This window comes from Stegodyphus dumicola, chromosome X1 (assembly GCF_044657685.1).
Source record: "Stegodyphus dumicola isolate Sdum_Otavi_A_Nest chromosome X1, ASM4465768v1".
Taxonomy (NCBI): Eukaryota; Metazoa; Arthropoda; class Arachnida; order Araneae; family Eresidae; genus Stegodyphus; species Stegodyphus dumicola.
In genome coordinates this window covers 225,607,435-225,679,523 of record NC_140780.1, presented here as the reverse complement: position 1 = coordinate 225,679,523, position 72,089 = coordinate 225,607,435, and the positions used below count along the sequence as shown (strand labels likewise).

Below are 72,089 nucleotides of genomic sequence, written 5' to 3'. Positions count from 1 at the left end.
CATATGTTAATATATTTATAATACATTTAGTTACTTATTTATTTAAAACAGGTTTTGTATGTCTTAAATTTTTATGCTTTTGGAATTTACGAGAAATATGTTGGTAATGAAGCCCATGCACCAAGCCCGATCGCGGGATTCGAACGTCGGTCCGAACTATCAGTGTTCAGAGATTTTACCGCTCGGCCGCTAGTGGGATCAATTTAAAAAGGGTATAAATAGAAACATGTACTAAATTTCTTTCACTGCATATGCTGATATATTTTTAATACAGTTATATATGCATATAGTTATTTATTTAACCCTTAGCCTGTCGAGTGATTTTCTGCGAATCCCTTTAAAACTGTCGCTAGTTTTGGACCGAACTTCCCGTAAAATGTCGCGAAAATAACCCTAAACCTCTGAAAATTGTCAAGCAGCTCTTTTGTTATTTCCCATCCGTCCCAGAATTTTACTTCAATAATTCCGCTAAGTGAGATTGATTACACTAGTGTTCGGTAAATGTGAGCTCTCAAGAGAATTGCAAAAGGCTAGACTCTCCGTGATGACCGTCTTAAGGGTCAGGGTACAGCTGCGAAACTTAAAAGTTTCCTTCCCTTAAACAATCTTATCTCTACATATAATAAAAGAAAGAGTCTGTCTGTGTGTGTGTGCCTTTTGTTCGCGCTGCGCGTAAGCTAATAGACCCACGGCTACGAATTTTGGTACATAGGTACATCTACACAAGAGCCAGTGCACTTCGAAGCGATTTTTTCGAAATTCGAATTTTTTTTATTTCATGTTTTGTGACGAAATCGTGTAATTTTGAAACATAATGGGCTATACGAAAGCGAGATTTTACTCGCTTAATAATTTATTTTTTCCTTAATTATTACGTAGTTTTAAGAGAGTAATAAGCGAAACATTTGGGTGTTTTTAAGGGTGATAATATTAATATTAAATTTGCATTTTACTTTTTCATATACATTCAAGATATTCAGAAAGGGAATTATAACTTGAGACCGTTTTCAGTGTATCATAAATTTATTAACTCAAAATAAAAATTCTTGCTTTCCTGTCCAAGAAACACTAGTAAATTTTATCTGAAATAGGAAAGATGAGACATATTAATAACAAACAAAGCAATTAATTTGGAAATCAAAAAACAAAAATCAGCGTTATATTTTCAAATTTTCACAGGACTAGTTTCGATGGTTTTACCGAACCATCATCTTCAGCTGCAAAAGCGCAAATGAACGAGATAAGATATAATGAAAATTATATTGTGAAAATTTGAAAATATAACGCTGATTTTAGTTGTTTGACTTTCAATTTAATGTTTGTTCGGCTTGTTATTATATCTTAATTAAACAAAGCAATGTTGTTACTTATTAGCTTACAATATAATTTATTCAGTATGGTATTTTTGTAAAGAAAGAGTGTTGCTGTACATTTGGTAAAGTATAAATAAGCATTTCATTTAATAATTATAAAAGTTATTAATTATTTAATAATTAATCATAAGAATATGAATAATTAAATATTTTTTCGGAGATATATTTTCCGACGATATTTTTTTTCTAGGGATCCCAGCATACATTTTTGAAGCATTATGCTCTAAATAAATGTCTTGTTTGAACATAGCATTTATTGTTGACAAATCTCCATTCAAAGGAAATACCTTACTAGGGAGGATATTCAAACAAAAATTTTTATTAGAATAAATATTTTCGTTATTTTAATACTACTAATAATATACAAACATTAGTTTAAGTTCACTATAGTTGAGTGAATAAGATTGCTGGATGTTGGTAGTTTGTTGTTGGCAACCGAACAGTTTAGCTGCTTGTGGTCTTTATGATTTTCCCGATGCGTAACGTGAATTCAAGCTAATTTTATTTAGAAAATTGCCCACGAAGGTGTTCTCTTAAAGCAGATAACCCATGACTTCTTAAAAACTGTAAAATATAATCTGTGGATATTTTCCGTTATACGATAACAAGAAGAAAATGATTTCCTATACGAAACATATGATCAGCGCTGTTATTGCGCGCCGTTTAATTAAATGCATCCATCTTATTCCTTACAATTAATTTTCCTTTTTCAAAGAAAGTTTGATTTCAGTAAAATGTACTATTTACAATGTGTCATTTTATTTTGCTCGTTTTTTATGCAAATATTCAAATTCAGATAGATATTGCGTAAGTTCAGAAAGCCAACTAGTCTCCAAGCGGTAAGATAGCTGAGCACCGGTAAATTCTAGCGGCTGCATGGGAGGCTTAGGGGTTTTTCATAAGTACAATTGATTGTGAATTAACAGTTTGTTTCCCACAAAAAAAATCTACCCTGAAGACTTCCTTTCCCTTAGACAAATAGGTCCTGTGTGCTTTATCATAATCCAAAATCTTAAGCGTATAAATCTTTTATCATAGCCGATGATGACGATAAAATATTTTCTATCTGATGTGTCAAGTTAGCATAATTGTATATTTCTAACGAAAATTGTTTGGCTCATGTTACCCTATAATGAAAAAAAGATTCAAATCGGTTTTTAGCTTAAACAGTATTTTCATTATTAATTATATCACGAATTTTATCAATATTATTCTTAGTATTAATTGCAGGCATGTATTCAAGAATATAATATACACAAAGCTGTGTCTAATGATTACGGCTAATTTTTATATAAAATTTTATAGTATAAAAATTTAGGTTCATAGGTCAACCATATTTGGGAAGAGTACTTGTGTATTATAAGAAAAGAGAGAGAGAGAAATTTAAGAATAAAAAAATTTACCACGAAGTAATATAAAAATGCAATAGAATACAAAAGAGTACAATACTATTTCATGTTTTGTGGATATACTTGAAGACAGAAACATGTTTCAGCTGTATTCGTTCATCGGAGAAAAACTTTTCATATGAAGCTATTTTTTTCAAATCTTTCACTGTACAAGTAATACAAAAGCAGTATAGGAATTTCTTTTCTTAATACCCAACCGAAGAGCTGAGGGGACGTACAATGATTAACATACAATGGGTGCCTTGAATTATTTTGCTTTACATGCAGTTTCGTTATATATGTAAAACAAAATAAACTTTCACCCATTCCAAGATTTCAAGAACTCACAGAGAGAGAGAGAGAGAAATATCTATAACAAATTTTATTGCTGTTTGACTGATTGCTTCGGGAACGTCTTCCAACTCAAGCTTTCAAGCTTCAAGCTATTCAAATACGAACGCTTCTCAGCAAAGCCATTTGGACCGCATCTACTTTGTTAAAGAAAACCTTTTGGGGGTAAAATTATCCACTTGATCGGGTTTTTCAAACAAAGCAGTCAGTGGTCCTGTTACTACCTGCTGACCTAGAGAAATTTCTCAGAAACTTTTGTTCGAAAAAAACGAGTTTTTTATTTTTACGAATTTCCATTCTGACAGCAAGATTTTGTTATTTTTCATATATAGATGAAAAGAAACTAATTTGTTTTTAATAAAGAAGAAAAAAATTAATAAGCTTATATAAATTTTTTACACAGCACCGAGTAAGGAGACGAAATTTAATTTTCTTTATAAATATTTTTCTCAGACAATACTTTAGTGTTTTTCAAATTATGAGAATAGTGCGTTAGTGCATGCATTTTCAAATCAGATTTATTTAATTAATATATATGGATATGCCGAACAAGCACACTTTCGCACACATGCACTGTATATTAGTACATACATAAAAATGAAATAAAATTTGAAAACAAGCAATTTAAAAACTACTGTATTGAAAAATTATTGAAAATTTGTTTTTACCTCATTTTTTTTTTTCGTTATATACATTTACTTCAGTTTTTTTATATGCATTTACTTAATTTTATTTTCTTATATGCATTTACTTAATTTTATTTTGTTATATGCATCTGTTAGTTGTTTTTGAAAAATTTTTAGATTTTTTGAGTATGGCAAAGAAAACGAGACCTATCAGCTGAAGGCAATGAATGTCACCGTGGACGACTTTCTAAGTAAAACGTACTCATGTTCATGTTACACATAGGGGAAATCACAAAATTCAACCAGTTCGTTTGTTTGGGTTCGAATATGAGTCGAAATAGCGATAATCAGATATCTTAGCCAGGAGGCCATTGATTGGGTTTGACAGATTTGGAAACCTAATAAACAGTATTTAATAAATATAATATTATTAAACGAATCGGATTGATATAAACCAAATAAAATTCTTATATCGAACACAACAAAAACTCGATATAACTTACACTGATAAACTGATGTGTAATAACACTGATAAATTAAAATACTAAACGGAATATACATTAATTCTACATAGATAATTTTTTGTAATGTATTTCGCTGGGAATGTCTGACCGCAAAATCCTGATTATATATACCCTTATTTTAAGGTTGTCACATATCTGATGGTTTGACTTTTACCTCAAAACACAAAGAATCCACAAAATTCAGTAAAATTAATAACTTTATTTCCTTGTTGAAAATTCTCTGAATCTTTTCAAATATAAAAGCACACGCGCCAAGCAGTTCGCTTTAAATAAATATATGCAGCAACGAGAAGATGCGCTTTTGACAGCAACTCGTTTCGAAAATGGAAAATTTTTCTAAATGTAAGAGATTTGTCGCTTAAATTAATTTTTCATTAAACAAAGAAACAAAATAGAATCGCATATTATTAAAAGAATTTTATTGATAATTCAGATTCTGAAAACAAGAACATTGTTGTTATAAAAAACAAAGAAAAAATAAACAACATACTTCATTCAACGGGGCCCAACTTTGGCGCATAAACTTTTCAACATAAAAATATTTGAAGCATGTTATGGATAAAGGTTTATTTGATAATGGCAAAGTACTCGATGGTTATTTGTCTAAGGTGAAGGATGCCTTCGTTCGAGGACTGCCTAACGGAAATTGGCTTGCATACATGTTACACATATGGAAAACTAAGAATATCATCTTGGCAACCAGCCCGTTTGCCGGGATTCGAACCCCGGACAGAACCACCAGTTGTTCCGTTAGACTCCGCTCAGTCGCTGGTGGGCTGTCCGATAACGGAAAAGTTTAAAATTTCATATTAGAGGAAAAGTGGTAGCATAGTATAATTCGAAGTTATTGCCATTTCAGTAATGTGAAGAGATTTCAAGAATGTTTAATTATTTTATTTAGCTTATGACAAACTAAATAAAATAATTAAACATTCTTGGAATCGCTTCTCTTAACATACTGGTAGTTTGACCTGCATTCAAACCCTCGTGAACAAGCTGATTGCATGGGCGTTTTTATGGTTTTAACTTTTTGTAGTGCGAGATTGTTTCCCTTAGAAAATCTGTCACGAAAGCATACCTCCCCTTAGACAAATCCCCTTCACGTGCTTAATAATCTAACAAGCCAAACCAAACACAACCCGAGCCAGGACTCGTAGTCAAGGCACGTCATCATGAAAAGCTAACTAAAATTGGCTCATATTCACATTAAACATGGGCAGCAAAAATTCGCTAAAACTGGTATGCAGGCAATCCATTCGTCAGGATTTGAACCCGCTTCAAACTATTAGTATTCAACGATTTTACCGCTACTTCGTTGGCGGCCTTTTCTAGTATCTATAAGAAAAGTAATCGCAAAGACACAATCATTGCGTACGGACGGATGAATTAAGTTCGGAATTTAAAGAATAACTTTCATTCGTGCTATTGTTGTTAGCATTGACATTTGGACAGATGTTAATTTATTTTAAATTCTTTTAATGTAATTAATTCATATCTTTAAATAATTGATCTTCTGACTGTAATTTTTTGTGCGGAGTATATCTAACCCTTTCGTACACTAACTGTTTTAATTCATTTACACTCGATTAATTTTAAGAGATTTTATATCGATAGATTTCTTTCCAAAAATGTTTCAAGGATTACATATTTTTTCTTTAGATTTCAAAACATTTTGGATTTAAAATCTTAATAATAAAATTTTTAAAACAAATATTTCTAGAAATTCCTTCGGCGTATTCATTTATTCCATTTAGTTGAAGTTTCGAGTAGAATATCTTCCTTTCAACATTCATATAATTTTTATATGTCAGTTCGCCATTTCTACGGAGCATAGAGCCACACATACGAGTACAAAACTCAGGCATGCTGAAAGCACAGTTTTAACATTTAAGAATGTAAAAAGAAGAATATACCATTATAATAACGCGCATTTGAAATACGAAGGCAAACAAGAAAGCTGGTTGCAACATTTTATATTTTTTCCTGACGAATCAGAAATTGTAATCATTTTTCAATACAAAAATAAAATATTTGATTCTATAACATATAGGCATAAAGGCGTCCTCCGTTACAATTCTTATTTTTTCTTGTTTCTACTAAAATTCGGCAATGTACTATAACAACGTCGGATCCTGTTTGACTTTCATTTGTATAAAGTACCACAAGGCAAACAGTTGTAAAACGATTTATCTTCTTTCGCAAACTTTTAGTCGGCACACAGATCATACATACCTGCTGTCTGACAAAGATACTTCACTCTAAGGACTTTTTCCTAAAGTGCTTTTTTCAAAGAGACTTCACACCCTATTAAGACCTTTGTGTCAACTGACAGCCGCCTGCAGAAAGGTAGGGGAAGGAAGACCAGATCGCGTCGTCTAAACACGTCTTAAGCAATCTTCGCAAAATTCGGGCTTCATGTATACACGTCTTAAGCATTTTTCGTGCTATTTGAATTTCGTGTAAAGACGTCTTAAGCATTTTTAAAGAAATTCCAAAAACGTTTAAACACGTCTTAAGCAGTTAAAGGGTTAAAAAATGTTTCGTACGCCTTAAATTTGTATACTTTTGGAAGTTACCAGAAATATGTTGGTAAGGAGAAATATATTAGTAATGACAGATATATTGATATATTGGTTATTAGAGATATGTTGGTAATGCAGCCAACCCGTTCGCGATATTCGGACCTCGGACTGAACTACCAGTGTTCAGCGATTTTACCTCACGGTCGCTGGTGAGATCGATTTAAAAACGTTATAAATAGGAATATGTACTGCAATTTCCTTTCACTGCATATGTTGATATATTTATAATACAGTTATATATATATATATATATATATATATATATATATATATATAGTTATAGTTATAGTTATTTATTTATTTAAAACAAGTTTTGTTTGCCTTAAATTGTTTTGCTTCTGGAAGTTACCAGAGATATATTGTTAATGACAGATATATTGGGCTGAGAAATAAATGTCAGGTTGGTGCACTTGATAGGTTACATATGCTATTTGTTCTGGTATTTTCACCAAATAGATAAATTTACATAGTTTTCAACAAAATAAAATCAAATTACGATTCAATCGAAAGTTTGGATTTTCTGGTGTCATCAGCGCTGTAGGATGGTACCCACGTATCTATAATTGCACCTACTGACACGAAAGAATGCCAGAGTTAATTTATATAAACAGAAAAATCTTTCAATTATCTTAATATGCAGCTGTTATGCAATTTTTCCTTCCATTTTTATATAATATATATATATATACTGGTATGCAGGCAATCCATTCGTCAGGATTTGAACCCGCTTCAAACTATTAGTATTCAACGATTTTACCGCTACTTCGTTGGCGGCCTTTTCTAGTATCTATAAGAAAAGTAATCGCAAAGTATATATATATATATATATATTGCGAAAAGTAATCGCAATATATATATATATATATATATATATATATGTTTAAGTGTGTGTATTTATACACAAGATGATATGTTTTGTGATTTAACCTATAGTTATTTAATTCTTTTTATTTTCCTTCCCATTAGTTTTGTTAAAAATTTCTTATATTTTTACTCACTAGTAAACCGTCTTTTAATGCATCAATCCAAAGTTTTCTGCTTATTGGTATTTTCGATACACGGTATATTTGTAGCTACGTGATAAGTATAATTCCTGAATAAATAAAATTATTGATATAATCATGGGCTGCTAAATATTAAAAAAATTTTGATTCAAATTCAATAGGAATATTAAACACGCGTACGCAATGCTATATTTTAATGATTTGATTTATGACACTGTTACATAACCTTTTAAGACAAAAAAATATTTTAACCATAAAACTGTTAACAAATAGTTTACAAACATGTAACCTTTTAGAAAATTTCCATTTTGCAAAAGAGCATACGTAAAATTATGCTTACGCTCTTCACATATCTGCAGTTTTGTGTAAAATATCCAATGACTCTTCCCATTTCTTTTTTCTGTGCTCTTTACTAAATGTTCTATCAAGTTTATCACTTAACAGCTGGAAAGGTTTTCGAAAAATTTCACCATTTACTCCAACAGATTGGTAATTTTTTTATACCGCCATCCTCATTGAAAAGCACGTGCGAAGCAGCACTTTTGACAACAAACAATCCCCCCTTTCCCTGAGCCTCGAGCAATGTAGAGGGGAGACAGACTGGTTGCTATGCATTAAACGTCACTTCCGCACGAAATCTCCACTTCATTTTCCGCCGACGGAATTTGAAGGGGTCAGACTCGCTCTCCCGTTTGCTGTCGAGTGGAAAGAGAATCCCGACTGGTTTTCCTAAGGCTCCTATATACCTTAGGTTAGAAAAGCCTTAGGTTTTCCGATATCGATCTCGACAGGTGTCCAGACTGCGTAGTTCCAAACCCTACCCCACTTTTCGAATTTTTGACGTCACGGAAATATCGACTAGTTTCACCTGGCAAGACGGCGTACCCCACTTTTGACTACTACGGCGCGCTTTCGAAAGAATTGTGGTGCCGAATAGAGTGTTTAGGTGGTAATCGTGAGATTTTCGCAATTTAAATTATTATGAGTGGAAATTTACGCAAAATCTTTAGTGAATGGTTATTGTTTATCCCGTAGTATATCTGAGGAAAGAGGAGAATAATTCACTGCTGATGTATACATTAACAGTATGAAAAATTTGGAAGGTGATACTCGGCAATAAATGTGATGCATTCATCGCAAAATTCAGCGACGCCAGTAAAACAAACGAGAGTGTTCGAAAAATTTATCCACATCTGAAGTCACTATAAAAAAATTGTATGTGTGCCAACACAGATATTTTAATAATAATAATAATAAACACTTGCAGAAAACTTCAAATCAAGGACTAAGAATTGCAGTGCCTCTGTGTGCTTAAAAACTACGAAGCATTCCGCAGACTTTTATGCCAAAATCAAGGTTGACAAATATATTAATAAATTTTAATGTTTCTTTTAGTGTATATATTTCAAAAGTATTAAAATAACTTGGACAGTTGTTTAATTGTTTAAAACAGGAATAAAGTTCATTTATAAAGATATACAAGGAACTTCATAATTATCAAAATATTTCATTGCTTTGGTGAAAAACTGAAATTTACTAAATTAACTAACTTTTATAACATTAAATTTGTTCATAACTGTAGTATTATGCTCTGTTTTAAAAAAGCTTAAATACTTTATTCGTTATACTTTAAAATATTTTCTGATTTATTTACTAAATGTGTAATCAATTATTAGGATTACTAAATGTGTTAAGAATTTCCATACATGCTTGTGCAGTGTGACTGCATGTTTGTGTAATGAACTTTGATTTTCATGAACGAAAAAGAAATACCATCTCCGAATAAGTACTTTTTCGTTTTCCAGTTCCTGTGTTTAGCTGTAAAAGTAAATTCACTTCAAGTATGTATCTATGCAATTTTGACGATGTAAATACTGAAATGATTGTACAGTAAAAACTCAACTAAAAAAATATCCGGAAAGCTCTTGAAATTTTGGATAGTCAAGCATATAAAAAATGAAATACTGTAATAAGTGAATGGAAGAATAAACTACTAGTCTGAACTCATAAAAACAGTTCATCTTATTTGTATCAACTTGACTATTTAATATTATGCACGATTTTGAAAAAAATGTATGCTGCTGATCTTTGGAATATGATAACGGGTGATTTTTACAATGGTTGTTATGTGGATTAAAACTGCAAGTTGAGACTTTAAATATGAATAGTAATCTGAAAATTTGTAGAACTTTATATCCAACAATCTGCCTAATAACTTCCATATTTTAAGCAATTAAAATATATATTTTTAACCACTTGTTATTAATTTTATAAAGTACATTCTATAATTTAAATTTTATTTACTTTCATCTATTTTAATGTTTGCCATTATAAATTTTATACTACTTTTTTAAGATTTCATAGTTGCTAATTAAACTTCCTTTACAATTTATTTAGATATTTTATACATACATTTATATTTTATGTAAGAAAGGGATTTATGTGCAATAGATATACAGTGAAAATCATTTAACACAAAACTGAGGGGACTGAAATATTTTTTCGTGTTAAAGAAAATATATATATATATATATATGGTCAACAAAATTAAGCTTATTAGAGTACATTTTATTTACATAGATATGTGTATATGCATGTATTTAATAAAAAGTCAATGAAACAAAAACATTCACAAGAACTTGATAGAATTTAATACAAAATTTTCAAGTTTTTTGAAAAAAAAAAAAAAAACATTTATTGAGTTTTGGGAAAATAATCTGATATTTTTCTTTGCATTGTCTTTTTTTAGCATCAAATTGTTCAATGTCAAACATTTTGTTATTCATTTCACCATTTTAATGTGCGTCTGAATAACTGTCCATATTTTTATGATGTTCCTCATTTCGGATGACGTGGGAACAGGAACTGCATTTTATTTTCGTCATCAGAATCTGCATCAATGATATTTTTTTAGCTTTGAACAAACTCCAAAATAACTTTGTCTGCCATAATTGGGGCTGTACACACATTATCATAAGTTACTGCAACAAATTCTTCCGATAGTACAGTACAACAGTTCATTAATACAGAAACTTTCTCAAACATTTTATTAAGTACTAATTCAGAAGTCAAACAACAAAAATCAGCGTCAATTTACAAAATTTTCACAGGACTATTTTCGATGGTTTTACCGAACCATCATCTTCAGCTGCAAAACCGCAAATGAACAAGATAGGAAATAATGTTTAGATAAGATAAGAAAGCCTGGACAAGAATAAGCAAGTGGCGCCATCTGTTGGCGAAACCAGAACTAAAACATAATTTCTCTAAAAGCCGAAGGCAAATTTGGATTGGAATTAGGATCGTTAACTAGAACAGAAAGATTTTTATGAATGTGAAATGCCTCTAGAAAATCCAGTTCTCCAATGGAAGATGTTTTTTGAATAATTTTGGCAGCAGAAAAATTGAAAGTGTGATTTTCGGACCAACAATGTTGAGCAACAGAAGACTTCTGTGTTTCCTTTTTTCTAACATATGCCTCATGTTCTTTGACGCGAAATTTTAAGGCTCTCTTAGTTTGGCCAATGTAAATTAAACCGCACTGGCAAGGAATCCTATAAATACCCCAGGAATTCATATCCGGAATGGGGTCCTTGAGTATAGAAGTTGGAATTTTATTGATGGGAGAGTAAACAACCCGAAAGTTAAATTTCTGCAAAATATGTGCAACTTTATAGCTAATTGATGGAAAGAAAGGGAATGACAACAGAATTTTTATAATCTCCTAAAATAAGAGTGTGGCTTTTAGTGTGTTGAGATGAGAATTTTTTAACTGCTTGATTAATAATGTTGGGTGAAAAGCCCCTGTCAATAGCTATTGCTTTTAAATAATTTAGTTCTTCATCAAAGGCTAGTTTGGAGGAGCAAACTTGAAGAGCACGGAAAACATAGGAATAAAATGAAGCTAACTTTTGTTTAGTCGGATGACATGATTTAAAGTGTGGTGGAAGGCAAACCGATGAAGGTTTACGGTAAACTGTAATACTGAAGTTGGATGTGTTACGTGTGACCAGAATGTCGAGAAACGGAAGAGAATTGCAAGTCTCAAGTTCAAAAGTGAACTGAATAGCAGGATCAATAGAATTCATTGTTGAAAGAACTCTATTTAAATCATCTTTATTACCTTCAAACAGGGTAAAAGTATCGTCTACGTAGCGGAACCATGCCGGGAAGTTTAAAGTTTCAAATAATTTTGATTCATAATAATGCATGTAGATATCAGCCAGGATGGGACTGAGGGGGCTTCCCATGGCTAATCCCTCAGTTTGCTTGTAATATTTATTTTGGAAAACAAAATGTGTTTGTTTCAAACAGAGTTGAGTGAGAGAAATTAGCTCATCAATTTCGATGCAAGAGAAATGAAATTCGCGAAGTCTGGTTTCTAGACATCTTAATGCACCCTCCACTGGGACATTGGTGAATAATGATTTTACATCAAAAGAAACCATGAGTAGAGGAGAAATGAACGAGAAAAAACGAGGAGAAATGTTTTTAACCTTTTTTACAAACTCTATTGAATTTTTTATGGTGTAAATGTTATTGTCTAATAGAGTGGAAAATCTAGAAACTAAATATTTAGCTAATGGATACGAGGCAGTACCTAAATTTGATACAATAGGGCGGAAAGGAATACCACTTTTATGAATTTTGGGAAGAGCATATAATCTGGCACAATTCGCAACAGATGGGATAAGCGAATGTTTTAAGTTGCTTGAAATGATTTGCGAAGATTTGATCGCAGTTTTTATTTTGGATAAGTCCGAAGGTGAAGGATCTTTAGGGATCGGATTATATGGTCCTTCGTTTAAGAGTTTAGTGACACCATCGATGTAAGTGTTCTTATCCATGACGACTATCTGGCCACCTTTGTCGGCCTTTGAAATGACAATATCCGGGTTAGAATGAATCTCGCGCATTGTAGCTCTTTCTCTCGCAGTTAGATTTGGTTTCAAAGGTGTATTACTCAATTTCACATTATGAGCGATAAGATGCCTAATCATTTCTTTCTGTGAATCTGAAACTTTACTGAACTTGAAAGCTTTTTCGATAGGAGCCAAAATCTTTGGAATCGAGGGTTTACAGGTTTGTGAGAAGTTAAAATTATATTTTAGAATTCTCTCTTGTTCTTCTGAAAGGCTAACATTAGAAATATTAACTATTGGCTTGATGTTTACAATAGGAAGATTTTTTGAACTACTTGGACTGGAAGACTGTAAAAGAAGTTTTTCGAATTTAACTGCAAGGGTGTTTTTATGACGGTTAACTGCATTCTCCGTTCTAGACCAAGACTTTTGTTCAAGGGCAGTGAATTTTGGATATGTTTTAGCGAGTTCCAGATGAAGCTTATAGAGTTCATGTTCAATTTTGGACAATTGTTGACGTGTATCCCTTATCACGGACCGAAGTAAGGCAAGTTTGCAATTTAACAGAATTCTTGAAACGCGACTCGAAGGTTTTTGATTAGATTTGATTTGAATAAAATTGGGGATCATTTTTTTACATTTACATTTAAGTAAAAAGTCAAGATGATTCAGGAATTTTTGCCGTTTCAGGCGCAATTTAGTGAAACGATTAACGGATGAAGGCATGATAAACAATGCAGAAAATCAAACTAAATTAACTAAGCAATAATAAAGTACACACAAAATAGCAGAAAAATCCCTCACTGAAATGAATAGAAAACAAAATGTTTGTAAGCAAAATGCATGAAATCAGACAAGCAAAGCACAATATCCAAATGTACAAAACATAAACATAACTTGAAAATTGCAAAAATGTACTCACCGAAACTCCTACAATCACAAAATGGCGGCCACACCACGTGCAAAAAAGAAAGCAAAATGTAAGCCTGTTTGGGGCTTCTATAATTAAGACACAATAACACGCCGAACAAATACTAATTCAGAAGTCAAACAACAAAAATCAGCGTTAATTTACAAAATTTTCACAGGACTAGTTTCGATGGTTTTACCGAACCATCATCTTCAGCTGCAAAACCGCAAATGAACAAGATAGGAAATAATGTTTAGATAAGATAAGAAAGCCTGGACAAGAATAAGCAAGTGGCGCCATCTGTTGGCGAAACCAGAACTAAAACATAATTTCTCTAAAAGCCGAAGGCAAATTTGGATTGGAATTAGGATCGTTAACTAGAACAGAAAGATTTTTATGAATGTGAAATGCCTCTAGAAAATCCATTTCTCCAATGGAAGATGTTTTTTGAATAATTTTGGCAGCAGAAAAATTGAAAGTGTGATTTTCGGACCAACAATGTTGAGCAACAGAAGACTTCTGTGTTTCCTTTTTTCTAACATATGCCTCGTGTTCTTTGACGCGAAATTTTAAGGCTCTCTTAGTTTGGCCAATGTAAATTAAACCGCACTGGCAAGGAATCCTATAAATACCCCAGGAATTCATATCCGGAATGGGGTCCTTGAGTATAGAAGTTGGAATTTTATTGATGGGAGAGTAAACAACCCGAAAGTTAAATTTCTGCAAAATATGTGCAACTTTATAGCTAATTGATGGAAAGAAGGGAATGACAACAGAATTTTTATAATCTCCTAAAATAAGAGTGTGGCTTTTAGTGTGTTGAGATGAGAATTTTTTAACTGCTTGATTAATAATGTTGGGTGAAAAGCCCCTGTCAATAGCTATTGCTTTTAAATAATTTAGTTCTTCATCAAGGGCTAGTTTGGAGGAGCAAACTTGAAGAGCACGGAAAACATAGGAATAAAATGAAGCTAACTTTTGTTTAGTCGGATGACATGATTTAAAGTGTGGTGGAAGGCAAACCGATGAAGGTTTACGGTAAACTGTAGTACTGAAGTTGGATGTGTTACGTGTGACCAGAATGTCGAGAAACGGAAGAGAATTGCAAGTCTCAAGTTCAAAAGTGAACTGAATAGCAGGATCAATAGAATTCATTGTTGAAAGAACTCTATTTAAATCATCTTTATTACCTTCAAACAGGGTAAAAGTATCGTCTACGTAGCGGAACCATGCCGGGAAGTTTAAAGTTTCAAATAATTTTGATTCATAATAATGCATGTAGATATCAGCCAGGATGGGACTGAGGGGGCTTCCCACGGCTAATCCCTCAGTTTGCTTGTAATATTTATTTTGGAAAACAAATTGTGTTTGTTTCAAACAGAGTTGAGTGAGAGAAATTAGCTCATCAATTTCGATGCAAGAGAAATGAAATTCGCGAAGTCTGGTTTCTAGACATCTTAATGCACCCTCCACTGGGACATTGGTGAATAATGATTTTACATCAAAAGAGACCATGAGTAAATTACGAGGAGAAATGTTTTTAACCTTTTTTACAAACTCTATTGAATTTTTTATGGTGTAAATGTTATTGTCTAATAGAGTGGAAAATCTAGAAACTAAATATTTAGCTAATGGATATGAGGCAGTACCTAAATTTGATACAATAGGGCGGAAAGGAATACCACTTTTATGAATTTTGGGAAGAGCATATAATCTGGCACAATTCGCAACAGATGGGATAAGCGAATGTTTTAAGTTGCTTGAAATGATTTGCGAAGATTTGATCGCAGTTTTTATTTTGGATAAGTCCGAAGGTGAAGGATCTTTAGGGATCGGATTATATGGTCCTTCGTTTAAGAGTTTAGTGACACCATCCATGTAAGTGTTCTTATCCATGACGACTATCTGGCCACCTTTGTCGGCCTTTGAAATGACAATATCCGGGTTAGAATGAATCTCGCGCATTGTAGCTCTTTCTCTCGCAGTTAAATCTCACCTGCAGTGCCAGTGTTTTCTGTATTTTGTTCATTTCCAGAAATTATATCTTTTCGTGTTAAGAGAAACAAAATGCATGAAAATACATAGTAGTTTGTCGGGACCGTTGCATTATTTCGTGTTAACCCATATTTCGCCTTAAGCGATTTCGCGTTAAAAGTATTCCACCATATACAGATGCGTTTGGACTATATATATACAAATAATTTTTTTAAAGGAAAATTTATAATCCTTCCAAAATTTTTCGTGCATTATGCTGTTAAAAATTGATCAGTAAATATATAAAGAAAGAAATTTAGAACCAATTTTTCAGAAAGAATAAAAATTCAAATTCAAATTAACTTGATATAATCCTGTAAATGTCGACTAGTAGTATATATATTTAGATATTATACTAGTAAAATATTTAGACTAGTAAAATCTTTTTAAATTGTAAGATAATTTTAATGATTTTACTCGCCCCCCCCCATTTTTCTTCGCTACTGCTGTTTGATAAGAGGTTCTAGAAAAGTTTTGAGTTAACATTATTTTGAACTTTCAAAGATTTTCCATTGCAGGATTTTAATTTTTTCTACATTTTTAAGGGCATCTTTCCATTTTTTTAAGATTCTTTTTAGATTAGAAAAATATTTTTAAACTGGAAGATATTTTTAATGATTTTCCTTCGCTTTGAGGACTAGAATTTTCGGGTGAACTATTAAGATAAAAAAATATATTGAAATGGTTTATCAACTGATTCTGGATACAGAAAAGCAAGGATTTTGTTTTACAAGGGGAAATGTAATTACCGTATTTGACGGCATATAAGACGCACTTTTTTTCCTAAATTTGATCTAAAAAAGTTACCTGTGTTTTATACGTGAAGGACACAGGTTAACTTTCAATACTGAATGCTATTTTTAGCCCGGATAAAGGTCTAGACACACATAACTTTTTCTACATCTACATGTGTGTGGCTTTCTAAATAAGGGTGTGTCTTATATGCCGTCAAATGCGGTAAATTTGACATACCTCGTCTTGACGATATTATGTTGAAGTTGGTTGGATTCCTCGCCTTTCTTGTTCTTTTATACTATTTTTTGGTTTTTCTTGTGATGGTGTATTTTAACACGTTGACTTGGCTACAGCGCCGTGGGTTATGCGACCAATAGTAAAATACATAATTAGAATAAATATCGACACTGATAAATTTTTAAATAGTACCATTGTTACTATAATGATTTGAAGAATAATAAATTGTAAAAATTTAAATTATAAATCGCAAAAATGGTCTACAGATGTTTGGGGGTCTCCGGTGACAACCAGCATGAAAAATGCATTAAGCACGATTATATATAACATAATGTTCTGCAGATAATATTTCAACATAATATATATCACATAATAAAAATTTCAAGTTGGCGTCATGGGCAAATCACGTAAAATGCGTGCTGCAGTCAACGTGTTAATTTTTACATTTTAAAGTATTCTTATTCTACATTTTTAGGATTTTATGAAGATCATTTGAACTTCAATTTTTTAAGACTTTGTGAAAAGTTGGTTCTAAATTTCTTTATATATATATAAGAACTCCTATACTCCTAGAAAAAAGTAATTTATATACAGTACAAAGTCTTTAATTCGGACTTGTCGGGACTTCGGCGATTCCGGATTATAGATCATCAATTTAAATCTGGTAAGATGGCATGCAGAAATTATAAAATTAAAATTCAACATGGTGAACTTTTTATTGAAATATTTTTTCTCTGTGACATTAGTTGCATCTACTACAAACTAAAGATTAAAGAACTGTTTTTAAAACATTTCGAATTCGTTGTCATATTGATCTATGAAGCACTAGATTAGTGAGTTTTTATTACATTATTGACAAATGTAGTTTTTAAACAATCAAAAAATGTTCAGAGGAGATAATTATTTGTCAAATATGAATGTGTTTTCAAAGCGAAAATAAATAATAAGTGATAAAAAGAAAATTAAGTTAGAACATTCACATTTCTAACAAAGTAATTTAATCTTTATAATACAATATATTTTACAATGATAACGCAAAATACAATGTGAAAGGTTATGCGAAGATTATGATAGTACCAAGAGTATTCAGCATTTCGTATAATCCTATTACCAGATAATAGTAACATTAAAATAAATTTTATCTGAGTGAGGTTTTCTTATTACAGAAAGAGTCAAATTATGCAATTACATAAACGAATGCACTTTCAGACAATATACTTAATACTGTTTACAAGTGCAAGCCAAAGTTCTGTTTATGTTACTCCTCGCCCTTCAGCGCATGCTCAAGAATCTCAATCCAGGCGAAACTAGTCGATTTGTCCATGACGTCAAAAATTCGAAAACCTGCTTCGTTGCTATTGGTTAGAAGAATTTAGACGTAACATAGAGCTTTCGACGTCATTTGTTTTGTCACGTGGTAAAGCTTCTCGTACTCCAGCCATACTTGTTCGGATTAGAGCGGGTATGTTTTAATCCTTTAAAAATATCAGTTAAGTCAGAGGTGATTTTATGTACAACTGAATTAATTCATATGTTAATATATATTTTCACTTTATGCAATACACACTTGAGAAATACCGGATCATTACAAAGGAAGGAAAATGGGTTATTTGCTTGAGAGGGTTATATTCATATAGCATTTTGCTAATGAAATGTTGGAAAAACAATATTTAACATAGTTTATTAATCTTTTATCGTGATACAACCACATTTTTAAGAACAAGATTAGAAAGTTTACAATTATACACCTAAATTTATCTCAGTTTTCACTCTGAGATGGAATCATAGGAAAAATATTGTTAATGATGGACTAGATCAAAGTAGTTATATAGAGAAAGCACACGTGGGATCTTTGCCTTTACTGAATAACATTTGCCAGTCAATTTACAGCAAAATATATATGCCTACATTGCCTACTGTCCATTAAATTAAATATAACCTTTGAATCGCTCTTAATATTCTTGTTTTAAAAGTAACTTGTCAGTTAATTTTATCAGTAACTTTTAGTATGCATTAGGTAGTAAGGAATATACATTTTAGACACATAAACATTGCTTGGATTATCCTAAATTTTCATTTATATTTTAAAATACACAGTGTCATTTCCATTATCTATTTCTACTTCATTACTTTTTTTTTTTTTTTTTTTTTTAAGGTGGGGATGATCTAGTGTGACAAATTGCATTTTGAATGTATTTTAAATTTACCATTAATATTTTAAACTACATTTTGCACCAATATTTATGTTTGCTCTCCCATTAAGGGAAACAAATATAATAATATAAGTTATTAAATTAAAATTCCTATATTTAAATTAAAATTCCTGTGTTTAATTCCATCTTTAACAACAGCCATAAAATATATGGAATTTACATTCTTACCACAGATGTGGTAAGTCATGAACTCATTGGCAACTTTGAAGAGCATTTGCAAACTTGTTGGTGAGTTAGGAGAGGGATGTTTGTTTGCATATCTTTAAATTTATTTCAACGATGCATCCACCACCACCTATTGTTTTACATTTTTCTTCTTCAATACAAGACACGCACAATTCTAGGCATTTTTTCACCGTTGTTTATCTTTTTAATAAAAAAAAAAAAAAAAAAACAGAAAATTGCAAAATTTTGGCACCAGAATCCTAAAATGAGAAAGGAAAGAGAGGCTTGTGATGCCTTTTATGTTGTATGCATGCAGAAAGCAACATCGCCAAAGATTTTACCAGAGACAACAGAAACTGCGGTATGTGGACCACCCGAATGCTGAAGTACTGAAATTCCCATAGGAGGGATCATAATCTGCAACCACACTGGTGAAAATATCTGGAGAAGTGCTGTATGGGAGAATGCTATGTGTATACTTGATGATAAATGATTTTTAGTGACATGTGTAGCCACATAAATTTTTCTTCGCATCATGGTTTAGACCATCTTTACTACTTTTCACAGCATTTTGGTGAAGTTCAGAAAATTAGAAAGTACCAAAATTCATCATTTTAGAATTATTTTGAGTAAGTTATACACTTTGTGAACTGTGATGAACAAAAATTAATAAGCTGTGCTTTCCTCAAACCAATTTTCTTTCTTCCACATAATGATTTATTTGCATATATCAGAACTTTACTATTGCAATATGCTTTTGGAATGATTATTATTTCAATCTATGAGATTTTTATTTTACCACCAAAGAAAACGCACAGACATCATTGCTGGGAAATAACTACCTCTAAAAATCTGACATGTATTAATAATAAATAGATACCTTTGTCACAATTTGAATTATCATTTTTAAAGCACACATGCTTTATACTTTATATTTAATTATGTTAAAAAAAAAAAAAAAAAAAAAGCACTATCTTACTTGATCTGGTTTTCCTACCTGAGCTGGTGAATGAACTCACTAGTTTGACTCATTGATTAAGATAACATAATCTGTATGTATGGCATTTACAGTTATATTATTCTTCAGTTCAGAACTAAGTAAGTGCTACATAGCAAAAAGTTAAAGTAGTTTTTTTTTAAAGTGACCATTGTTTCAGCTAACTTTGGTAGAAAAAATTAGCAGCCCTTAGATGCTTTGCCATGTTCAAGTAACCTAACCAAACCCTCGTTAGAACATTATAAGTGACTACAGCTATAGTTGTGCATAGAACTTTGCAAATAGAAGGATAAATAATATAAATGATTTTTTACAGATGAATCTGAATACATCAACACCATCAAGGATCACATCCATGGTCTGCATCAAAAAAATGCCACGTTATGTCATGCATTATGCATCCTCATACAGGTCTGAAACCAAGTGTAATCGTATGGTTCATTACATTCCAGTTGCCTTCATGTTTAATGCTTGCAGTTGCTTCACGTTTAATGCTAATTTCACGTTAAATGCATTATGTCATGCATTATGCATCCCCATACAGGTCTGAAACCAAGTGTAATCGTATGGTCCATTACATTCCAGTTGCCTTCACGTTTAAAGCTCATCGGTGGCCAGGGCAACCTGTATGAGTGCAATGGGCAGCAAGACATAGGAGCGTCAAAATTTTTAGAATTTTGGCAGGAACTGGAAGGCATAATTTGCAAGCAGCAGTTATTCTATTTAGGTGATAAAATATCTAGCTCTGGCTTCGCTAGCAGCCAAGCAGTAAAGTAGTTGACTACTGATAATTCGACCTGGGTTTACATTCTAGCGAACAGGTTGGCTGCACGTGTGTTTTCATAGTTTTCTGCATATATGAAATATGTATAAGCTAACTTCTCTTTGAAAGTACCTCTACCCTTAGCCAAGTTACTATACTGTAATCAAATAAATTAAACACCCCCCCCAAAAAAACAGCCTCCATGTTTATTGTGCAGTTGAACAGGTGCCATTGTTTAGGGCTACTGTAAATGATTTATCAGATTTAAAATTTCTAATATCGAAAATATTATGCATATTATAATGATTGAATCCAAGTAAAGAATGAGAAATTATCCAAATTTTCTTTACGTACAACAAATGTTTTGCTGTGTATGTTATGTGAGCACCAGCTACATTATGTACAAAAATACCATGTGAGCACCAGGTGCATTTTGTACATAACATTTTAACAGTACATTATGTACAAAAATGCACTCCTTAATGTTTGCCCAATCGAAGACTTCAAATGTTATAGATGATGCAGTATGGAAACTTGTACAAAAAATGTGAAATCAATAGCCATTTGGAAGTGTGCTATGTGATCAATGTTCATAAAATGTATGTAGCATGCGATGTAATTTTTTAGTTTCTAGTTCATTTCCAAAAATTGATTATTGTATGTATACCATTTATGAAAAGGCAGTGTTTTTAAAATATGATGAATCATTTATTATTACTCTGAGGTTTTCGAAGCTCACTGCTGTCTATCTTTAGAGGTTGTCTAGAACTAGTGATCAACAAGGAATGTATGGCACATAACAGAGAACAAATCCTAAATTCCCACCATTTTTTTTTATTGATCTATTAATCCCTTGATCTATGATTTCATCAGATCTGTTATCCACTGAATATATCAGGCCTATGATTATAAAAAAACTAACGTACCACAGTCTACCCATGGCTACATCAGCTGAAAACTGGTAATAACTGAAATCTACTTTTCTCACATATTCTAGGCGCACATCCAGTATCTGTTTATCTTCATGCAATGGCTGTACGAGGTGGTATACTCCAAGTTTAACTGTTTTTTAAACCATGTACTTTAAGTCTAACTGATTTGCTTACACATGTACAGTTAAACCATGTATTAAAATTTATTTGTATAATAAATATGGCTTTATCTCCCATCTTCAATAATGTTATGCTTTTAAGGGCCATCAGTGTTTTAAGATTACAACAGTTATTTATATTAATGTTAACCCCCAAAATATTAAATCATTGTGGAAATCTACAAATTAGACAAACTGCAATTATCATTTTCTTCTAATATTTAATCTAAAGCAATGGTTCTCAACCTTTTGACTAACGCGTACCATCTAAACTAAAATTGAAAACCTTTAATATCACCACCACTCCTGAACAAAGCTCAAATCACATAAATTTACGAGTGTTAGAAAAAAAACTCAATCAGGATGTTGGGTTTTAATTTTTTAATTTAATATTTAAAAATACTTTGCTTCTTTGTATACCATGGTTGAAAACCCCTGATGTAAAGAAATGTTCCTATGTTGTTTAGATTCATCCACAATCATTCTGCAAATAAATTGAGGAAATTTTTATATTTTTGTCTATTAACAGTCAAATGGTAACTGCGTTAAGTGATAATATCAGTAGAACATATTCGCTGTACTGATGATTTTCATACTCTTTCTCAAATGTACACATAACTACTAATAATTTATTCATAGTAAATCATTAATAGAAGATTTTACTCTTTGATGAAACACATTTTACTTAACTTATCTTTTATGCACTTTTGTAACATACATGGTAAACGTCAGTTTACATATTTTCTAATTAATATTTCTTTCACTTAAATCATCATTTCCTAGAAACCGGTATTGCTGTTTGTTATTAATTTTTCATTAAAATGCTTCCATAAGTTTTTTTTTTTTTCCTTCTCAGAATTTTACTTCATGTGATGAATAAGCATTATTTCCATTAAGTTGGAAAATTTGGATCTAGGAAAATATAAAGTTTGTCCAGTTTTGTCTGACATCATTCTAAATCTCAAAACAAATCTATAGCACATTACTTTAGAGACAATTTTGATTAAAAAATCTGTGCAAAATAACATTAACAAGAGAAATTATCCTAACTGTATCTAAGCAAATGTTCTGTGATACATATTTATGTAGGTATAATATATTTATGATATATTTTATTATAAAGATTAAGAGTTTTACTAAACATACATCACTTAACCTAGCTTCATATTTAAAGACACAAAACATTTGTACACTGATCTCAGGCAGGTCATGGCTGGCTTGGTCTTTCATGTATTTTCTATTCAGAAAAGCAGGTATGAGACAAATATCATTTAGTAGCTTCCATGAGAGCATCTCTCAAGCAAAATACTTGTCAAAATTAATTAATTAGCTATTAAAGGTACATTAAAAGCATGATGTTATGAAGAAGAGAAAAGTTTCACAAAGCAGAAAAAAAATCTCAATTACAAATTAGCAGGAAATCCAGCCTTAGTCCTACGAAGCTTTATTATAGCACTATTATATTTATTGTTTTAAACTCTAATTCATTTACTCAGAAAAACCATTCTATTAAGAAATTTTATATAACAATCATTAAGAAAAATATATTGTTTTTATATGACTACTTCATTTTAGACAACATATTACTTTATGAAGCCAAATAATAGATATACAAGACTTAGTTGAATATCAATTGTGTAGATCTTTTGAAATTTTAATATATAATTAGGTGCTTTATTAGTGTTGGAAACATGATTTTGTAAGTAATTATTTTCTTCTCAGAAGCTGTATTTTTGTCTTAAATCTGGCTGGTATTTTCTAGGGAAGATAATCTTTTAGAAGACTTTTGCTTACATTTTTGTTTGATTTATCCCTTAGAAAATTTCATGAATATCATGATGTTGACTGAGCAATGCTACTAAGGCATTAGTTTTATATCATTATGCCACAATGGCAAATGGTATGTGAGCGACTAAATGGCTAGTCAATAAGACAGTGATTATTTCTGGTGTTTTTTATTAAACACGATCTGTAGCTTTCATAAGTATAATAAAATCTGAGATAGAGTTAGTAATTCATCATGAATTAACTTGACTGCTTTATGTAATCTTAAACAATGCCTAAGACCTATGGAAAAGCCACTTTAATAAGGGAGTGTACCAAGTGTCTTTCTAAATTTACAGCTGATATCACTCAAAACAGTTTTATGTATCTTATCATGCACATAAATTATGTCATGATGCAAAATATTTTCCCAACATGATGATAATATAAGTCGAGCCTCCAGCAATGCACACTTCACATTATCAGATATACCCCATTAAATAGAGAGTTCCTGATTTCGAAGCAGAAAACCACTGTACACATATATAACAATCCTGTAACTGTCTAGTAGTGGGTGGTTTTACTATACTTTACCTTGTTGTAATGATGCTATTAATTATATCTTCAAAGATATCCCTAATTAATATATATTCAAATATTAATTTGATCCAAGACACTCTGATATTTATTAGTAACAAAGTGTCATGCACATATTATGCGAATATAATTATTTTGGCTTTGTATATATTGTTAATGTTTACTTCAGGACAGTTTGGCTATGTTGTAATTGTAAGTCACTTTGTTTTTTATTTGCAATCTACTGGTGGTTGGGAAAAGTATAAAAGAAAATCATCTAATATGAATGTGTTGTCAACTCCATTGATGGCTGCATGAAGACTTTAGGCGCTATCTATCCTGCATCAATCATTTTTTATACAGAAATATGCAATAGTTTTATAAACTATGTAAAGTACTTACTCTTGAAGTCTCTTAGATAACTGTTAATCAATAATACACTATTAGCCATTAAAATTGCTATAGCATGAAGGGAAGCAAATAAAAAAATATTTGTTGTGCATAAATAGTATGGCATGAAAATAAAATGATTAAATTTGTAAGCAGCTTGGGGGTTTACAAGGATGCGAAATCAGTCGAAACAACTGCTCCACCTGGCAGCTAAAAACGGCCCTTATCCAGTTAGGCACTGAGTAGAATTTCACTTGACTGACAGAAATCGGCATCTCATTCCATTCTGATTCAAGTCCATGCCACACTTCATCAATAGTATTAGATGGAGAGGGTTGCTAGGCCAGTCCTCAGCAAACCACGAGCAGGTATTTTCAATGGGTGACAGATCTGGAGACCGTACAGGCCAGGGCAGCAATCAAATGCACTGCATACCGAGGAAGGTCAGAACACAATGTGCAACATGTGGTCTTGAATTATCCTGTTGGAAGATTGCATTTGGCAGGCCTCAAAGATAGGGCACAACCCCTGGATGTAAGATGTCACAAATGTACCGATCTGGCATTCAAATTACCATCGATCCAAACTAAAGATGTGTGTGCCATGTGCTCAGTGGCTGCCTATACCATCACATTAGGGTTCTTATGCTGATACTGAATGCAACCAGGTAATGTGCGGTCTCCTTGGAGCCTCTAGACACTTATACGATCATCAGAATAATGCACACAGAAACGGGACTCGTCTGAAAAGACAACATTGTACGCCTCCTATATCCAGCTTTGTTGTTGGACACACCACAGTAGTTATCTTTCTCTGGGCTGCATTGTTAAGGAAAGCTAAAGTAATGGACACTGTGCTGATAGTCCTTGCTGATGCAAATGTTGACATACCGTACGAGCAGATACTGGGCATGCTGCAAATATGCCCGTTTTCTGACTAATGGTCTGTGATGTGGTTGTAAATTTGGAGGGCTGACCTCACAATATGCCTGTCCTTTCGGATATTAATCATGGGACGGCAATGAGATCCTGCATGCCGTTCAGTATAATCCTCAGCATTCCATACATGCCATATTCGCTTAACAGTGGTTGGATGTCGACTAGTGCAACGGGCGATATCACAGAACGATAATCCACACACTCTATAGGCAACAATCCTGGCTCTATTGAATTCTGACCCTTGCTGGTAAGCATTTCTTCTTATTATTCAAGGCATACCATGATATTCTGAGCACATTCCAACCTTGCAAAGTGCTTTCCGAATGACAAATCCACTACACAGTTTTTTGAAATTATTAATTCACCATGCCAAACTTTGCCTAGAAATACCATAATGACCGTTTCCAAGTTTTTGAATGCTTATTTTTTTCCTGCGATTCACATAAATTAGTATGCAACTGAATACCCACATCCAAAACTGAAACAATGTTTTTTGATACATTACTTGTGACAATGACAAAGTAGTGTTCTAGTTTGCCTTTTTGTACCTTTTTAAAAGACAGACATCATCAGAAGTTACTCTATATTTTTAAATAATCGAAAACAATATTCTTTTTCAGAATATCGGTTATTACTGCAAATATTAACAGTCCTCCATTTTTTAATTTTAGTTCCAGAAAATATTAACATACCAATGAAATATTAAAAGATTAAACTGTTCTTCTGTCAAAAATTTTCAAAAATACAAAACCAATCTTGTTTTACTGAAAAATAAATAAAAAATCTCTTCATGCCAAGCTCCAACTCCCTCAAAATTGAATCTCTAATGTTAAATCAAAATTCTCTAACATTATATCACAACCTCTGATATTTGAAAATCTAAAGTACAATAATAAATACTTTTATGCTCCGGTAACGAAATTTCTTTTGCATAATATATTTTGTTTGCCGAAATTTGTCTTCCTAGTAAACATATCTTATGCCGTCCAAATAAAATACTTCAAGCGTTATGTCTGAAAAGGTTTGTGTTCTATATTCTTTACCAGCTGTACCTTTTAGCGGTTTATTATTAATTCAGAATTGTATATGCATACAAAATTTATTACGTCTTATACAGCAAACTACAAATTACATTTTCACAACAGTTCAGAATCCATTAGAGCTGGAGCAAATCGCATGTATTCGTTACCGAGTAACGGGTACATCGGTTGACTCGAAGTACCGATTCGGTACTCACAAATTCATTTCGTTACTCGCATCTGTCGTATGATGCGGTTTATTCGAGTACGAATGATGTGGTTGCTATGCGAATACGTATGATGCGGTTGCTATGTGAATACGAATGATGCGGTTTCTATGCGAATACGAATGATGCGGTTGCTGTTCGAATACGAATGATACATTTGCTAACAATACCCGTGTGCCACATTTTTCAGGTATTGTTTAAATAAGAATATGTAGGTTAATATAAGTTCTTTACTTCCTTGTACGAAATAAAATGAAGTAAGTATTGTAATCGAGAAAAATTTTTGCGTATCATATTTCAACGGAAATATCCATTTTTGACGATTACAGAATCCATGTGAATTATTTTTTTGGATGACGTCTGTACGTACAAACACAATTTTTTTTTTTAATTCCAGAAACGGATTGTTAAATGTAATCCCATTTACTCTAAGCTGATACTTATGACTAATGATTATGACTCTAAGTTGATACTTGAAAGGGATTTTTTCGTGATGTGTAAGTACGTATATATGCATTTCGCATAACTCAAAAACGATTAGTTCTGAAACGTTGAAATTTTGTATATGGGCCTGTTATAACATCTAGACGTGCACCTCCCTTTTTATTGCAATCGGTAATACTACAAAACGTAAATATGTATATTTTAAAGAAATTATAATTAAATGTAAAGTACATATATATATATATATCCTTATAATTAAATGTAAAGTACACACATATATATATAAATATAAAATAAAAGACAAGTAAGGCGAAAATAAAAGCCTTGGTTTTTATTTTATTTATTTATCACTAAGTAAGTTAATTGGCTTTTATTATTTTACCAGAGTATAGATAGAAATTTGGTTATGTAGCCTATTCTAAAACGACGTTTCGTCGCTGCCTTCCCCCACCAATTCCCTTTTTTTTTTCGGTTTCGGATTATTTGGTTACGGCAATGCACACTAGGGCTATTGCCTAAGGGAAAGGATGCCTTCGTGGAGGACTTTTTAAAGGAAACTGGCTCATATGCAAGTTACACATGGGGAAAGCCACGAAAACGCCCGTGCAGCCAGCCGTTAGCCGGGAATTGAACTCCGGAACGAACTATTAGTCTTCAGCGACTTTACCGCTCGAGCGCTGGTGGGCTCTTCGCTGTTTGCAAAATAGGTGTTCACTTTACGATAAAGCAAGCACCTGTTTTCTTCAATTAAAACAGGTTAGACGATATGACTCTTACTACTTCATTCTCACTTAGCTTTTGATTTCTAATATTGATTCAATATTTTCTGTAGACATTCTGATTAGAATAATGGATTTCAAACATGTGCAAAAGGTGTGTATCTGAATATAATTAGGTTTTTATAACATACGGCCCATTTTATTAATTTATAAAACAATATTATCGCTGTTTAGAACCACATTATCGCTTGAAAGAAAGCAAAAATGTGAGAAATGTATAATGAACATTAATATACATGCTTTACTAGAATTTCACCCTTTCGTCATTAGCGGTTCTGATGAAAGGAATGGGGAGAAGCAGCAAACGAAGTAACGAATAATCGACAAATAACGAAATCTAACCTTTAATGCCGTCTCCCAGTTTCTTTAGCCCACCAGCGGTCCAGCGGTAACGTCGTTGAACACTGGTAGTTCGGTCTGAGGTTCAAATCCCGCGAACGGGCTGTCTGCATGGGTGTTTTCGTGGTTTGCCCCATGTGTAAGTGTATATCAGCCATTTCCCTTAGAAAGTCCTCCACGAAGGCATCCCTCCTTTAGGCAGATAGCCCTAGTGTGCTTTGCCATAATTAAATACACCAACACCAACCCAGTTTCTTTATTTGTATTTGGGAAAGTTTTATTGTCATTATGAAAAGTGAAATTTGATATGGATACCGCATAACTTTTTAAATTATGCTTATTTTTGCTGCACTTCATTTAAACTTATTTCCTCGAATTATTCTAACTTAATTAAGCAATACCCGAAGGCAAGTTACAAATGGCATCAAACACTGCAAATTTTGAAATTAAATTTCCCGGTCAATCTCTGTCTACGAGACTCAAACTTCTTGTACTTTTATTTTTTCATAACGAGTATAAAACTTTGCCAGCTATAAATATAGGAACCAGAAGACAACATTAAAAGTTAGATTTCATAATTTGTCCAAAATTAATTCTTTTTAAAATTTGACATTGACAAAATATGAATATTTTCGTCATTTAAAATACTTCTGTATTTTTCTTGCACCGTATTTAAACTTGCTTCTTCGAGTTATTGACATTAAATTACATTAATTCCGTTATCTATTAGAAAATAATTATAGAAAATCATCTAATTACGACATCTTTAAGACGTCACTTTCTAAGAGATCTGTATTTTTGTGAACATAAACAAACATTGGTAGTGAACATCACCTTTTTAAGACCACGACATGTAAAATCCTCTAAAAAGCATGAATGGTTGCATTTAAAGAGGACCCATTGCTTTTAATAAAGAATGTAACATTAATGTTAATTATACATGTTTTTGGTGTGTGTGTGCCAAAATAGTGATACCGTGGTTCTGTTGCTTTAGAAATGTGTGAAATTAAAAAAATGGGTACAATATAACAAAAATGTTGTTATATTTAGATACAACACCTTCTGAACATGTCTGAAATTCATTCTTCTGCTCAGCATAATTCGTCTGCATAAAATAATAAATAGTATTAGAAATCAAAAGCGAAGTCGAAGTAGAAACAGTCATCTCTTCTAAACCATTTTAATTGAAGTAAACAGACGTTCGTCTTATCGTAAAGTAAACACCTATTTTTCAAACAGCGGATAAAACGGGAAAGAGGGAATTGGTGGGGGAAAGGCAGCGAACGAAATGACACTTTTTGGAACTGGAATGAAATGAGAAAGGACGAAAAGGTACTAAGCCAATAAGACTGTCAAGGTCTGGTATTTTACTTTATAATTTAACTATTCATCCTAAATTTAAGAATTATTTTAATTTTTATTTGTCTTTACATTTTTGTTAAATTTTACTTATAAGTATTTTATATTTCAGTTGCTAATTATTACGTTACTTTAAATATTCATTATTTTAATCACTATTTTTTATTATTTTAATTAATAAGTTTTTTACTAAGTAATTTTTTATTATTTTAATTACTAATTAATGTTATTATTGTAATATTTATTTTATTTATTTATTTTTTATTTTATTTTTTCCTATTTTCCTGACGGCCTTCCGTAGGCGCTTCTGACTTCTGACTTTTGTGACACAACAAAAAGAGGTGAATTATTTCCATCCAAAAATACGACGTAAAACTCCCTATCGCATAGGGCCCCTAGAGCCGTATACCGATAAAATAGGCTCAGGATACGAATACCGATGGATTTTACCGAAAGTAACGAGTAACGATACGACAGTAACGAGTACTAGTTCACCGAGTAACGAATACATACGGGTACACAATTTCTCGTTACTTCTACAGCACTAGAATCCATGCAATCGGCTTGTCACGTGACCAAACAAGTGACTTTTTTACGTAGCAAGTCGGTCAGCCAATAGTGATTCAGCATTGTCACAGCAGGTGGTACGGCGAGTACGTTTTAGGAACATGCAAGTGGGGTAGGGTTTGGAAATACGCGTCCAGACTAGTAGATCTCTGCGACGCTTATTGGGAAGATCATCATCCGAAATTATGGCTTTATTAAGCGTTAATTCATCATCAGTATTGGTTGAAGAATCGTCATTAATTTTAATAGTGTTACGGCTCCAAGCATTATCTGAAAGGCAACAATTATTAGTACATACTTCATTAGAATTTAAGTAATGATTTTTAATTATGGAATCCTGACATGATTTAAGATTTTGTTCATTTAAAATCTTATTCATGTCTAGCTAGCTAATGAGGAAGGAATGAAATTTTTTCTCAATTTCAGTAAATGAGCCATATTGCTCCTTGGGTTTTTTTTTCTTCAAGATCCCTGATTTGAATATTATAGTATTCAATCAACTCCTTTGTCCTTCGCTAGCTTTGCGGTTTATCAACGCAGGCTGGTAATATCCCAAACTTCTCTTTGGCAACACTGATAGTAGAACGGTTTTGCGGCGTCCTTTCCTATATTGTTCTTTGTCTCAAACGAAACGTAAACGAAAGAGGTATTCTAAGGTACGATTCGTGCTTAAGTAAACTACTGTTTAATAATTTTCAACTTTATAACGTATTAGTAAATTAACATTGAATGTACAAGATAATTATGAAACTTAGCATGTTTAATATTTCAGGAGTAGAATTTTTGGGTAAAGTGCAGAATCACCCACTTATTTGTTTGGCTCTTTTTACAAGAGTAAGAAGAATTGGATTTTTGTCAATTTTCTTTGACTTTTTAAGCGATGTGTACATGGATAAATTCAAAGTGTGCGCAATGCAATTTTTGTGTAATTCTGGGATGGTTTTTTAAGTGAAAATAGTTCGATGTGTACATGCATACCGACTATGTGCAATAAAAACTCGCCAAGCAATGGGTATTTCTGCACTTTCCACGAATTTTACTTTAATAGTTCATGAAACTGAAAGTTCATTTTATTTTGACAATATAATAATTAAAGATAAATTTCCTTTTACATAGAATTCATCATCGTCTGCAAAGTTTTCCTGTCTCCAGCCTTTCTGTCGGAACAAATTCCTGACATAAATTATTGCGTGGTAAAATTAAAGCAAAGATGTCGGATAACGAACAACCCCCCATGAATAATGATCCGGTAAGTAAATAATTTGTTAAGAAGAGTTATTGTTTCTTTGATAAGGCAAAAAGCCAACTACTGCGAAGAGCCCTTTGGCGAGAATTTTTTGTCACTAAGCTCTCCAGTGGTATTAATAGTACTAGAATGGGGTTTTCGGTTGATCTTTGGATTATGGTAACTTGGCAATTTTTTGGCGAAAATTTGGCGACCGACTCTGCTACAGCAACCGTTTATTTTATTTTTTTTTTTTGCCGCCATTTTGTCTTCACGAAGTAAAGACATGTTTCTTTTCTTTTTATTTACTGAATGCTTTTTCCAACAGTCTACTAGCCGAATTACACTTATGCTAGAAATTTTATGTAACAAAACTGCTTAATCATGACAAATATTAACTGCAAAATTTGGAAAAAGTGTACAATCGCAAACTCCTTGCACGTTTTTCAGAATAGCACATACACATAAACCATTTACACGTCGACTTATTTTTACTTAAAACAAATCCCAGAATTGCACAAAAATGGCATTGCACACACTCTTAACTTTATCCATCTACACTGCTATTTTCTCATAAATTGCAAAAATTTGCACGAAAATGCAAAAACATTTTGTGAATCTTTAAACTCGGTAAAAAGCACAAATATGAAATTACCTGATCGCGAAAAAGTATATACCCTTTCCAAGGATGAACATTTGCACGTATAAAATATCAAAAACCTTTTACCCCTAAATTATATATAAACATCACCAACGAATTCATACCGTAAACATTACAAATACTTAGTGTCAAATATTTAAGTTATTTCCATGCACGTTTACTTCAACTGAAACGTATACCAAATTCCTACAAACATAAAATTCATAAAATAACTATCATTTAATTAAAATATCACTAAACCATGTACACGTCGACTTATTTTTACTTAAAAAAAACATCCCAGAATTGCACAAAAGTTGCATTGCGCACACTATTCACTATGTCCATGTACACTGCTTTTTTCTCATAAATTAGAAAAATTTCACGAAAATGCATGAAAATTTTGTGAATCTTTAAATCTGGTAAAAAGAACACATATGAAATTACCTGATCGCGAAAAAGTATATACCCTTTCCAAAGATGAACATTTCCACGTATAAAATAAATAAAATACTTTTACCTCTAAATTATCTATAAACATCACCAACGAATTCATACCTCAAACATTACAAATGGTTACAAATACTTAGAGTCAAATATTTAAATTATTTCCATGCACGTTTACTTCCACTGAAACGTATACCAAATTCCTACAAACACATAATTCACAAAATAACTATCATTTAATTAAAATATAATTAAATTCAAAAACACTCCTTAAAATATAAATAAGCACATACATTAAATTAATAAAAATTAGCTTACAATCCTAATTACTTTAAACTAAATCGTTGCTAATAACAATTTTCCAATAATACCATATTACTTTATTTACTCCTTACATTTAGAACAATGCATAAAAATAATATTCTCAAATAATTAAAAATACTAACTTACCTAATCTTCTTCAGAATCTTGATTACGTGGCCGATAAACTTTTCTTATTTCCTCCGCTAAATAAAAAGCAAGCGTATGTGCACCTGTTTCAGGATCTTTAAAATCATACTTATAGTTCATAGCAAGGTACCAGGTAAAATAAATAACTTAATAAAACATCTTTACTTCTATCTCGCACAACCTTAAAAAAACACTTATTACTACCCCTTTCAATCCCATTAAATACCCATTTCGAATTCACTTTAGTTAAAGCCATTGGATTCAAAAATTAACCAACACTGTTTCACACAACGCAGAATAAAGCTAAATACAAAATTTCCAGATTTCCTCCCTTTTCCGATTAAAGAATTGTAATTCGTTCATTAATGTCACATGACATATCTCATGATCTCTCATTTCCCTCACACAAAATAATGCGTAATCGGAACTGAGTACTTCTGACATTATTATCAAAGTCATAGGTAGTAACCTTTATCGCCTCCAAAATGTCGCCAAACTACCAGTTACCATATTCCAAAGATCAGCCACGTTTTCTTCCTCAAAGGATCCATTGGCGCGGATGCATATTTATTCGCCAACCTCACCAATGGCTAATCGGCCATGATTTTATCGGTGTATTGTCAAAGAATAGTATTGTTAGACATTCTTTGGTATATTTAAGTTGCAAGATATTTATCATAGTGAAGCCATGATTTTAGCGGTGTACAAGTCAAGTTATAAGATATTTAGCATATAGAAGTAAAATAAATAGGTTGATAATGACATTTAGCGGTGTATAGTTAACCCGGGAGGACCCACGATGTATTATTTAATACGAGAATGCGCGTCGCAATTAAATGACATACAAATGAAACATATTACTGTCAAAAGTCATTAATCCGGACTCGTCGGGACTTCGGCGATTCCGGATTATCGATTTTTCCGGATTATAGATCATCAGTTTAAATCTGGTAAGATGGCATGCAGAAATTACAAAATTAAAAATATGAAACCGTAATTTATGAAATAAAGAACAATTATGATCTAAAGGGTATCAAAATTTACAAAAAGAAAAAGCTTAATATTTATTTGTTTACTTTATTAAACATTTCTTTCAATGTAAGTTGCTTCGTTTCATGTGATAATACTTTCTCTTTAATTCTATTAAACAGACATAATTTCTTGTTTAGCTACAAAGTTCCGCTGTTCAAATCCTATAATTGCTGTGTTGAGAATACCGACTAATTTGTCAATCGAAATGTTTTCATTTTCAATAACCTCTGGGTCACTTTCTTCACTATCGGAAGCGAATTATAATGACGAGGAACTTGATTTAAATCATATCAAAGACGGAGTACATCGAAATGAAATACTACACTTAGTATGGAATTATAAACCAAATAAAATAAAAACATCTGCCTTGAAGATAAGGATAGTGCTGACAGATCAACTTCCAATCCGCGGTGTGAAATTGATAAACAGATTTCGGATTTCAAAACATACTTTCGCTTTTTAGATACAAATTACATATTAGTAAATATATATCGGAAATTCTATTTGACATAATCTTTCTAATCTATCATAATCTAATAATGACGTTTCTGCTTCCCCCCCTCTGCCGCAGAGCAGCGTGAAATTGATAAACAGATTTCGGATTTCAAAACATACTTTCGCTTTGTAGTAAATATATATCGGAAATTCTATTTGACATAATCGAAAGTTCAAGCTTACTTTTATAAAATTGCTCTAACAGTCTGCAAAAAATAATAAGCCGGATCCATTTCGAAGATTAAGGAACAACGCAATCTGCAACATTAACTGAATTAGATAACTTTAGCTTAGCGTATAACTCCGTTACACATTAAACGCGCATGCGCACAAACATATTCGCAGCCGTAAGGGTCTTACGCGCTCTCGTGAACGCGACGCATGCGCAGAAAGTTTGTAGCTTTGAGGTCCTGATTATAGATCATTCCGGATTATGGGTGTCCGAATTAACGACTTTTGACTGTATTACAATTCAGTAAAATAATGCATTATGTATTAATTGCAACATTTATTATATACAATAACTTAAAAATAATGTTAATTTGAAAATTAATAACAAATAAAAGTACTTGCGTTTTCTTCAGATGACTAGGAATCATTGATTTCTATGAGAAATTTGTGTTTTTTTATTTTTGAGTGCAATTATAACCCAAATTATGCAGAATTATTACATGGAAAATGAGTTATATAATTAATTTTCCACTTAATTAGGTTCAAGAAGAATTAGATATTTTGTAGTTTATACATGAAGCTTTTATTTCACAGTGTTCTCGACATATTTTTTTTTTACACTTCACACAAACAATTTTTGATTTTTTGTTTTTATTTTCCTTGAGCACATGTAACATCTTCGGTAACATAATTTTCTTTTCTGTGTTTGCGAATCTTCAAGAGAATCTTTGTTGTATTCCTTCTGTTTCTGTTATGATTTCAAATGAGGATCTAAAAGTGCAAAGGCCAAATCAGAAGTGCCTCCGGCTAATCTTTGGAATATGGTAACAGGTAGTTTGGCGACATTTTGGTAAGGTGATAAAGGTTACTAGCTAGGACTTTAGAAGTGTACATGGATAAAGTCAAGAGTGTGTGCAATGCCTGTTTTGTGCAATTCTGGGATTTTTTTTAAAGTGAAAATAGGTCGACGTGTACATGGATGATACCGTGTATGTGCAATTCTTAAAAACGCGGCAAGCAGTTTGCGATTCTGCACTTTCTCCCAATTTTGCACCTAATCTTCGTCTTGATTAAGCACTTTTGTTCCATAAAAGTTCTAGCATAAGTGTAATTCGGCTAGCAGATTATTGGAAAAAAATGTGGAGTAAAAAAAAAAAAAACATGCCTTTACTTTGTGAAAACAAAATGGCGTCCAAAACAAAACTAGCAGGTTGCTGTAGCAGGGTTGGTCGTCAAATTTTCGCCAAAAAATCGCCAAGTTACCATGATCCAAAGATTAACCGTGACTCCTATTCCTGAGCTTCTCTGGTGGAGTTTTAGTGGATAAAAGCAAGATCCTTGATTTTATGCCGGCAATATTTAATAGCGAAAATAATATGCCCATCAGTTTGATATTCTGGTCAGAGAATAAGTGCACCCATTTCGTCGACTATATCAACTGCTCCTTTTGTCATGTTATAAAAAGTAATTACTTCAGATTTCTTCAAATCTTCCATGCTTTCATCAATATGGTCATCATTGTGCATAGTTGACAAAAGGTTAAAACATTTGTTGTTCTCAGCCATATAAGAAAGTAGCATTATATCCTTTTGAAACCCCAAGAGAGTTGAATGCTGTTCTCTATTCTTATTCAACACAGATTCAGGTGGGATAATCTTATCCTTGCATATTTTTCCCATGTTCAAAGTATAGAAGGTTCTAAAATCAACCACAGTAAATATCTTTATACCATATCTTGCAGGTTTCTTAGGCTTATACTGCCAAAAGGAGCATCGTCCTCGAAAAGGTTCTAGCTTTTCTTCCAAAGTCGTGTATTTCCCTACATGATATAATTTCTGACAATTCTCGACAAAATTTTTGAACAAATCTCTTATTTCAGCTAATTTATCACTCTTTCTTCTGTCATCCCGTGTTACGACATTATCAAATCGTAAGAAAGAAATGAATGAAAAGAAAATATATAGTTCATTTGTTTTATGAAAAATATCCAGTCTTGTTCCATCAGTCACCCATAATTCCCTAACATTTACATAGGAGGATTTGTGTAACCCACCTATGTATGAGACCTAAAAAAGCAAGAAACTCTTCTTTCTCCATAGGTTTCGCGTCTCTTAAAATTTCCCGAAATATTTTTTACATAAGTATTAGAGCATCTCGCAATCATTTCAATCATTGTGTCATCAATATTAGCTTCCATGCATCGATGAGTGAAGCCACATCTTTAGATATATATGTATTGCCAGGCAATTTTTTTATGATATTATGGGAATCTTTGAATTCAAAAGTGTTCTTTCTTCCATTTTGTTGTTTTATCTTTTTCTACAAAATAGTCAGTTTGATTACAAGGAATGTCTTTTGTAGAGTCTCACTCTTTTTCTGATTCGGCCTGGTGATCACTAAATATTTTCCAGTAATTGACAAAATAACAGATGATCTTCTTAATAAAACATAAATTTTATTTTTAGTTTAGGGAGATAGGAAATTTGAATAAAGTTCTTTGGTGGCAAAATTTTCGTACCACTACTAGCTGGTAAAACTTCAGAATTCTCATTTTAAACAATTTCTTACGTTCCTGAGCAATGGTTACATCATACAAATATGGCATTGCCACTTCAATAATAAATATATATGTAATGTTTTCAGTTATTCCAACACATCGTGGGCGAATGGTGAGGTTATTCCATTACACGTTCTGGCAGATGGTTAACAAAGCTGGGGTGATTGAAACACGGAGTAAAATGACGACTCAGGACTTTTCACTTTTAACAGCAAGCATATCTTTATTTTAATTTATAGCAGATGACTTTTTCCAGATGAAGTTAATCAAATAACTTATTCAGTAATTGAACTATTAGATACGACTGACTTTAAACTTTAATACATCATAACGTTCTAACAAAGAAAGAGGAGCATAGCGGAAGCGTTAGCAGGACGAAGGCGAGAAGGCATCTGTCTAGGAGAACTTATGACTCAGCATTTATATGAATGGTTATGTAACAGAGTAGCTTCTAGAAAAATGTAGAAAACTTATGACGCAGCATTTATATGAAGAGGTTATGTAATAGGTGTGAATGTTCTAGCAGGTACTGGGTTAGGGGACGATCCTGAATTGCATAAAATTAATTAAAGGTTGCTGGTTTGCAAAGAGCAAAGCCATCGTATTTTTTTTTATTTTACATCTTCTCCCCCCCCCCCCGTCAAAAAGAGAGGCCGGGGTGAGAAAAGCATTAGTACAGGAGTGAAGCAAAAGTATGAGAAAAGACATGAAAACATCCAGAACATAGCGTACAAGCTTTAACTATGGCCTATCATAGTTCATGACTTTCTCATATAAAATTTTGACTTTATAGCTTATGAAATTTTGAACATTAAAACAATGAGTTATAAATAAATATACAATATATGACTAATTTTAAGACTATAACATAATAAATATGGAATACTGATAAATAAATAAGTTATAATTGCAAAAGTCCTCAACTTTGTTAAAAATGTCCATTTTGTGTTTTTATTTTGTTTTATTTATTTATTTATTTATTTTTTGAAAGTCCTTTTCATAAAAAAAAGTTCGCATAGAATGAAAATATCTGGTAAAATCTCTAAATGCCAGATAGTCCACAAATATGATGCATGTTGATAGTTCACAAATATGATGCATTTTTTCCTCTCATCGTAAAGATTGACATGTTTTACACTTCAATACAAAATATTATACTTATTCAAAAAACAATTCAATATAAATAATATAATTATACACTAGAACATGAACACTTTGACTTTAAAACTATGGCATGTCCTCGCCAACAGATCAGCGTGATTAGTTGCTGATGGTTGGGGGGGTGCTATGTACAAATATCGAAAAACCTCCGTTGCCTAATAGAAGGTAACTGGTTTTTGGCATTGTACATTACCTCAAAGTGGTGTTAGAAAAATAAAAGATCATATAAAATCAAAATTATAAGACGGATAACTTGTATAATCAAGTTAAAGTCTTTTTTATAATGTTGTAAATTAGAAACAAATATTATCCTACAATAAGAAAATTTTCGCTACAAAATAATTCAAATTATGTGAAAGATATAAAAGGTCAAGATCGGGAGAATAATTTGTCATAGTCGGGAAAATAACTTGTCATAGTTAGGGTTTAAGTCTAAATCAGGTATTAAAGTTCATAATCAGGAAAATGTTTAAAAGAGAATTTAAAAAAATTAATTTTAATTTTGAACAGAGATAGGAATTCTACTATTTCTGACAGTTAACTTAAACTCACTTGCTGGATTAAAAGGTCTTAATCTAGTTGAATGAACAATTTCTGATTTCTTTTTAGTTAAAGGATTAGGTTTATCTATTTCATAAGTAACTTCCGAATATTGTTTTAAAATTTTATAAGGTCCTGAGAATGGAGGAGATAATTTACGTGTATTAGGGTATTGAAATTCTTCATACATTACTAAATCACCAATTTTAAAATTACTAGGTTTAAAATGAATATCATATCTTTCTTTATTTACATTATGATAATCATCAGATCTCTTTTGAGCTATTTTTCTGGCTTCTTCTATTGACGGATACAGTTCTTGATTTTGAATTAAGGAATCATAAGGTAATTTTCCATACATTAAATATGATGGAGGGAATTTTGTTACAGAATGAGGGGTATTATTATACTCTTCAGTTACTTGGGGTAATAATTTTGTCCACGCTATATTACCGTGATAAGAATTTAGTTTGCATTTTAATCTAGTTATAATAGTTTGATTAACACGTTCAATTTTACCATTAGTTTGGGGTCTATTTGCAGTAGTTAGCAATTGTTTTACATTATGATTCCTTAAAAAGTGCTTAAATTTTGAAGATGTAAAAGCAGCGTTCCTATCACTTAAAATCTTTTTAGGGACCTGAATTTGGAAAATTTGTTTTAAGCAATTTATATAAGTATCTGTAGTTACACTTTTGGAAGCAAAAGTCCAGATATATCTAGTTGCATGATCAATAATTATGTGAATATACTTTTTGGTAGAATTATAATAATTTAAACCACCTACAGTATCAATAGATTTCAAAAGGTTCACTAACTGATGGTAAATTTTGCATTAAACCAAATTTCTTTTGTTTACTTTTCTTATTAAACTGACATACTTCACAATGTTTACAATAATTTCTAACATCTTGAACAATTCCTGGCCAATAATATTGTGGAGATAACAAATTTAGCATAGATGATACACCAATATGACCAAATTGTATATGGGCCTTTTCAAGTAATTTCGTACGTAGAGACATGGGTATCACAATTTTGTACAATCCCTGTTTTTTAATAGTTAAGACATCATTCATTTTCCTATACTTAGTATTACAAACATTATCTAAATTTTTATATTCTTTTATTTCTTCTAATGATAATAAATTAACTTGCAATCTTAAATGTTGACACATAGGATTTCTAGAGAGCATGTCAGCTTCAACATTAGTAGATCCCTTTTTATATTTTATATCAAAATCATACATAGATAATTTTAAAGACCACCTAAATAGACGACCAGTAGGGTGTTTTATATTTTTAAGCCAAACTAAAGCAGCATGATCAGTATGTACAGTAAAATGGTTACCATGTAAATAATAATAAAATTTATCAATTGCATCAATAATAGATAAACATTCCAGCTCAGTAATGGCATAATTTTGTTCATAAGATCTTAATTTTCTAGAATGAAAAGCAATTGGATGTAAACTACCATCAGGATGTTCTTGTTTTAAAACAGCACCAACAGCTTCTTTGGACGCATCAACAAATACATGACAGGGATAATTAGGATTAAACAAAGTTAAAATAGGTCTAGAAATCAATGCATCTTTTAATTTTTGAAAAGCTTTTTGACATTCATCAGTCCAATTATAAGGAGTATCTTTCTTAAGTAAATTTGTTAATGGGGCTCTAATTTTAGTATAATTTTGAATAAATTTATGATAAACATTAATACTTCCTAAAAATCTTTGTAATTCTTTGATATTTTTAGGGGGTTGCAATTTCTTAGTAACCTCTATATTTGCATTACTGGGCTGGTATTTACCTGCTTGAATTTCATATCCTAGAAAATTTATTTTTTCTTTAGCAAAATTACATTTAGATTGTTTTAATTTTATATTCTCTTTCTCACATATATCAAATATTATTTTAAGATGATTTAAATGTTCATCAAAATTTGGAGAGAATACTATAATATCATCAAAATAATTTAAAACAAATTGAATCTGATATTTGTTTAAAATTTGTCTAAGAGCTCGTTGGAAAACAGCTGGGGAATTTTTCCAACCAAAAGGTAATCTAGTAAACTCATACAGCCCAAAATTTGTAGTGAATGCTAATTTTTCAGTATCCTTTTCATTTAATTTTATATGCCAATAGCCTGATGCTAAATCCAATGTAGAAAAGATTTTTGCATTTGTTAATTGATCTAATACAGCATCAATTCTAGGAATAGGTTCAGAATCAGTTTTAGTAATTTGGTTAAGCTTCCTGAAATCAATACACAATCTACTTCTGGACTGCTCGTCTCGCTTATAAGCTAAAGTTACAGGAGCAGCATAAGGACTATAAGAAGGTTTAATAATTCCAGCTTTTAACAATTCATCTATTTGTTTTTTAATTTCACTATTATCTTTAGGAGATGCTCTATATGGTCTATAGGCTATTGGTAATTCAGAAGTTAATATAACTCTGGGAGGTTCAACCCTTATACAACCAACATCATATTTACTTTTTGCAAATATATGGTTATAATCATTCAACAATTTCTGTAATTTACTATCAGAATTTTTACTATTTTCAAAATAATTACCACAGTTTTTAGAACTAAGATCATTTTTACATACAAAATTTTCGCTATTATCAAAATATTTACTAGATTGTTCAGCACTGATATCATTTTTACATACATAATTATTTTGGAAAAACTTGTCTACTTTAACATTTTTACTTACCTGTTTTCCAAGCTGATACACTTCATAATTATGAAAATTCAATTCTAATTTAAATAATGAAACACATGGTGATGAAAGCAATAAATAATTCAAATTTGAATCTACTACATAAAATATCACACTATTTTCTATTTTACCTACTTTACACTTTACTTTGATTATTTTCTCTATATGGACTTGACTAGATATTGAAAATATTTTATCATGGGATTTCATTGAAATTTCTCTAAATTTATTACCAATTTTATTAAAAATTTTTAACGGTAAAACGTTAATTTGCGATCCTGTATCAATAATACTGGGAATTTTTTCCTGTCCAATTTGGACATTCACTTTAAAGTAATATCATTTTTTAACTTCTCTTTTAGGAACCGTGTTATAATTAATAGCAGGTAATTGTGGATATCGAATTGGCCGATACGCATACTGTAGAGGTCGGTATTGCACTTGTTGATAATTAAAAGGTCTCACACTACGAAAACTTTGATAAGGAGTGGCTTGCACTGGTCTGGGATAATAGCACTTCGGAACAGTTTGCCTTGGAGAAACAAATTGGTAATTACTATTTTCTAGACCATCTAATGGCATCTTAACTGGAAACAGTTTCCTAGCAAGAGTAATCCAGTCTTTCGGTGTGTCTATTTTTTGTACTGTTAACAGCATTCTTTGAGGCTCAGGAAGTCCTTCCGTAAGTGCTTCCACCATTGTGGAATCTGTTACTTTCAAGCTGGCTCCTAATTTCAATTTATTACGAAAATAAACATCAATATTATTAAATTTCTCGTATTTTAAAGACACAAAATCACTAAAAGTAACAGATTCCGATGTTGAAAAGTATGTCTCGAAAATAGCCTTTATGTTGTCCCAGTCTTTATCTAAACAATCACGTAAATAGAGGGCTAAAGCCTCTCCTCTAATACACTCTGAGAAAACAAATTTCTTTTCCTTTTCTGGAATGTTCTTTGCGGCACATTTCTCTTCAAGCAATAGAAGATATTTGTCTATTGGAAAATTTGTACTTGTGGCATCAAAAATAGGAAATTGGAATTTTATTGTATCCACAATAGCTACGGATTCTTTCTTCTCAGTTGACATTTTTGCCGTTTTTGAGCGTGTTAACATTCCAATCACAAAATCTTGAATTTAAGACTTCGCATACACATCAATTTGAACACTAAATAAATCACTTTAGAAGCACTTGATAAAACGCATAACTTTGGAGCCGAAGTAAAACACTTAAGCACCGCCGGAAAAGAAGCAAAAGCATAAGACGATCACACACTGTCCTTGACCCACTGTTGAATTTAGAAGCGCGTTAGAAATAAATACAGGAGCTTTTTTCCCACGTAGAGGATACATCCTGTCGACTAATTAATAACTGTAATGTTTTCAGTTATTCCAACACATCGTGGGCGAATGGTGAGGCTATTCCATTACACGTTCTGGCAGATGGTTAACGAAGCTGGGGTGATTGAAACACGGAGTAAAATGACGACTCAGGACTTTTCACTTTTAACAGCAAGCATATCTTTATTTTAATTTATAGAAGATGACTTTTTCCAGATGAAGTTAATCAAATAACTTATTCAGTAATTGAACTATTAGATACGACTGACTTTAAACTTTAATACATCATAACGTTCTAACAAAGAAAGAGGAGCATAGCGGAAGCGTTAGCAGGACGAAGGCGAGAAGGCATCTGTCTAGGAGAACTTATGACTCAGCATTTATATGAATGGTTATGTAACAGAGTAGCTTCTAGAAAAATGTAGAAAACTTATGACGCAGCATTTATATGAAGAGGTTATGTAATAGGCGTGAATGTTCTAGCAGGTACTGGGTTAGGGGACGATCCTGAATTGCATAGGTTGCTGGTTCGCAAAGAGCAAAGCCATCGTATTTTTTTTTTATTTTACATATATTTATTTGTTAAATAACAAAATATTACAAGATCTTCATTATCTGAATCTTGTAAGAAAGTCCACCTCTGAAAAGATGTTTGGAAACTTATAAGAAATGATGTTCCACAGATTTATCTTAAATGGACCTAATTCAATGCTATATACATTAGTGCAATTTAGAATATGAAAAAGCAATATTCTCATTTCTATTTATGAAATAACCAATGCTGTTGACAAATTAATGTGTACCCTAGGATAATTCCAGTTCCAGAATATCATTGAAATTATTTCTTCTTATAACAGATGTGGGAAAAACCCTGATGAAATTAAACATGACAACATCATTTTCTTCTGAATAATGCAGCCATACGTATGAAAAAGGCAGGTGAAACACTTCTCAAAATGTTGTATCTGAAATGAGTCGTAAACGCTTTGCATGAAAAGTTCATGAATTGTTGTCAGACGTTGACAAACCTATTTTTATTCTAAGAAAGATATTTTTAAATCTATGTTATAGTGAGAGTCTTTGGAGAGACTGCAGCTAATATATTAGTTTTGACATGGTCAAGTGAGAACATATCATCTATTGTATATAAATATCTATCTAAGTAATCATCTATTGTATATAAACACCTAGCATCCTCTGAAAAGTAATTTCTAAAAATGCATTAAAAATATATCAAATTTTTAAGCATGAAAACTGACTTAATTCTTATTATTTTAGGTAAAAATAACAGAAATAAAAATGCGGCCCAAGTTAATCATACTGTTTTAGGATCCCTGTGGTTCTACAGTGGATGGACAAAAATATGGAAACACCTTGTGAAATGCATGTTTGAAAAGAAAGATTGATTTTAATGAAATATGTAGGTGGCGCTGGCGTTTTTGACTACTGATGCCACCTATACAACTTCGTAAATGTGCTACACAGTTCAGTTGTTGTCGGTGTACCGTTATGTGAGGTTGTCATTGCATTATGTCAGAGTTAATAGACTTCGAACGTGGGCAAATTGTTGGAGCACGTATGGTAGGTGCTTCCGTAAGCAAGGTAGCCGAGGTGTTTAGTGTTTCAAGAGGTACTGTATCGAAGATTTATTCCGCATATTTGAAAAGCGGAAAAACATCATCTGCTAAATAACAGCGCGGACGAAAGTGTGTCCTGAGTGATCGTCACAGACGATCATTAAGGGCAATTGTGACGAAAAATAAGAAGACCACAGCTGCAAAAATTGAAATGAATGTTGTGTTACCGAACCCTGTGAGTACCAAAACAATTAGAAGGGAGCTTCATAAACAGGGAATTGCTGGCCGTGCTGCAAATGAGAAGCCACTCATCAATGATGCTAATGCCCGTAACAGGAAAGGGTGGTGTTTAAGTCATAAAGCCTGGACTATAGAGCAGTGGAAGCGAGTAATATGGTTTGACGAGTCTTCTTTCACATTGTTTCCCACTTCTGGCCGAGTTTACGTCTGGAGAACGCCATCTCAGGCCTATAATACAGACTGCTTGTTGCCAAGAGTGAAACATGGCGAGGGTTCTGTTATGGTTTGGGCAGCCATATCGTAGTTCTCTGCTAGCCCCATGATAACTGTGTCAGGGCACATGACTGTCAAAACTTATGTGAACATTTTGGCCGATCAAGTTCATCCCATGGTACAAACTTTGTTCCCCGATGGTGATGGTGTCTTCCAAGACGACAAAGCCCCTGTTCACACAGCTCACATTGTCCAGGACTGGTTTTCTGAGCACGAGGATGAATTGTCCCATCTCCCCTGGCCACCACAGTCACCAGACCTGAATATTATCGAACCTTTGTGGTCTACATTGGAATGGAAAGTGCGTTCTCGTTATCCACCGCCAACATCATTATCTGAACTTGCCACCGTTTTGCAGGAAGAATGGTATAATATTCCCTTGGCAAACATACAGGAACTGTATTTATCCATTCCGAGAAGACTGCAAGCTGTTTTGGATGCTAACGGGTTTCCTACACCATATTAAGCAAAGAAACATGTTTTTTTAAAGCTGTTTCCATATTTTTGTTCAACCCCTGTACGTGTTTAAAGACTTAAAAATTACGTAAGAACACAGCCATACTATTCTAAAAAGCCGTGTTATATTCCTTCCCCCTTGGTTTTCACCACCTCACCCGGTAGTGACGCACCGCTAGCCAGCGGCAAAACGGAGCTCCGAACAGACGAGAAATATTATCTAAGAGCGAACCAAGTTGCTACCTCCGACAAACCAATTCGCTGGGTTACCAGCTTTGAACTTTTATCGCCATTTTTGGCAATGTTTACATTTACCGGATGCTTCCCTAGAATGTACTACATTCTTGAATTAAACATTTCAGTTTTAGGTGTGAATTCAATCAGGTGATTGTCAATGAAAGTGAACTTGCAGTGATGAAGATACAATACAGAGTTCATATAACCAAAATTACTTGTTTACTGCTCATAAAAAAAAAAGCCCGTGTTTCGTTTACTGTATATCGTAATGTTGCCAAATCCTATGTGTATACTAGGAGTAAGCCGTTGTGCACTTTCCTATGTGCTTCTTAATCAGTGGCAAAAAATGAGTGTCATGCTTGAATAAAAACAAGGTAAGAGGAATGGTTGCTGCTTCCAAACATGCAAATTCTTAGAGTTGGTCTAAACCAGGGGTTCTCAACCGGTAGTACACAAGAGAAAAAATAGGTGGTACGCAAAGAAGCAAAGTATTTTTGCAGAAAGTGCAGAATTACCCACTGCTTTGCACATTAAGAATTGCACTAACTTGGTATCCATGTATGCATCGTCCTATTTTCACTTAAAAAATATCCCACAGTTGCACAAAAATGACATTGCACACTCCCTTGTTTTTATCCATGTACACATCAACCTATTTTCACTTGAAAAGCCAAAGAAAATTGACAAAAATCCAATTCTTCTTACTCTTGTAAAAAGTGCCAAACAAATAAGTGGACAATCCTGCACTTTACCCATATTTTTAACTATTAAATACAAAAATTAAAACCCCAACATTATGATTGAGTTTTTCTCTAACACTCGTAAATTTAGGCGATCTGAGCTTTGTTCAAGAGTGGTGGTGTAGTAGTATTTTCTAGTGATGGTACGAAAGGTTATGTTAAAAGTGTATTTGGCTAATCTTTGTAATATGGTAACAGGTAGTTTGGTGACATTTTGGTAAGGCGATAAAGGTTACTAGCTAGGACTTTAGCAGTGTACATGGATAAAGTCAAGAGTGTGCGCAATGCCATTTTTGTGCAATTCTGGGATTTTTTTTTAAGTGAAAATAGGTCGACGTGTACATGGATAAAATAGGTCGACGTGTACATGGATACAGTGTATGTGAATTATTAAAAATGCGGCAAGCAGTTTGCGATTGTGCACTTTCTCCCAATTTTGCCTCTAATCTTCGTCTTGATGAAGCACTTTTGTTTCATAAAAGTTCTATCATAAGCGTAATTCGGCTAGCAGATTGTTGGAAAAAAATGTTGAGTAAAAAAAAAACATGCCTTTACTTTGTGAAAACAAAATGGCATCCGAAACAAAACTAGCAGGTTGCTGTAGCAGGGTTGGTCGCCAAATTTTTGCCAAAAAATTGCCAAGTTACCATAATCCAAAGATTAACCGTATATTTTTATGGTACTCCTTGTCAAGACCTGGTGATTTTTGGCAGTACATGGATACTAAATTTGTGCAAGTCTTTGACTTGTTATTTTGGCTTGCTTAGCAGCGTTTTTTGGCGGTGCTACACAAAGCCAAAATATCAAGACAAAGAATTGCACAAACTCGGTATCCATGTACACATCGACCTATTTTCACTTAAAAAAATTCCCAGAATTGCACAAAAATGGCATTGCGCACTCCCTTGACTTTATCCATGTACATATCGACATATTTTCACTTAAAAAAATCAGAGAATTGCACAAACTAGGCTTTGTGCACTCCCTTGTCCATGTACACAGCCATATATTTTTACTTGAGAAGTCAAAGGAGCACCCAATATGGAAGCATTTCCACAGAGAACCCGGTAAAGGTAAACATCGCCGACTTTGGTGGTAATAGTTCAAACTGGTAACCCAGCGGATTTATCCTGTTCGCTTGTTCGAAGTTTGCAACCATTCCTCTTGCGTTCATTTTGTTGAATTATCACTTGTTGAATTGTTGTCATTGTTCACATTTGCAGATTTATATTATTCTTCTCTTATTTATTATTATTTTTTCTGAATTTTTTAACAACGAATAGATAGAAATATTTTCGTAGATAGATGCCGGTTCTCGGTTTGGGATGAAAGGAAGAAAATGGGGCGAATGCTAATTTGTAACACGGCTGTTCACGCTGTGTTCTTAATTAATAACAGCTCTTAAGAACCATGAGGTTTCCAACCTCTAAAATAATTTGCTTCCGTAGGCTGCAAAAATGTGCATTTTAAATAATTAAGTAATGCTTTTATTTTTATTACAGTCAAAAGTCGTTAATCCGGACTCGTCGAGACTTCGTCGATTCCGGATTATCGATTTTTCCGGATTATAGATCATCAGTTTAAATCTGGTAAGATGGCATGCAGAAATTATAAAATTAAAAATATGAAACCGTAATTTATGAAATAAAGAACAATTGTGATATAAAGGGTATCAAAATTTACAAAAAAAAGCTTAGTATTTATTTGTTTACTTTATTAAACATTTCTTTCAATGAAAGTTGTTTAAGTTGTTTCGTTTTTTACATGATAATACATTCTCTTTAATTCTATAAAGAGACATAATTTCTTGTTCAGTTACAAAGTTTCGCTGTTCAAGTCCTATAATTGCTGTGTCGAGAATACCGACTAATTTGTCAATCGAAATTTTTTTGTTTTCAATAACCTCTGTCACTTTCTTCGCTATCGGAAGGAATTATAATGACGAGGAATTTGATTTAAATCATATCAAAGACGGAGTACATCGAGATAAAATGCTACATTTAGTAAGGAATTATAAGCCAAATAAAATAAAAACATCTGCTCTGAAGATAAGGATAGTGCTGACAGATCAACTTCCAATTCATTGCGCGCCGCGGCATTAAAGATAAACAAAGTTTAGATAAACAGACGTTAAAGTTTAGGTAAACAAAGGATATGCCATTAATCCATTTTTTACAGCAATTCCACTTTTTGTTTAATGGACTTCGAAACATACTTTCGCTTTGTAGATCCTTTACATATAAGTAAATATATATCAGAAATTCTATTTGACATAATTGAAAGTTCAAGCTTATTTTTATAAAATTGCGCTAACAGTCTGCAAAAAATAATAAGCCGAATCCAATTCGAAGATTAAGGAACAACGGAATCTGCAACATTAACTGAATTAGATAATTTTAGCTTAGCTTATACCGTCCTTTATACATTAAACGTGCATTCGTAAACGTATTTTGTGCACACGCATATTCGCAGCCGTAAAGGTCTTACGAGCATGTGTCAACGAGACGCATGCGCAGAAAGTTTGTAGCTTTGAGGTCCGGATTATGGGTGTCCGAATTAACAACTTTTGACTGTATTAGTTATTGTCATCTAAAATTATGAGAATAAATCAATTTTGATGGCGTAAAATTTTAACAAGATAATATATTGTTAATGCTTTTCTAACAATAACCTTTCAGAGGATGGCAGGTGTGACATAAATAGATGATTAAATTGAAATAAAAATATCATTGATTATCTGAGATCACAGAATAGCTTGATGCATCACCATGGTCATCAAAATTAGCAAACCACTGCTGGTGTAAGGAATATATTGTTTTCTGTGTTAACTGGAATTTAAGACAAATTTTTTTCGTTTATCACGTTTAACCGGTTAATTTCAGTACATTAATATTAATTTATATTTTTAAATGAATTTTTATTTCCATTATAAATGATTATATATTGTCTTATGCTTAATATATTCTTTTCTGTGCTAACTTGAATTTAATACAAATTTATTTTTGTATATCACATTTAACCAGTTAGTTTTACATATACATGCTTATTATCTGTGAATTTTTACTACCGTATGCTTAATATATTGTTTTGTCTGCTAACTTGAATTTACATGCACTAAAAATCATGTTTACTAAATATTACGTTTATGGCTCGGCTCATCACCGATGTAACATGAGCTTGGCGAGTAAAAATGCAACGGGGTCTCTGTGGATGAAAACCCCCCAATTCTACACTAGAGTCAAATAAAATGCATAATCTCAATAAACTACATTTTAAACCAATCAATCAAATAACAAAAAAGGATTATGCATTAACATTAGGCATTTAAGCATTACACAAAGCAAATATCCACTTACCTCTGTGACACACAAAATTTCTTAACAGCATCCGAAAACTTACTAAAATTATCTGAACTAGAATCTGTATATCAGCGTCGCCACATATATTCACAAAAATAAGAGTAAAAAATATCCTATGTATTCCGAACTGTCACGAAAATGGCTACTAAGTAAACCTTCATTTATGCACCAGCCAATTAATGCACTTTCCCCCTTTCGTTCCAAATCATACAGAAACTTCAAAAAATTCTTACTACATTCACCCATTCTACCATCTAAACAATGAAATAAGCAATGTATTTCCTAACCACACACACCACAAAAGGCCTTATAAAACATCCCATGATTCAAAATTTCCCAGAATAATGCAAACGATTAAGTCATAATAGGGTTTCCATAACATTCAGCTACTCAGATTACCATAAATGAAACAACAACTTGGCTATAAATGAAACAACTTGGCGATAAATGAAACAACTTCGTGATAATACAAAAGGTTCTCTAAAATCAACTCTAACCAAGGTTTTAAGTTTTTGTTCAGATGATACACGTTAGTCAAAAGGTTGAGAACCACTGATGTAGACTATTATCGCTATTTTTGGCAGTGCCTTCGAGTTCTTTCCAGAAATGCTTTCAAAACAATTTAGAAATTAGTCTTTCTCTTTTAATATGTTTTCTGAAAATCTGCTTAAATGCATTTCTTACAAGGTAAAAGCCTAGTATGCACAAATAATACAAAACTTGCATCGTAACAAAACAAAAATAATTTTTAACATACGTCACAACAAGTACAAAACATTCACATACAATATGTCATAAATAGCATTTTTCTTCTAGCTTCAAGTTAAAAAAAAATTTCCCCTTTAATCCTTTCGCCGTCCTCTCCTGTCCGCGAAAATGTTTCCCCAGCGGCCGTCTGTTTCTCGTAGCGTGTAATGTTGTTTTCTCTGTACATCATAACTTTCCATACATGACTTTCATAGTGGATGAGTGTCAATGAATATTAAGTAAAATTATAAGCAAAGAAAGCATAATGGAAAAATAATAACTAATAAAAATAGTAACTGCTTTCTAACAGCAGGATAATTTGGTAACATCTGATCTAGGCGGTCCACTCCTCCCATTTTGTTGTTGTAATCTTTTATAATTATTGGGTTTTTTATTCTTTTCTGTGTTCCAACATTAATCATCGAGTTATGGACTGTACTCATCAAATGTATGTCTTTCTTGTCTTTCGAATTCACAACCTCATTTTTTCTCTTTTTCTGCTGAGTAGACGCTGAAGCCATCTCTCATCGTCTTGTATCTTATGTAAAAGGGCACGAATATTCATAAAACCCGAAGCAAATTCAATTAGAAATAGAATGTCTGATTAGTGCTATCCTCTAGGAGGTATTAGAACAAAGAAAAATAAACAAGTTAACATTTAAAAAGCATTTTAAATGTTTAAAAGTTTTAAAATGTAGAACGCTTGAGGCACGTTACGGCCGCCCTGTGAAAATTCAACTTGAACTCGCTAGACGCGTTACGGACGACGAAGAGGTTAAATATTGATCATCCATTATACTGCACATCATAAAAAACATGCAATCAAGACTAAAAATGTCCTCATAAATCAATAGAACTAAAGTAATTCATGCCCTAAAACTAAAATGCCAGCTTTCATATACTAGGATTAAACCAGAAAAGAAAAAATACAATCCCCAAAAATTGTTGTTAAAAAGTAGTTTAAAAACTAAAGTCATTCTCATGCTTACAGGTGTAAAATAGCTATACAATTTACAACTTAAAAATAAATAAAGCAGTAACTCATTTTTACCTTTAGGGTTAAAAAAAAAACCTTCCCAAACCTAAAACCTCGCCCAAACCATTAATACACAATGTAAACTTTATCGCCTCCTGAATTTTGCCAAATCTCGTGTGTACCATATACTAGGATTAAAACCCTTACAGTTTCTATTGATGTTCAGTTTTTTAGTCCAAAGGGACAATTTGCTCAGAAGGACTATTAATTTCGTTTTTGCATTTTGCATTGGTTCACTATAAATATTGGTTCACTTTTCAAATTGTTGCCACCAAATATTAGGCTCCTGTATCATATTTAAAGAAATTACATAATGAAGAATCTGCATAAATGTATGTATTTTCTTTCACTGTGGTAAAACAATGGTACCTAGAGCAATCAACTTTTGAATATCATGATCTTCCTTCAAATATGGGCATCTGGAAGCCTTAATTTGCAATTTGTTTTACTATCGATATCATATTTTGTAACACTAATAAATTTTTGATTAACACTTCGACAATTTCAAAATGAGCAATGGCAACACTGTACCGGGGGGGGGACATTTTTAACTCCAGCGTGTCTGTGTATTAGAAATTCTTCAGATAAGCTCATTTTAAAATTATTTTGCGATATTGCTATTGAATTGAATTTTATGCTTTAAATGGAGAGTATGATATACAATAAATAAAGGTAACACACAAAATGTTTGAAACCCCTTTGGGCATAAGGTAAAATCTGAGAGCTTTCAAATTTTTTTAAAATTTTCTTAAATTATTTTTACTCTATTAGCTGGAAATTCACAGCATGAAAGGCAAAATGTTGTGTACTGTATACCAGGATTAAACCAAGATTTCTTATGTAAAACAGCATCAGTGGTGTCAAAATGAGTAAATTATCAGAATTCAAGAATGCAACAGTGGATTGAGAATAATTTATTGTGCTGTTTTCTTCATGCAATATTATGTTTATAGCATTCTTTTTGCTGAAAGAGCTGTTGGGAATTTTTTATTTTGTTAAAATTATTAAACATAATAAGATCATCTACCTATGTATGAGCTTAGTAAATTAAATCTTTTTGCTGTAAAATTTTTTAAAATGTAAATTCTTTAATAAATAACAATAGTTTACAAAGAATTAAATGTGCGAGCTCCCATTGAGATTCTTCTTACTTGCTTAAAAAGTGGATTTTGAAATTTAATGTAGTTATTAAAAATAATGCAATTAAGGAAGGTTTTCCATCTTATTATAAACTCTAGAACTATCAACACAGCAGAAATTTCAGGTAGATCAAGTAGGCTAGTATAGATTTCTTCAAATGGATAAAAAGTTTACGAGTTTTTAAATTCATAGCAGTTGACATTTTGTATGTTGATAGACTGAATGGTATTGTTGATGATCCAGCAATAATTTTGTTCTGTATTGCAAATATTGTAGATCAATTTACAAATCTAAATTGAAATGAAAATATATATATGTCTATATACCATCCTATAATATAGTTACCTATATTATGTTTATAGTATAGTTAACTCCTATAATATAGTTAATTTTTATGGAATTTAGGAAGAGCATAAAGGTTAGTAAATATCTTAGATTTATAGAGATTTTGATTTTTTTATGAAATGCTATAATTCTGTTAATGATTGAGGTTTCTGTAGTGTTTGCAAGATGGAAACTATTGGCCTTATAAAGTTGTGTCCTAGTAATTGCTTTGTAGAAAAATGTTTCATATATTGCTAAAATTATTATTACCTTTGTCAGTTTTGGTGAACGTAAATTGTTTAAATTTTTTTTTTATTTCAAAGAAATTGAGATCATTTTAAACTACTTTTAAACATTATTAGTTTCTGTTTTGTTTTGATTTGCTGAAGGAGATTTATCTTTCTATCTTATAAATTTGTATTATTGGGCAAAAAAACCTGATAGCCAGCTGTTGGGTGTTTATAGCCAGGAAGAAAGCTTTACACATGTTGAAAGTTCAAGAGAAATTGAATTTATGAAACCATGGATTCAGAAAATAATTTTAATGAAAATTCTTCATTTAGTGTTTTTGCAAGAGAGTCTGTATTTACAAAGGGTTCGTACGGTCCTTAAAAGTCCTTAATTTTTTCAAAAATGATTTTTGGTCCTTAAAAGTCCTTAATTTTGGCCAAAATGAATAAACGGTCCTTAATTTTGCTCATTTGACATTTCTTATCATTTCTAATGATTGCCATTCTAAGTGTGAATTACGATTTCTCATGAATATGGAATTACGGCTCTTAACCAATCTGTTGGCGGATTTGCGTTGCAAACGATTAAAAAATCAATTAGCTACCCGAACGAAAGTATCGGTGTCTGATTGGCTATTCACCCAATCTTTCGAAACAGGTGTTATCCATACATTTAGGCAGACTGTTACGAAAGCGTGAAGCCGGAAGTTCTTTAAGAGGCGAAAGTGATGATGAAGGTGCTCGAGAAAAAAAAAGGGGCGGGGGAGATTCTGAAAATATTTGCCAAAATCAGAGCAATTCCAACCTGGAAGGCCACAACGCCAATAGGAACGAGATGCCTGGAAAGTGCATTTTCAATAAACTGTGGCTTCATCAAGCTGACTACAAAGACTGGATATTGATGGATGGCAATCCTTAAATGTGGTCTTTGTCTGAAACAAATTGAAATTTCTAGAATGGGAAAGTCAGCGCTGAAAATTCACATGAAAATTAAGTTTCGTTTTATCATTTCAATTTGTTTTTACACGGTTTTGCTTAGCTTAATTTCTGTGTTTGCTTCAATTAAGCCATAAATTAATTTTTTATCACCTTCTACGGAGTTTATTCTCTTTTGCACATACTATATGTATGGGATATCGGGATTATGAGTTTATTTCTGCAGAGGGTCTGTTATCGATTTCGCGGGAAATCTGTTGGCTCCATTTCGATTTTAGGTCGCCAAGGGCAAATTCGGTAACGCTAGCCGAGAAAAAGTGAAGTTCGAAAATGCGTTTTGAAGCTTCAATAGACAATTAAGTATTTGGTTTAAACCTATGTTGTTGATAGTAATGCATAATTTTTGCTAATGGCGATACAATTATTAGTTGAAAATAACTAATTAAAAATTTTTTAATATTTTTAAAGCTGAAAACAACGTATTTTAGACTGTGTCGAAAGTAAATTTAGTACAGTACAAAGTCCGTAATCCGGACTCGTCGGGACTTCAGCGATTCCTGATTAGAGGTTTTTCCGGATTATAGATCATCAATTTAAATCTGGTAAGATGGCTTGCAGAAATTATAAAATTAAAAATATAAAATCCTAATTTGTGAAATAAAGAGCAATTATGAGCTAAAGGGTATCAAAATTTACAAAAAAAAGTTAATATTTATTTGTTTACTTTATTAAACATTTCTTTCAACGTGCGCATGCGTAAAGCATACATTACGCATAGTCGAAATTAGAAAATTGCAACCAAAAAACTATTTGTGTATTCGTGATATTTATAATGACGAGGAATTTGATTTAAATCATATCAAAGATTGAGTACATCGAGATGAAATACTACATTTAGTAAGGAATTATAAGCCGAATAAAATAATAACATTTGCCCTGAAGATGAGGATTGTGCTGACAGATCAACTTCCAGTTCATTGCGCGCCGCGACGTTCGCCCCCAAAGCATGTTTGATGGACATAGAAACATGCTTTCGCTTTGTAGATCCTTTGGCAGCTCCAGAATCGGAATTCTTTTTGACATAATCGAAAGTTCAAGCTTACTTTTATAAAATTGCTCTAACAGTCTGCAAAAAATAATAAGCCGGATCCAATTAGAAGATTAAGATTAGATAATTTTAGCTTAGCTTATACCGTCCGTTATACATTAAATGCGCGTGCGTAAACGCATGCGCAGAAAGTTTGTAGCTTTGAGGTCCGGATTATAGATGATTCCGGATTATGGACATCCGGATTAAAGACTTTTGACTGTATATGTTTTGTTTTAATTTGATCTAATTTGTCAATGATAGTCCATTTATTATTTATCATATGCTATGTGTAATGATTAATTACTTAGATTTAGTTTGTTAACATATTATTAAATATTAGATTTAGTTTGTTAACATATTATAATTAAATAAAGTAAACTGGATTTTCTCACTTAGTTTGTCAATGTATGTTGTCATTTTTATTTTCTTATTTCAAAGAATTAAATAAACAGCATTAAGAAATTGTAAAATTCTTTAGTGTTATTTCCAAACACTTGCTATATTTGCCCATTTTTTATGTAAATATGAATGTAATGTTTGGTGAATACTAAATTGTTTTTATTCCTTAGAAGTATAATCAATAAACTTTCAACTAATATCTCCTAAATTGCAATCTTTTTTCCTCCAAAAAAATTGTTATCATTCCAAAGGAATGTGTAGAATTTCATAAGTATTGCATCTTCTATATTGTATGCAGTGTTTCCCATTATTTAGTAACAATTAAATAATTGTTTGCATTTTTGACTTCTTTGTTTTCCCCTTCTCTTACCTTCTATTGCTATTAATTTTTTCATCGGAATATTTAGCAGTAATTTCTGAAAAAAAAAAAAAATAGAAATACAGTCAAAAGTCTAATCCGAACTGATCTATAATCCGAACCTCAAAGCTACAAACTTTCTGCGCATGCGTAAACGCATAATGCATTTACGCATGTGCATAATATGTTTGCGCATGCGCATATGCGTTTAATGTATAACAGACGGTATAAGCTAAGCTAAAATTATCTAATTATCTATTTCAGTTCTTAATCTTCTAATTGGATCCAGCTTATAATTTTTTTGCAGACTGTTAGAGCAATTTTATAAAAGTAAGCTTGAACTTTCGATTATGTCAAAAAGAATTTCCGATTCTGGAGCTGCCAAAGGATCTACAAAGTGAAAGCATGTTTCGATGTCCATCAAACAAAAAGTGGAATTGCTGCAAAAAATGGATAAAGGCATACCCTATATTTCTCTAACCATTCCGAAATCTGCACGCTGCTCTGCAAGGGGGGTTGACGTCACGGCGCGCAATGAACTGGAAGTTGATCTATCAGCACTATCCTTATCTTCAGGGCAGACATTTTTATTTTATTCTTCTTATAATTCCTTACTAAATGTAGTATTTCATCTCGATGTACTCCATCTTTGATATGATTTAAATCAAATTCCTTGTCATTATAAATATAACAAATACACATCAAATAGTTTTCTGGTTGCAATTTTCTAATTTTGACTATGTGTAATGTATGCTTTATGCATGCGCACGTTATAGATTATCAATTTAAATCTGGTAAGATGGCATGCAGAAATTATACAATTAAAAATATGAAACCTTAATTTATGAAATAAAGAGCAATTATGCTCTAAAGAGTATGAAAATTTACAAAAAAAAGTCTTAATATTTATTTGTTTACTTTATTAAACATTTCTTTCAATGTAAGTTGTTCAATTAAGTTCAATTAAGTTGCTTCATTTTTTTTGTGCGAAACGTGCATGCATAAACATTAAACGTGCATGCGTAAAGCATACAAAAAATGTCTGTGGCTTTGAGGTCCGGATTATAGATCATTCTGGATAATCGACGCCCGGATTACAGACTTTGTGCTGTATTATATATTTATTTTAAATGCATGGAACCATAGTATTTTACATTTAATTTAACCATAATGTTTTATATAGAATTTAACTGTGGTTGTGTTCTTATTTTTGCTGTTCTGTAAATCCGCAGGAACATATTTGATTGTTCTTTAGCTGGCTTAGTAAGTTAAGAAATAAAGATTATACTATGTTATTTTCTTTAATAACTCAGAATTATTAACAAATGGTTTTACATTAAAAAGCAATTGACTGCATTAATAATTCCCCCAAAATTCGGTAGAACAGCAGATATTTACACAGATTTTAGTTATGCGTAAATTTGATTTTAAGTAGCGATTTCCCCATTGCCAAAGTTAGGTCATATGCATATATATAATACCTATAACATTCATGCAAAGTTATAATATCTGTTAATTTATCATATTGTCTAAACATTAATACATTAATTAATGCATTTATTAATGCATGTTTAATAATCAATAGGTACTATATTTTTATTAAATATTTGGCATAAACCAGAATCATGACTGGCTTTGATTATAATGTTATGTGTCTTGCTAATGTTATAGAATTTGTAATAATTCTAATTTTTAATTTTGTTTATCTTTCAGAAATATTTTGCTAGTAATAATGATGACCATCCTGAACGCGGTCTTTATTTAGACCCTACCGTCCGTAGAGTAGATTTAAATACAGTTCCGTTGAACGGAACTGAATTCATTATTAAATCAAAGATGGAAGAAGAAGCTATGCGCCGCAACAATGAGGGTGAACATGAAGCTGATAATGAAGGTCAGGCTGAAAATGGCAATCGGGAGATTGAAGGTGCTGTTGAAGATCTCTTAGAACTCCTGAAAGATTGTGGTGTCCCTTTTTACCCTGCTGACGATGAGGATGAGGATGAGGATGAGGATGATGATGAAGATGAAGAAGAAGAAGAAGATGAAGTTCAATATTTCGCACAAACTTTTTCTATTTAATTTTTCTTTTGATTAATGAAAGTTTTTAATGTATTGTGAAACTTTTCTTATTTTTTTATTAAAGTGAATAAAGTTTTTTTCTTTAGAACTGTTTGCATTGTTATGAAATGAAATAAAATGTTAATTTTGTGTATGAAAAGTATGTGTTTGCTAACACAGAGTAAAAGCTGTATGTCAGAATAGCTGTTATCTCTCATTCCTCATTAAATATTTTTGTCTCAAAATATAAAAATCGTTCTTTGGTCAAATGCCACTAATAGAATAAATACTATTCGATAAACAGCATTCAGAGAGTTTTAAAATTGGATGAAATTATCTTTTCTTTGTAAAAGGAAGCTTTACATGCATCAGAGTACTTTTAAAAACGTTGACTAGTTAAAGGATAAATAACATCAATTTATCCTTCAACTAGTCTACGTTTTTAAAAGTACTCTGATGCATGTAAAGCTTCCTTTTACAGTTGTTTATCCTTTTACAGATGTTTATCTTTAAATCCCAAGTTTATCTCAAGCAAATGACCAAAATCCATCCTGCTTTTAACAAACTTGCCCTAATGGGGTTATCACATCTAGCAGTGCAATAGTAAACTTTTGAGAAATGAGATTGTGGTAGCATTGGGTTAAAACAAGAGATCCTACAAAAACAGCTCCACTGAAAGCGACGTCTTGCCTCCCGGCATGAGATAATTTGAGACTTTGCTGAAAAAGTTTGAAGTGCGTGTTCTGTGTAGTAGCAGTATCAACCTGAGTAAATTTTTGCTTTCGAAAAATAATGGGATGTTTTGAATATGGTGACATCTGTGGTATTGATGTCTTGGATGACAAAAATAAAAGCCGATTTTATTAAAGAAGTACAAAAATTCCATATTTGTGGGATGTCAAGCATCGATATTACACAAGAAAGAATCTTAGTCTACTGTGATGAAATAGGACTGCTAAAGCAGAGATGGATGGAATATGCTGGAAACTTAAGATACGGTAAGTAAAAAATGTATATATGTGTTGTTTTAATAGTGAAACTATGAAAATGATTAAAAAAGTGTTTATATACTGATTCAGTTTTTGATCATAGAAATTTCAGCTTGAACAAACAGTTATTTTTTAATTTTGATAATTTTTGTATGAATTATTTGGCACCAAATGTTTATTTTTATTACAAATATTATATATTATACATTTCAAACTTATGGATTATTATGCATAATTGAAAACATTTGTCAATATGTATAATTATAACATTCATTAATATGTATCTTATTCAATACATTAACCCTTTGTGACGAACCTGCACTTTTCCATGGCGGCCCGAAGGGCAAGCACAAAACATCCGGTGGTTCAGTTTTTCTAATGTTATTTATTATCGTTATATTTACAACTGTCCTATTGTTAGACGGACTACCTTCACAGAAATCATGTTGCCTAATCAAACGACATTTCGTTTCTACTTACGTGCATTACGGTACTGCCAAGCAGCGCCCTCTACTTCTCTCTTTACAACACTCCCCACCTGTGAACTCTTAAGTTCACACAAACCGAATACAAAATAAACCAGTATTTCTAAATCAAACACAACATTTGAATACTATATAAACTACATCAAATTACAAATAACAATTAAGTAATGTTTAAACACGTTAAATCAACTTATAAAGTAATTACTAAATAAGAAACATTATACTAAATCAAAATTCCCAATAATTATATAAACTAAACTACATTTAGCAACAATCAATAAAGATACTCAGAAGATGACATAAGTGTAAACAATAAATCAGATTATTACACTGAACTCTTTACTACTAATTATGCACTTCAAGGTTGTACAGCAATTGTACTGGTCTCTTTAGATTACCTGTTTGAGTTTTTATTAGACAAGAGCGAACCTGACCATCTCTGCCAGGATAAGTTCCTATTATCTTACCTAGTGTCCACAAATTCCTAGGTAAACGATCATCATGTACAAGGACTACGTCATTAACATTAAACTGACCGGACACTAGTAGGTGGACATAAATTCACAGATCTTAAAGAAAGCAAGTAATCCTTCCTCCACCTATTCCAAAAATGGTTTAACAAGGTTTGTTGATGTTTATACCTTTTGATCAAGGAATGTCTAGACCCAATCAAGTCTTTGCACACTCTTGTAACTGGAAGAGAAAGTAAACGTTTACCAATTAAAAAATGAGCAGGAGTTAGCGGTGAGGGTTCTGAAGGGTCATTGTACACATACGTTATGGGTCTTGAATTAATTATAGCTTCGATTTCTACGAAGACTGTTTCTAGCTCATTCAAACAGAGACTAGAACGTCCAACTATTTTCCTTAAACAAGTTTTAATCGTTTTAAAATGCCTTTCCCAGAACCCTCCCCACCATGCTCCTTTTTCCACAATAAACTTCCATGTTATACCGTAGGAAGAAAACAAATTTTGTACAGATGGTTGTTGAATACACTTCCAAATTTTTCGCAACTCGAGATCAGCACATTTGAATGTCTTGGCATTGTCCGAATATATCGTTGAGCACAATCCACGACGAGAAATAAACCTGCGAAACGCAAGCATGAAATTCTCCACGCTCATTGTCGTGAACATTGTGAGTTTAAGAGAAAATAATGAGCGGTTTGTTAAAATTTAGATCAGATGAAAGATCTTTTAATATATAGCATTTTAATACTATTTAGCACAGTGTAATAAGTTCATTTTACAGTACGCAACATCCTCAAAAATGATCGTTACAACGCAGTTCGATCATCCATCTTTTTAACAACAATCTCTCTCGTTGCCATTCCGTAACAGAGAAACTTACCTCTCATGGAGTTCGATAGTGGCGCGACATTCTCCCCACCTTGAGTTTGGGGATACAAACTCAAAACAGTAATATAATGATAATACATACATACAATTTTGAAATAACAATAACGTACATAATAATAATAGAAATATTTCAAAATATTAGAATGCAAATAGAAATCAATATTTTAGAGTTCAAACACAGAAAGTTCAAAAGTTTGTTTAGAAGTTTATATATCCAGTCTTAATATGTTTCCCTTTTCAGTTCGCAGTTTCACAAGTCTGATGATTCCATCTTTTCCTGGAAAGAGTTCCAGTACTCTCCCTAGCAGCCAATGGAGCCTTTTTTTATCATCTGTACCAATTAACACTATGTCACCTACATTTATTTTATCTTCTCTTTTGTTAACTGAAGAACGAAGGAAACCCAGATACTCCCTTTTAAACCTTCGTTTTAGATTTTCACGAACCTTTTGAATATGTCTCCATTTCAAAACAATATTAGTCTTTTCAATTTGATCCAAATCAGGAACATCATTTAATGGAATGTCCTGAAGAAACATTGAGGGGGTCAAGGTCTTCAGATCTTGTTCCTCGGATATGTAAGTTAACGGTCTGCTGTTCATGACAGATTCGCATTCACAGACGAGAGTCTGCAATTCCTCGTAAGACAAACAGGAGCGTCCAAGATTTTTTCTCAAAAGATCTTTCAAAATCCCAATCAAGCGTTCCCAGAAGCCTCCCCACCATGGAGAGGAGGGTGGGTTAAACTTCCAACGAATTTCGTTGACTCTAAATTCACTTTCAATTGTAGTCCAATCTAATTGTTTCAGAGCATTATTTAGTCCTGTAAAATTAGTACCATTGTCTGAATACATCACAGAAATTCGTCCTCTTCTGGCTATAAACCTACGCATAGCTTGGATGAAGTCGTTGGTACTCAGTGAAGGTATTAGCTCAAGATGGACAGCTCTAAATACGGCGCAAGTAAAAAGTACTATCCACACCTTTTGTTTAGATTTAGTCAACAGAGGTCCAGCTATATCTACACCTGATACTTGAAAAACTGCTTCTACTTCTGTTCGGTCGTTTGGAAGAGGCGGAAAAGGTACCTCAAGATGTTTTACCTTTTGCCTTGTACATGTTAAGCATTCTTTGATAACACTCCGGACAGTTCTTTTCCCTTTCACTATCCAAAATCTTTCCCGTAAAATAGTCAGTAGAGTTAATGTTCCAGCATGCTTGTTAGCAATATGTTCTTGGGCTATAAATCTTCTCACTGCCAGGTGTTTCGATGGTAGAATTATTGGAGAAATAAAATCTTTCGATTCTTCCTCATTTATCAATCTGGAACTTCAATTGTAAAATTCCTTCTTCATCTTCAAATATTAGAAGACCTTTCAAATTTTTTCGTGTTTCTTCATTGGAGTAACATTCCTTTTGTATTACACGGAAAATAGTCCTTTGTGCATTTAACAATTCTTCATTTTGAAGTTCCTTACATTTTCTTAAGTCCTTGGCCTTTGGTTGAAAACGCAGTATCCAAGCCATAACCCTAATCATCTTTGAAAATCTAGAGAATCTTCTGGCTAACTGTAATGGAATTGACTCTAGCTCTGTGTTACTAGCAGAGATGACTGACTTTCGTTTCTCTATCTCTACTTCTTTTTCGTTAATATTTACAGCTGACTTTGGCCACTGCTCCTTCGGATTCTTCAACCAGGCTGGCCCTTGCCACCACTTGCGTTTCTGAAGTTGCCTAGGTCCAGAACCTCTTGACAAAATGTCTGCTGGATTTTGGTCAGTTGAAATATGGAACCAATCTTCCGAAATTGTCAATTTTCTAATTTCACTTATTCTATTTGTAACGAATACCGACCACTGTTCTCGACGAGTTATCCACACAAGAACAGTGGAAGAATCTGTCCAAAAGTAAGTCTTGATGTTGGGAAGTTTTAGAGCTTGCTTCACAGAACTCATTAGCCTAGCACCTATGGTAGCAGCCATTAGTTCAAGTCGTGGTATAGTAACAGTCTTCGTTGGAGTTATTCGTGATTTGGCTTGAAGTAATTGAACAGTCACTGAACCCATACCGGATTCACTTCTTAAGAAAATGCATGCCGCTAAAGCTGTCTTGCTGGCATCGACAAAAGTATGGATACTTAAATTGGATTCCTTCATCACACCTAACCATCTTGGAATTTTTATATTTTTGAGGTATTTCAGTTGTTTTCCCCATTTTAAAAAATTCTTCTTTATTTCATCCTTCACTTCACCATCCCATGATTCTTTGCTCTTCCAAGCGACCTGCAGCAAAATCTTAGGCTGAATCATAACAGGTGCAAGGAAACCTATGGGATCAAATACTCGACTAACTAGTGAAAGCATTTTCCTTTTAGTTACTTTTTCTCTTTCATCAAATTTCAAAAATTCGGTGTCTATTTCTAAGGTATCTAAATCTTTGTCCCAAACCAGTCCTAATACCGGTGATGTTTTACTTTCTGAAAATGCAGGAATGCCAGAACTTTCCCATCCTCTGAGATCAAACATTCCTTCTTTCATTACATTAGTTGCAGATTCGATGAATATTTCTAGTTCGTCATTATTTTGTACACTAGTTACGCAATTATCGACATAAAAACTATCTTGTAATTTTTTAAGAAATTCTTCAGAATATTTTTCTTTTCACGTTTCTTTGGATAAATGATGGTCAATAACCGCCATCAGCAAAAATGGACTACAAGTAATGCCAAATACCACACGGGTATGACGAAATGTCTTCACTCTACCATCATCACCATACCAAAGAAATCGTAAAAAATCTCGATCTCTTTCATTTAGAGATATCTGTAAAAAAGCTCTTCTGATATCTGAAATCACACCAATTTCATGTAAGCGAAATCTTGCTAGAATAGACGGAATAGTTTCAATCAAATTAATTCCAGTCTCTAAGCAATCATTTAGAGATGGCTGATTAGAAAGCTTTGCCGAAGCATCAAAAACGGGTCTAATTTTCATGGAAGATAGTGAGGACGTTTCCTTAATGACTGGACGATGTGGGAGGTAATGAACAACGGGTAAAGACAACTCCTTTTGGGGAACTTCTTCAATCACTCCTTCCTGCAGCCATTCATTAAAGACTTCATGATACCTTTCACGATATCCGATTTTTTCCAACTTCTTCGTAGTAGATTCGAGTCTTTTCAAAGATAGGTCAAAATTGTCAGGTAAGACTGCATGCTCAATCTTCCAAGGCATATCAACCTCGTATCTACCATTTTCTAATTGACGAACTGTTTCTTGGAAATGAACCATAATAGCTCTTCTTGACTCTTCTTTAGTTTTTTGTTCAACAGGATCTCGGATACCCAATAATTCTAAGTCCCACAACGATGAAATAGGCAGGTCTTCTTGAGATAACATAGAAACTATAGTCATATTTACATTGTGCTGATGTTCGGATTGAGGTACTTTACCCATCAAAGTCCAACCCAATTTTGTTTCTATAGCCACTAAACCTGTTCTTAGTTCTTCTCGTTTGCCAGTAAATAACTTCCCTGCAACGTCTGCCCCTAACAGTACTTCAATAGGGCCTGGATTCCCTTGGGTATCGGTTAAGCGTATTCCCTTATTTCCTAATTCGCGAATCCAAGAACCGTATCTTATGCTTGAAATATTATTACAAATAACATCATGGTCTACAGCATCTAATTTACACGAATATTTACCATCAAGGCTACTCAAATAAATCTTGTAACATTGATGTTTATAAATTTCAGTTTTCTTTCCACCAAATAAAGAGTGACTAAATTCTTCCTCCCATTGCAAGTCAAAACCCATTTCTTCTGCAGTAGACTTTAAAACATAACTTTTTGAGCTACCCGTATCAATCATTAATCTAACTTTACGCCTTTTATTCTTACCCTCTATGTTCACAACTAGGGTCTGAAGGAAAACTTCATTCGTAGCACGCGAATGCAAAGAATCGATTGTTTTCTCTTTTTTCTCATCATTTTCCTGGTTATGCATTTCACTGGACTTATTACATTCAAGACTAGGACAAAAAAATTTCAAATGCCTTTTTGAACAAATCTGACACTTAACACTTGATCGACACTGGTTACTGAGGTGACCTTTAACCAAGCATATTCTGCATAAACCTTTCTTTTTTACCGCAGACATTTTTTCATCTAACGGAATATAAAACGCCTTTTTACAATTACGCGTTTCATGATCTTTTAAACAAAACGAACAAGAAGGTATTGCTTCATGATTCATCAAATCCGACGCGGAAGGAATATTTTGGCTAGTTGCCAAGTGCTTACGATCAGACTTAGAAAAAATATCCGCTCTGCTTAATTTTATTTTTTCTTCTGACTGAACTTCGCTTTTCAGAAATTCAATTATTGCATCAAGACTCGAAATGTTTCGTTCAGATTCAGTAATTTTTCGTTGTCTTTCAAACGATCGCAATACGTGAATAGGAATAGCACTTTCCACAAGAGGATATAAAATTGTTCCACACTGATCAGTCGTTACACCAAGACTGCTCAGGGCTCTAAGTTGTGTTGAAAGTTTGTTATACAAACTACTCAATCCTGCTTCCTTTTCGCTGCGTTATCCAAAACAAGTTTTATTAACTCTTGAACATAAAAATCAATTAAAAGTTCTTTACGCCCATATCTCTCAGTAAGGCTTTCTATAGCCAAAGGATAATTTTCGTTCGTCACCGGAAAAGATCCTACAATATCTCTAGCTTCTGATTTAATTTTTGTTGACTGTATCAAATAATGGAATTTGTCTGCATTCGTTAAGTTATTATTTTCATGTATGTTTTTAAACTGATTCCAAAACGTAAGCCAATTTTTTAAATCACCTGCGAACTTATAAAGTTCTACTTTCGGTAGGCGTTGGCACAAAGTTTTACATGTATTTTCATCAGTAACTAATTTCTGACTACTCTCTGACGATGTATTTTGGATTTCGTTTAATTTACTCTTAATATTATCGAGAAATCGTTCCGATTTTAACTGTATCCTAACAGCCTTCTCTCGATAGTCCTCTGTTATTTCAAATTCTGTTTCGAATTCTTTATCATCAGTTATAGTATCTAAATAAGCACCGTGCGTCAATTCTAATGTTTCTGCCTTTTTCTTGAACAAATAAAAGCACATTTCTGCTTCTTCATAATCAACATTATCATCATTTAAAAGTTCATCTAGTCTTTTATATGCTTTAGTAAAAGCTGAACGTTGCGCAGTTTTGTTTCTTTTCATCACTTCCATTTTGTCTTAAGTTTAAAATATTCAGATAAAAATTAGGCAAGAAAAGTATTTTAAACTTCAGTAAAACAATAATCAATAACTTGAAAACGGAAGTATAAGGTAATCAACTTACCCTATCTATTCTTTCATCCGACATGTTTCCAACAAACACGTCCACCCGGGGGCGCCAGAAATGTCGTGAACATTGTGAGTTTAAGAGAAAATAATGAGCGGTTTGTTAAAATTTAGATCAGATGAAAGATCTTTTAATATATAGCATTTTAATACTATTTAGCACAGTGTAATAAGTTCATTTTACAGTACGCAACATTCTCAAAAATGATCGTTACAACGCAGTTCGATCATCCATCTTTTTAACAACAATCTCTCTCGTTGCCATTCCGTAACAGAGAAACTTACCTCTCATGGAGTTCGATAGTGGCGCGACACTCATAGAAGGGACAAGTTCTAGATGTAAAGCTCGAGTTGTAGCACATGTAAACAAAAGCAGATAATGTTTATTCGTGCTGTCCTTTGTAAAGAAGGGACCAGCATAATCCAGCCCTGTTACAGAAAATGGAGATGATTGAAGAACACGATCAGGTGGTAAAGGAACGGTTTCCTGTGTACCGGCACGCACCTTGTATCGTTTACACAAAAAGCACTTACTTAACGTGGACTTGACGAATTGGCGTCCTTTTATGATCCAAAACTTTTCTCTAATGTCGGCTAAGGTAGCTCCAGCATGAAACAATTTGTTATGAGACTCAAAAATTACTAGTTCACTGTATCTATCTTTATAAGGTAACAGCCATGGGTGTTTTTCTTCGAAAGCAAAGTCTGAGAATTGAAGTCTGCCCTTTAAACGCTAAAGACCATGGGTATCCAATTCTGGGTTAAGTGAATAAATTGACGATGTCTTTTCTAAGCATTTTCCACTTCATAGATGTAGAATCTCTTTCGCAAAGTATTTTCACTGTGTAACTTTTACCCAATAGAGCTCAGCTCGCGAAATTTCAACAGAGCTTAATGGACCTTTGAATTTCACTGAATTTCGTTTTATATTGTTGGTAAACCGCATAACATAAACCATAATTCGATACACCTTCAGCAGCGCATGTTCCTAAAACGTACTCGCTGTACCTCCTGCTGTGAGAGCTGCTTCGCTGCTATTGGTTAGAAGAATTTAGACGTGACATAGAGCTTTCGACGTCATTTGTTTTGTCACGTGGTAAAGCTTCTCGTACTCCAGCCATACTTGTTCGGATTAGAGCGGGTATGTTTTAATCCTGTAAAAATATCAGTTAAGTCAGAGGTGATTTTATGTACAACTGAATTAATTCATATGTTAATATATATTTTCACTTTATGCAATACACACTTGAGAAATACCGGATCATTACAAAGGAAGGAAAATGGGTTATTTGCTTGAGAGGATTATATCCATATAGCATTTTGCTAATGAAATGTTGGAAAAACAATATTTAACATAGTTTATTAATCTTTTATCGTGATACAACCACATTTTTAAGAACAAGATTAGAAAGTTTACAATTGTACACCTAAATTTATCTCAGTTTTCACTCTGAGATGGAATCCCAGGAAAAATATTGTTAATGATGGACTAGATCAAAGTAGTTATATAGAGAAAGCACACGTGGGATCTTTGCCTTTGCTGAATAACATTTGCCAGTCAATTTACAGCAAAATATATATGCCTACATTGCCTACTGTCCATTAAATTAAATATAACCTTTGAATCGCTCTTAATATTCTTGTTTTAAAAGTAACTTGTCAGTTAATTTTATCAGTAACTTTTAGTATGCATTAGGTAGTAAGGAATATACATTTTAGACACATAAACATTGCTTGGATTATCCTAAATTTTCATTTATATTTTAAAATACACAGTGTCATTTCCATTATCTATTTCTACTTCATTACTTTTTTTTTTTTTTTTTTTTTTTTTTTAAGGTGGGGATGATCTAGTGTGACAAATTGCATTTTGAATGTATTTTAAATTTACCATTAATATTTTAAACTACATTTTGCACCAATATTTATGTTTGCTCTCCCATTAAGGGAAACAAATATAATAATATAAGTTATTAAATTAAAATTCCTATATTTAAATTAAAATTCCTGTGTTTAATTCCATCTTTAACAACAGCCATAAAATATATGGAATTTACATTCTTACCACAGATGTGGTAAGTCATGAACTCATTGGCACTGAAAAGTCATGAACTCATTTGCAACTTTGAAGAGCATTTGCAAACTTGTTGGTGAGTTAGGAGAGGGATGTTTGTTTGCATATCTTTAAATTTATTTCAACGATGCATCCACCACCACCTATTGTTTTACATTTTTCTTCTTCAATACAAGACACGCACAATTCTAGGCATTTTTTCACCGTTGTTTATCTTTTTAATAAAAAAAAAAAACAGAAAATTGCAAAATTTTGGCACCAGAATCCTAAAATGAGAAAGCAAAGAGAGGCTTGTGATGCCTTTTATGTTGTATGCATGCAGAAAGCAACATCGCCAAAGATTTTACCAGAGACAACAGAAACTGCGGTAAGTGGTCCACCCGAATGCTGAAGTACTGAAATTCCCATAGGAGGGATCATAATCTGCAACCACACTGGTGAAAATATCTGGAGAAGTGCTGTATGGGAGAATGCTATGTGTATACTTGATGATAAATGATTTTTAGTGACATGTGTAGCCACATAAATTTTTCTTCGCATCATGGTTTAGACCATCTTTACTACTTTTCACAGCATTTTGGTGAAGTTCAGAAAATTAGAAAGTACCAAAATTCATCATTTTAGAATTATTTTGAGTAAGTTATACACTTTGTGAACTGTGATGAACAAAAATTAATAAGCTGTGCTTTCCTCAAACCAATTTTCTTTCTTCCACATAATGATTTATTTGCATATATCAGAACTTTACTATTGCAATATGCTTTTGGAATGATTATTATTTCAATCTATGAGATTTTTATTTTACCACCAAAGAAAACGCACAGACATCATTGCTGGGAAATAACTACCTCTAAAAATCTGACATGTATTAATAATAAATAGATACCTTTGTCACAATTTGAATTATCATTTTTAAAGCACATATGCTTTATACTTTATATTTAATTATGTTAAAAAAAAGCACTATCCTACTTCATCTGGTTTTCCTACCTGAGCTGGTGAATGAACTCACTAGTTTGACTCATTGATTAAGATAACATAATCTGTATGTATGGCTTTTACAGTTATATTATTCTTCAGTTCAGAACTAAGTAAGTGCTACATAGCAAAAAGTTAAAGTAGTTTTTTTTTAAAGTGACCATTGTTTCAGCTAACTTTGGTAGAAAAAATTAGCAGCCCTTAGATGCTTTGCCATGTTCAAGTAACCTAACCAAACCCTCATTAGAACATTATAAGTGACTACAGCTATAGTTGTGCATAGAACTTTGCAAATAGAAGGATAAATAATATAAATGAATTTTTTCCAGATGAATCTTAATACATCAACACCATCAAGGATCACATCCATGGTCTGCATCAAAAAAATGCCATGTTATGTCATGCATTATGCATCCCCATACAGGTCTGAAACCAAGTGTAATCGTATGGTCCATTACATTCCAGTTGCCTTCACTTTTAATGCTCATCGGTGGCCAGGGCAACCTGTATGAGTGCAATGGGCAGCAAGACATAGGAGCGTCAAAATTTTTAGAATTTTGGCAGGAACTGGGAGGCATAATTTGTAAGCAGCAGTTATTCTATTTAGGTGATAAAATATCTAGCTCTGGCTTCGCTAGCAGCCAAGCAGTAAAGTAGTTGAATACTGATAATTCGACCTGGGTTTACATTCTAGCGAACAGGTTGGCTGCACGTGTGTTTTCATAGTTTTCTGCATATATGAAATATGTATAAGCTAACTTCTCTTTGAAAGTACCTCTACCCTTAGCCAAGTTACTATACTGTAATCAAATAAATTAAACACCCCCCCCCAAAAACAGCCTCCATGTTTAATGTGCAGTTGAACAGGCGCCATTGTTTAGGGCTACTGTAAATGATTTATCAGATTTAAAAATTCTAATATCGAAAATATTATGCATATTATAATGATTGAATCCAAGTAAAGAATGAGAAATTATCCAAATTTTCTTTACGTACAACAAATGTTTTGCTGTGTATGTTATGTGAGCACCAGCTACATTATGTACAAAAATACCATGTGAGCACCAGGTGCATTTTGTACATAACATATTAACAGTACATTATGTACAAAAATGCACTCCTTAATGTTTGCCCAATCGAAGACTTCAAATGTGATAGATGATGCAGTATGGAAACTCGTACAAAAATGTGAAATCAATAGCCATTTGGAAGTGTGCTATGTGATCAATGTTCATAAAATGTATGTAGCATGCGAGGTAATTTTTTAGTTTCTAGTTCATTTCCAAAAATTGATTATTGTATGTATACCATTTATGAAAAGGCAGTGTTTTTAAAATCTGATGAATCATTTATTATTACTCTGAGGTTTTCGAAGCTCACTGCTGTCTATCTTTAGAGGTTGTCTAGAACTAGTGATCAACAAGGAATGTATGGCACATAACAGAGAACAAATCCTAAATTCCCACCAATTTTTTATTGATCTATTAATCCTTTGATCTATGATTTCATCAGATCTGTTATCCACTGAATATATCAGGCCTATGATTATAAAAATCTAACGTACCACAGTCTACCCATGGCTACATCAGCTGAAAACTGGTAATAACTGAAATCTACTTTTCTCACATATTCCAGGTGCACATCCAGTATCTGTTTATCTTCATGCAATGGCTGTACGAGGTGGTATACTCCAAGTTTAACTGTTTTTTAAACTATGTACTTTAAGTCTAACTGATTTGCTTACACATGTACAGTTAAACCATGTATTAAAATTTATTTGTATAATAAATATGGCTTTATCTCCCGTCTTCAATAATGTTATTCTTTTAAGGGCCATCAGTGTTTTAAGATTACAACAGTTATTTATATTAATGTTAACCCCCCAAAATATTAAATCTATGTGGAAATATACAAATTAGACAAACTGCAATTATCATTTTCTTCTAATATTTAATCTAAAGCAACGGTTCTCAACCTTTTGACTAACGCGTACCATCTAAACAAAAATTGAAAACCTTTAATATCACCACCACTCCTGAACAAAGCTCAAATCACATAAATTTACGAGTGTTAGAAAAAAAACTCAATCAGGATGTTGGGTTTTAATTTTTTAATTTAATATTTAAAAATACTTTGCTTCTTTGTATACCATGGTTGAAAACCCCTGATGTAAAGAAATGTTCCTATGTTGTTTAGATTCATCCACAATCATTCTGCAAATAAATTGAGGAAATTTTTATATTTTTGTCTATTAACAGTCAAATGGTAACTGCGTTAAGTGATAATATCAGTAGAACATATTCGCTGTACTGATGATTTTCATACTCTTTCTCAAATGTACACATAACTACTAATAATTTATTCATAGTAAATCATAAATAGAAGATTTTACTCTTTGATGAAACGCATTTTACTTAACTTATCTTTTATGCACTTTTGTAACATACATGTTAAACGTCAGTTTACATATTTTCTAATTAATATTTCTTTCACTTAAATCATCATTTCCTAGAAACCGGTATTGCTGTTTGTTATTAATTTTTCATTAAAATGCTTTCATAAGTTTTTTTTCCTTCTCAGA

At 32.5% G+C, this 72,089-nt stretch overlaps 1 protein-coding gene across 2 annotated transcripts; it reads left to right on the top strand.

Annotated features, from left to right (window-relative positions):
- The first annotated feature begins 17,958 nt into the window (after positions 1-17,958).
- On the top strand, positions 17,959-58,356 carry LOC118201578 (uncharacterized). Of its 2 annotated transcripts, none has more exons than XM_085808688.1 (3): positions 17,959-18,088; positions 31,373-31,505; positions 57,900-58,356. In XM_085808688.1, the coding sequence occupies exons 2-3, from the start codon at positions 31,467-31,469 to the stop codon at positions 58,266-58,268; spliced, it is 408 nt and encodes a 135-aa protein (XP_085664814.1). In that variant the 5' UTR covers positions 17,959-18,088; positions 31,373-31,466; the 3' UTR covers positions 58,269-58,356. The 2 variants fall into 2 exon arrangements, with proteins under 2 accessions (XP_085664814.1, XP_085664813.1); XM_085808687.1 differs by lacking the exon at positions 17,959-18,088 and adding an exon at positions 30,757-30,912.
- The last annotated feature ends 13,733 nt before the right edge of the window (positions 58,357-72,089 follow it).

What these genes read in the sequence shown, in the direction of transcription:
- LOC118201578 (XM_085808688.1), top strand. Translation starts at nt 31,467, where the DNA reads ATGTCGGATAACGAACAACCCCCCATGAATAATGATCCG. An exon ending in CCCCCATGAATAATGATCCG is followed by an intron (nt 31,506 to 57,899) that starts GTAAGTAAATAA and finishes TTTATCTTTCAG; the next exon opens with AAATATTTTGCTAGTAATAA.